We start from the raw sequence: 72,089 nt of genomic DNA on the forward strand, positions 1-72,089 counted from the left end.
AACATACAACATATCAAAATACCGAACGAATACGAAATTCACATGACTATTATTAGCATGACTTATCCCATGTACTCAGGAACAAAAGTAACTACTCACAAAGCATAATCATACTCATGATTAGAGGGGTAATGAGTAGCATCAAGGATCTGAACATAAACTCTTCCACCAAATAATCCAACTAGCATCAACTACAAAGAGTAATAACACTACTAGCAACCTTACAAGTACCAATCGGAGTCGCGAGACGGAGATTGGTTACAAGTGATGAAGTAGGGTTTGGAGATGAGATGGTGCTGATGAAGATGTTGATGGCGACGAGTCCCCTCCGATGAGAGGAGTGCTGGTGATGATGATGGCGACGATTTCCCCCTCTGGGAGGGAAGTTTCCCCGGCAGGATCGTCCTCCCGGAGCTCTAGATTGGTTCTGCTCAACTTCCGCCTCGTGGCGGCAGCGAAACCACGAAAAAGCTCCTCCTAGATTTTTTTCGGATGAAACCGTCCATATAGCAAAAGAGGGGAGCAAGTGGGCCAGTGGGCTGCACACAAGCCACCATGGCGTGGCCTGGGAGGGTGGTCGCGCTGTGCAGGCTTGTGGGCACCCCCTGGTGCCCCTTTGGCACTTCTTCGGCCCAGTATTTTTTATAAATTGGGAAAAAATCCCCGTTGATTTTCACGACGTTTGGAGTTGCACAGAATAGGTATCTTAACTTTGCTCCACTTTCAGGCCAGAATTCCAGTTGCCGGTATTCTCCCTCTTCATGTAAACCTTGTAAAATAAGAGAGAAAATGCATAAGAATAGTACCGTGAAGTGAAATAACAGCCAAAGAAGCGATAAATATCAACATGAAAACATGATGCAAAATGGACGTATCAACTCCCCCAAGCTTAGACCTCGCTTGTCCTCAAGCGAAAGCCGAGCTCAATAAATATGTCCACATGTTTAGGGAGCGAGGTGTCGACCAAACAAGATACGAACATGCATGCATCATGATCAAGATCAGAACAGCAATACCAACATATAATCTCTGATGCTAAAGTGATAATTCCTTCACAAAGTAAAGCATGGATCAAGAACCTTACCGAGAAGTAACAACCGATAGCCTTTAGTCATTGAAGCAATTGCAATTTATCACAACATCAGAAAGAGTCAAATAAGAGCTTGTAAAGCAAATCCACATACTCAATCATTCTTTCGTTCTCTACAATTGCTACAACTCACGTGGTACTCATGAGATCAAAGTTTCAGCTGGACATAGAGAAAGATAGGGGCTTATAGTTTTGCCTCCCAACTGCTTACCTCAAGGGTAATGTCAACAATAATAATTCATGAATACTTACCTCCAAGTTGACATATGAATATATATCTTTCCCAAGCATGTGACGGTAGTCAAGACAAAGGCAAAATAAGGAATTGGTGAAGATCACCATGACTCTTTCAAGGGCAAAAAGTAAAGGTACAAGATAGGCCCTTCGCAGAGGGAAGCAGAGGTTGTCATGCGCTTTTGAGGTTTGGATGCGTGTCCTCTTAGTGCGGAGGAACGTCACTTTATAGTGCCCCCTGTGATAAAGAACTTTATTATGCAGTCTGTCGCTTTTATGTCTTCCTCATCACAGGTTCGTATAAAGCTTATTTTCCACACAGTAATAGATCATACATATTAGAGAGCAATTTTTATTGCTTGCACCGATGACAACTTACTTGAGGGATCTTATTCAATCCATAGGTAGGTATGGTGGATACTCAAGGCAAAACTGGTTTGAAGGTTTATGGATGCACAAGTAGTATCTCTACTTGGTGCGGGAGGTTGTGGCTAATATGAGGTGGAAGCAATCGTCACATGCTAAGGGATCTCTAATCATATAACACTGTTCAGAGCCAAGCAAACACAATTCATTACGTTGTCTTCCTTGGCCAACATCTACTTCTAAGCATGCAATAGTTTGGTGAGTGTTCACAATCAAAGATGGTGTCAGAGATGATATATTTATATGTGAACCTCTCCTTCTTTATCACTTCCTATTAATTGCAACCATGACCGAGGTCTACGTTTGTCTACCCTCAACAAGTTTGAATCCTCATTCTTTTTATATGTGAAGCCATCAGTTCCCATAAGATCATTACATGATCATTCATGCTTTTGTTCTATTCTCACTCTTTTGATCATGGCAAGAGGCAAAGCCCTTCAACTAAGACACTCTTTATTATATGGCTCACGAGCAAGAATACAACAGGGGTGACACAAAGCAAAACTCAAAACTAAAACACTAAGACTTTTAAAACTACTAGAGAAAAAGAAAGCTCGAAAGGAAAACTTAAAAGGAAAACTAAAACAAAGGTAAAGGCAAAAGATGTGATGGTGATACGATACCGGGGCAAATCCCCCAAGCTTGGCAAAAGCCAAGGGGATTGCCCATACCAATGCTCAGTTGTCTTCCTTTGGTGGTGATGGTGATGAAGTTGTTGCAATCCTTGACTCCAAGAGGGCCATCAGTCTTCGATTTATACTTTGGAGATCTGTGATATGTTTCTCCACCAAAATAACTTCACGAGTGAGACAAGTATTGTGAGCACGAGTTGTTTCACAAAACCTCAAGAGTTAAATCAAAGATGGAGACAGTAGGTGGAGGTAAGGTTGGAGGAATTCCACTTCTTCAGCTTCTTCCTTGTTGAGCACAGATTGCACTTCGTCCCATGCCTGATCCTTCTCCTTAGCCTTGCCCTTGATTTCTTTAGGTAGCCTCTCTTTAGCCTCCATGACCTCCATCCTTTTCAGATCAGCATGAACTTCTCCATAGATTTTACGGAGGTTGTTCTCCCCCACAAATTCCTGGGACGACATCTTGACCTAGATCTGCGGCAGAAAATAGGCTCAAAATGAGAAACAGAGAAAATCTGCGTGATGCGGGGATCAAACCAAACGGAAGTATATATAATGATTTTTTTCAGACCAGAAGGAGTACCCTGCACGAAAACGGAGTCCAGGAGGCGCACGAGGTGGCCACAAGCACTCACGGCGCGGCCAGGGGGTGGGCCCGTGTCGTGCAGGCTTGTCGCCTCCTCGCGCACTTTCCGGACTACTTCCAATATTTGTGTTTTTTCAAATATTCCAAAACCGAGAAAATTTCCTACTGGAAAAGTTTTGGACTCTTTTTTCTTACTGAATCACATACCTCTTCGTTTTCGGGGTCTGAAACAGACTGATAAACGTCCCTTAGGTATTCTTCCGGAGTTATAGTATTGATGATATTGCTTTCAACATTTATGGGAGTACCTGAGATATAATGCTTGATTCTCTGCCCATTTACCACTCTCGGACAATTACCTTCCGTGTTGTTGATCTTGATAGCACCGGAACGATATACTTCCTCAACAACATAGGGACCTTCCCATTTAGAGAGAACCTTGCCTGTAAAGAATCTTAAACGGGAGTTATATAGCAAGACATAATCACCTACATTGAACTCACGCTTTTGTATCCTCTTATCATGCCACCTCTTAACATTCTGTTTGAAAAGCTTGGCATTCTCATATGCCTGAGTTCTCCACTCATCAAGCGAGCTAATATCAAACAACCTCTTCTCACCGACAAGTTTGAAATCAAAGTTGAGCACTTTGATTGCCCAATAAGCTTTATGCTCTAGCTCAAGAGGTGAATGACATGCTTTCCCATACACCATTTTGTATGGAGACATGCCCATGGGATTCTTATAGGCAATTATATAAGCCCACAGTGCATCATCGAGCTTCTTAGACCAATTCTTTCTAGACCTGTTGACAGTCTTTTGCAGAATCAGTTTAATCTCTCTATTGCTTAGCTCTACTTGACCACTGGACTGAGGGTGATAGGGAGACGCAATTCTATGGTTGACATCGTACTTAGCAAGTGTTTTACGGAAAGCACCATGAATGAAGTGTGAACCACCGTCGGTCATTAGATATCTAGGGACTCCAAATCTAGGGAAGATAACTTCTTTCAGCATCTTGATAGAGGTGTTGTGGTCAGCACTACTAGTGGGGATAGCTTCTACCCACTTAGTGACGTAATCAACAACAACTAAGATATGTGTATACCCGTTGGATTTTGGAAAAGGTCCCATATAATCAAAGCCCCAAATATCAAATGGTTCAATGAAAGGTGAATAGTTCATAGGCATTTCCTGATGTTTGCTAATATTACCTATTCTTTGACATTCGTCACACGACAAGACAAACTTACGGGCATCCTTCAAGACAGTGGGCCAATAGAAACCTGATTGCAATACCTTGTGTGCAGTTCTTGTTGGGGAACGTCGCATGGGAAACAAAAAATTTCCTACGCGCACGAAGACCTATCATGGTGATGTCCATCTACGAGAGGGGATTTCCGATCTACGTACCCTTGTAGATCGCACAGCAGAAGCGTTAGGAAACACAGTTGATGTAGTGGAACGTCCTCACATCCCTCGATCCGCCCCGCGAACTGTCCCACGAACCGTCCCGCGATCCGTCCCACGATCCGCTCCGATCTAGTGCCGAACGGACCACACCTCCGCGTCCAGCACACGTACAGCTCGACGATGATCTCGGCCTTCTTGATCCAGCAAGAGAGACGGAGAGGTCGATGAGTTCTCCGGCAGCGTGACGGCGCTCCGGAGGTTGGTAGTGATCTAATCTCAGCAGGGCTCCGCCCGAGCTCCGCAGAAACGCGATCTAGAGGTAAAACCATGGAGGTATGTGGTCGGGCTGCCATGGCAAAAGTTGTCTCAAATCAGCCCTAAAACCCCACTATATATAGGAGGGAGGGAGGGGAGGAGGAAGCCTCAAAACCTAAAGGTTTGGCCGAAATTGGAGGTGGAGGAGTCCTACTCCAATCCTACTTGGAGTAGGATTCCACCTTCCCACTTGGAAACTCTTTCCACCTTGTGTTTTTTCCTTCTCAAACCTTATGGGCCTTAGTGGGAACTTATTCCAGCCCACTAGGGGCTGGTTTATCTCTTCCCATAGCCCATGAGACCCCTTGGGGCGTGACACCCCTCCTGATGGTCCCCGACACCCCTCCCTGCACTCCGAGTACACTACCATGAGCCCGAAACTTTTCTGGTAATGCACGAAAACCTTCCGGTAACCAAATGAGGTCATCCTATATATCAATCTTCGTTTCCGGACCATTCCGGAAACCCTCGTGACGTCTGTGATCTCATCCGGGGCTCCTAAAAACATTCGGTAACCAACCATATAACTTAAATACGCATAAAACAACGTCGAACCTTAAGTGTGCACACCCTGCGGGTTCGAGAACTATGTAGACATCACCCGAGAGACTCCTCGGTCAATATCCAATAGAGGGACCTGGATGCCCATATTGGATCCTACATATTCTACGAAGATCTTATCGTTTGAACCTCAGTGCCAAGGATTCATATAATCTCGTATGTCATTCCTTTTGTCCTTCGGTATGTTACTTGCCCGAGATTCGATCGTCAGTATCCGCATACCTATTTCAATCTCGTTTACCGGCAAGTCTCTTTACTCGTTCCGTAATACAAGATCCCGCAACTTACACTAAGTCACAATGCTTGCAAGGCTTGTGTGTGATGTTGTATTACCGAGTGGGCCCCGAGATACCTCTCCGTCACACGGAGTGAAAAATCCCAGTCTCGATCCATACTAACTCAATGAACACCTTCGGAGATACCTATAGAGCATCTTTATAGTCACCCAGTTACGTTGCGACGTTTGATACACACAAAGCATTCCTGTGGTGTCAGTGAGTTATATGATCTCATGGTCATAGGAACAAATACTTGACACGCAGAAAACAGTAGCAACAAAATGACACGATCAACATGCTACGTCTATTAGTTTGGGTCTAGTCCATCACATGATTCTCCTAATGATGTGATCCCGTTATCAAGTAACAACACTTGCCTATGGCCAGGAAACCTTGACCATCTTTGATCAATGAGCTAGTCAACTAGAGGCTTACTAGGGACAGTGTTTTGTCTATGTATCCACACAAGTATTGTGTTTCCAATCAATACAATTATAGCATGGATAATAAACGATTATCATGAACAAAGAAATATAATAATAACTAATTATTATTGCCTCTAGGGCATATTTCCAACAGTTCTATCTCCCGCATGGTGTCCTCCATAGGCCTCGGAGTGACACTTATGTAGGATATGTCCCTGTTCATGTTCAGGTACACAACGTCTGATAACACCATCTACTCCTTCCTTATAAAGGTGAGGATCATCCCAAAAGTAGTGTATCAAGTCAAAGAAGAATTTCTTCTTTTGCTGGTACGTGAAACTAGGTGGTATGTATTTGGCAACGATATAGTTTGCATAATCAGCATACCACGGTGCACTACGTGAAGCATTGATGACATTCAGTTGCTCATCGGGAAAGCTATCATCAATAGGTTGTGGGTCATCAAGAACGTTCTCCAACCTAGAAAAGTTATCTGCTACTGGGTTATCAGCGACCTTTGTGTCGACAACGTGCAAATCAAATTCTTGTAGCAAGAGAACCCATCTGATAAGTCTAGGTTTAGCATCCTTCTTCTCCATGAGGTACTTAATAGCAGCGTGATCAGTGTGAATAGTGACTTTGGAATCAACTATGTAAGACCTGAAGTTTTCACATGCAAACACGAGTGCTAAAAATTCCTTCTCCGTAGTGGCATAGTTTCTTTGGGCACTGTCTAGAGTTTTACTAGCGTTGTGAATAACATTCAACTTCTTATCAACTCTTTGCCCTAGAACAGCACCAACAGCATAATCACTAGCGTCACACATGATCTCAAAAGGCAAGTTCCAATCAGGTGGTTGAACAATAGGTGCAGTTATCAAAGCCCTCTTAAGTATTTCGAAGGCTTCCTCACAATCATCGTCAAAAACAAAAGGAATATCCTTTTGCAAGAGATTGGTAAGAGGCCTAGAAATCTTAGAGAAGTCTTTAATGAACCTTCTATAGAAACCAGCATGACCAAGGAAACTTCTTATCCCTTTGATATCTTTGGGGTATGGCATTTTTTCGATTGCATCAACCTTAGCCTTATCAACTTCAATACCTCTTTCAGAAATTTTATGTCCTAAGATGATGCCTTCATTAACCATAAAGTGGCACTTCTCCCAACTCAAGACAAGATTGGTGTCTTTATATCTCTATAAGACTCGATCAAGGTTGTTGATGCAATCGTCAAAGGAAGACCCGTAAACGAAGAAGTCATCCATGAAAACATCAACAATCTTTTCACGGAAGTCAGAGAATATAGACATCATACATCTTTGAAAGGTGGCAGGTGAATTACATAAGCCAAAAGGCATACGTCTAAAGGAAAAGGTATCGAAAGGGCAGGTAAAAGTGGTTTTCTCCTGATCAGATTGTGCAACTGGTATTTGGGAGAAACCAGAATAACCGTCTAGAAAGCAGAAGTGTGTGTGTTTGGACAACCTTTCTAGCATTTGGTCGATAAAAGGCAAAGGGTAATGATCTTTCCTAGTGGCTTTATTCAATTTCCTAAAATCGATCACCATCCTATAGCCAGTAATAATCCTCTGTGGGATCAATTCATCCTTATCATTAGGGACAACGGTAATGCCTCCCTTCTTAGGGACGCAATGCACCGGACTCACCCAATCGCTATGAGCAATAGGATAGATGATACCTGCTTCCACGAGCTTTAGTATTTCTTTTCTCACTACTTCTTTCATCTTAGGATTTAATCTCCTTCGATGATCAGCAACTGGTTTGAAATCAGGATCAGTTTTAATCTTGTGCTGGCATAGAGTAGGACTAATGCCCTTAAGATCATCAAGAGTATATCCAATAGCAGCACGGTGCTTCCTCAGAGTTTTTAGTAACTTCTTTTCTTCATGCTCTGAGAGGCTAGCACTAATAGTAACAGGATATATCTACTTTTCATCAAGATAGGCATACTTAAGAGTATCAGGGAACTGTTTAAGCTCGAACACAGGATCACCCTTTGGTGGGGGTGGATCTCCAAGCAGTTCAACAGGCAAGTTATTCTTAAGGATAGGATATTGTTCTAAGACAACTCTATCTATCTCATCCCTTTCATCCATATGCATATCATTTTCATGCTCAAGCAGGTATTGCTCTAACGGATCAGTAGGAGGCACGGCAATAGAGGCTAAGGCAATAGTTACATCCCTACTAGGCAACTCCTTTTCATGAGGTTGTCTACCAAACTTAGATAAATTGAACTCATGTGACACACCTTCAAAGCCAACAATGACAGTTTGCTTCTCACAATCAATATGAGCATTGACAATATTGAGAAAAGGTCTACCAAATATGATGGGACAAAAGCTATCTTGTCCGGTAGCAAGAACGAGGAAATCAGCAGGATACTTCGTTTTACCACACAAGACTTCAACATCCCTAACAATTCCCACATGGCAGGTAGTATCTCTATTGGCAAGCTAAATAGTGACATCAATGGGCTCTATCTCAACAGGTGCAATCTCATCTTTGATTTCATCGTATAAGGATTGAGGTATTGCACTAACACTAGCACCCACGTCACATAAGCCATGATAACAATGATCTCCTATCTTAACAGAAACCACAGGCATGCCAACAACATGCCTATGTTTGTCTCTGACGTGAGGTTTAGCAACTCTAGCAGCAACTTCACATAAGTGAATATTATGTCCCTCAACTTCTTCAGACAGAAGATCTTTGATAATAGCAATGCTAGGTTCAACTCTAATTTTCTCAGGGGGTGTAGGTGTTCTAATATAGCCTCTACGTATCACAGTTGAAGCTTTAGAATGATCCTTTATCCTAACAGGGAAAGGTGGTTTCTCAACGTAAGCATTGGGAACAACAGGATCACTATAGGCAATGACTTTCTCTTCAACTGGAGTGGGTTTAACTACATTGACTTCTAAAGGAGGATGATATTTAAACCACTTCTCTTTGGGGAGATCAATATGAGCAGCAAAGGATTCACGCAATGAAGCTACTATCTCAGAGTCAAGTCCATACTTAGCGGTAAAATCACTAAAGGTATTTGTCTCAACAAAGGATTTAACGCAATCAAACGTGAAATTCATACCTGACTCCTTACCTTCTTCAAGCTCCCAATCTTCAGAGTTGTGTTTAATTCTCTCCAATAAATTCCATTTGAAGTCAATAGCTCTCTTCATAAAAGAACCGGTACAAGAAGTGTCAAGCATGGTGCAATCATCATGAGAAAGTCGAGCATAGAAGTTCTGAATGATAATTTCTCTTGAGAGCTCATGATTGGGGCATGAATATAGCATTGATTTAAGCCCCCCCCAAGCTTGAGCGATGCTTTCTCTGTCACGAGGCCAAAAATTGTAAATATAATTTCGATCACGATGTACTAAATGCATAGGATAAAACTTTTGATGAAATTCCAATTTCAACCGATTGTAGTCCCATGATCTAGTATCATCACATAGCCTATACCATGTCAACGCCTTATCCTTCAAATATAAAGGAAAGACCTTCTTCTTGACCTCATCCTCGGGCACACCTGCAAGCTTAAATAAACCACAAACTTCATCTACATAGATTAGATGCAAGTCTGGATGTGATGTTCCATCTTGTGTAAAAGGATTAGCGAGCAGTTTCTCAAGCATACCCGAAGGAAATTCAAAGCAAATATTTTCAGTAGGTGCAGAAGGTTGAGGAGAAACTCTTTGTGCTTCCGTTCGAGGTGAAGATACCCCGAACAAGCCCCTCAAAGGATTAGTATCCATAGTGACAAGTGACAACAAATTTCAGCACACTATATGAATGTTTCCTTACCAAGTTCCACTTACCAAAGGCGCTTCACTCCCCGGCAACGGCGCTAGAAAAGAGTCTTGATGACCCACAAGTATAGGGGATCAATCGTAGTCCTTTCGATAAGTAAGAGTGTCGAACCCAACGAGGAGCAGAAGGATCTGACAAGTGGTTTTCAGCAAGGAAATATCTGCAAGCACTGAAATTATCGGTGACAAGTGATTGTGTGGTGAGATGATTCGTAGCAAGCAACAAGTAACAAAAGTAGCAACGGTGCAGCAAAGTGGCCCAATCCCTTTTGTAGAAAGGTACAAGCCTGGACAAAGTCTTATAGAAGGAAAAACGCTCCCGGGGACACACGGGAATTTCTATCATGTTAGTTTCATCAAGTTCATATGATTCACGTTCGTTACTTTGATAGTTTCATATGTGGGACCAGCGCTTGGGTACAGCCCTTACTTGGACAAGCATCCCACTTATGATTAACCCCTCTCGCAAGCATCCGCAACTACGAAAGAAGAATTAAGACAAAGTCTAACCATAGCATTAAACTAGTGGATCCAAATCAGCCCCTTACGAAGCAACGCATAAACTAGGGTTTAAGCTTCTGTCACTCTAGCAACCCATCATCTACTTACTACTTCCCAATGCCTTCCTATAGGCCCAAATAATGGTGAAGTGTTATGTAGTCGATGTTCACATAACACCACTAGAGTAAAAACAACATACAACATATCAAAATACCAAACGAATACCAAATTCACATGACTATTATTAGCATGACTTATCCCATGTCCTCAGGAAAAAAAGTAACTACTCACAAAGCATAATCATACTCATGATCAGAGGGGTAATGAGTACCATCAAGGATCTGAACATAAACTCTTCCACCAAATAATCCAACTAGCATCAACTACAAAGAGTAATCAACACTACTAGCAACCTTACAAGTACCAATCGGAGTCGCGAGACGGAGATTGGTTACAAGTGATGAACTAGGGTTTGGAGAAGAGATGGTGCTGATGAAGATGTTGATGGTGACGAGTCCCCTCCGATGAGAGGAGTGTTGGTGATGACGATGGCGACCATTTCCCCCTCCGGGAGGGAAGTTTCCCCGGCAGGATCGTCCTGCCGGAGCTCTAGATTGGTTCTGCTCAACTTCCGCCTCGTGGCGGCAGCGAAACCACGAAAAAGCTCCTCCTTGATTTTTTTTTTGGACAAAACCCTCCATATAGCAAAAGAGGGGAGCAATTGGGCTAGTGGGCTGCCCACAAGCCCCCATGGCGTGGCCTGGAGGGTGGTCGGGCCGTGCAGGCTTGTGGGCGCCCCCTGGTGCCCCTCTGGCACTTCTTCAGCCCGGTATTTTTTATAAATTGGGAAAAAATCCCCATTGATTTTCACGGTGTTTGGAGTTGCGCAGAATAGGTATCTCAACTTTGCTCCACTTTCAGGCCAGAATTCCAGTTGCCGGTATTCTCCCTCTTCATGCAAACCTTGTAAAATAAGAGAGAAAAGGCATAAGAATAGTACCGTGAAGTGAAATAACAGCCAAACAAGCGATAAATATCAACAGGAAAACATGATGCAAAATGGACGTATCACCCCTTCTCCAAGTCTCGCAGGTTTCTTCTGGTCCAAGAAAAATCATTCCGGAGATTTTATTCCATTCGGACTTCGTTTAATATTCCTTATCAGCAATACTGAAAAACATGGGAAAACAGAAACTGGCACTAGGCTCTATGTTAATAGGTTAGTCCAGAAAATAATATAAAATAGCATATTAATGCATATAAAACATCCAAAATATATAATAAAATAGCATGGAACAATAAAAAATTATAGATATGTTGGAGACGTATCAAGCATCCCCAAGCTTAATTCCTGCTCTTCCTCGAGTAGGTAAATGATAAAAACAGAATTTTTGATGTGGAATGCTACCTAACATATTTATCCATGTAATATTCTTTATTGTGGCATGAATATTCAGATCCATAAGATTCAACACAAAAGTATAATATTGACATAAAAACAATAATACTTCAAGCATACTAACAAGGCAATTGTGTCCTTTCGAAATAACATGGCCTTAGAAAGTTATCCCTACAAAATCATATGGTGTGGCTATGCTCCATCTTCCGCACACAAAGTATCTAAATCTTGCACAACCCAGATGAAAGTCAAACAATTGTTTCACACTTTTTATGTTCTCTAAACTTTTCAACTCTCACACAATACGTGAGCGTGAGCCATGGATATAGCACATCAACTAGGCGTATCAACGGACTATGGAGATGCCCATCAATAGATATCAATATGAGTGAGTAGGGATTGCCATGCAACAAATGCACTAGAGCTATAAGTGTATGAAATCTCAAAACTAAGTGGTTGTGCAAAAGATGAAATTCCACTAGTTATATGAAAGTGACAAAATATGAGACTCTTTATGAAGAACATGGTGCTACTTTGACGCACAAGTGTGGAAAAAGATAGTAGCATTGTCCCTTCTCTCTTTCTCTCATTTTTTCCTTTTTTGGTCGGCATCTTTGGCCTCTTTTATTTTTATTATGGGCTTCAGTGGCCTCTTTTATTTTTTGTAAAGTCCGGAGACTCATCCCAACTTGTGAGGGAATCATAGCTTCCATCATCCTTTTCTCACACGGGACAATGCTCTAATAATGCAAATCATCACACTTTTATTTACTTACAACTCAAAGATTACAACTCGATATCGAGAACAAAATATGACTCTATAAGAAATATGGAAGTGATGGTGTGTGTCATAGAAAAACGGGACGGTGGTGTTGCATGGCAATATATCTCAGAATGGCTATGAAAATACCATAATAGGTAGATATGGTGGTTGTTTTGAGGAAAGTATATGGTGGCTATTTTGAGGAAGGTGGGTTTAATGTACCGGCGAAAGTTGCGCGGTACTAGAGAGGCTAGCAAAGGTGAAAGGGTGAGAGTGCATATAATCCATGAACTCAACATTTGTCATAAAGAACTCACATACTTATTGCAAAAGCCTATTAGTTATCGAAGCAAAGTATTAGACGCATGCTCCTAGGCGAAGGGTTGGTAGGAGTTGACCATCGCATGATCCTGACCTCCACACAAATGTTGATAATAATTAAACAAATCATGCTCCGACTTCATCACATAACGGTTCACCATACATGCATGTTACGGGAATCACAAGCTTTAACACAAGTATTTCTTCCAATTCACAATTAATTACTAGCATGACTCTCATATTATCATATTCATATCTCAAAACTATATGCAATGAATCAAACTTCTCATCATATTCAATGCACTTAATATGAAAGTTATTATTATATCCCTCTTGGATGCCCATTATATTAGGACTAAATCCATAACTTAAACCAATTACCATGTTGTTTAAAAGACTCTCAAAATAATATAAGTGAGGTACGAGAGTTTAATAATTTCTATAAAATAAAACACCACCGTGCTCTAAAAGATATAAGTGAAGCACTAGAGCAACATTACCTAGCTCAAATGATATAAGTGAAGCACATAGAGTATTCTAATAAATTCACGAATCAGCTATCTCTCTCAAAATATGTGTGTAGCAAGGATGCTTGTGGCAAACTAAAAAGTAAAGACTCATATCATACAAGATGCTCCAAGCAAAACACATATCATGTGGTGAATAAAAATATAGCCTCAAGTAAATTACCGATGGATTGAAGATGAAAGAGGAGATGCCTTCGGGGTCATCCCCAAGCTTAGGTAGATAATAGGTAGATGCTCTCTGTGATCGATTCCCCCTCCGGCAGATTACCAGAAAAGGCTCCCAGATTGGATATCACGGGAACATAGGCTCCCAGCGGTGGAAAAGTATTTTTTTTGGTGTCGTTCTAGTATTGGGGGAATATTTGGGAATTTATAGGCCAGAGATTAGGGTTAGTAGGCCTACAGGGGGCCCAAAAGCCAGCCCCCCCTAGGGCGCGCCCTGCAGGCTTGTCGTCTCCCGGCAGGTCTCCTTCCCCCTTCTCCAAGTTTGGCAGGTTTCTTGTGGTCCAAGAAAAATCATTGCGGAGATTTTATTCTATTTGGACTCCGTTTAATATTCCTTATCTGCAATACTCAAAAACATGGAAAAAACATAAACTGGCACTAGGCTCTAGGTTAATAGGTTAGTCCCAAAAATAATATAAAATAGCATATTAATGCATATAAAACATCCAAAACAAGTAATATAATAGCAAGGAGCAATCAAAAATAATAGATACGTTGGAGACGTATCACCTGCCCGAGCACGATGGCCGTCGGCCTGCCAATTTCATGGTTTCCTGGAAAAAATCAGGAATTACATGGGTGTTCCTTAGCAACAATTGATGGCATAGAGTAAGGGAATGTTGCATGAACAGAAACACAACACTTCTTTGATCCTTATGCTTACTTTGATGGATTTGAGGAACTTGTTTGATGTGATGGCTAGTGAGATTGATGAATTTTGTTATATGTTAGCAAGCACTTTGTCTCGATTTGGCACTTTTCTACTTTGATATGAACCTTGCTTCTTAACTAAATCAGGAATAAAAGAAACATAGGATTTTGAGTTTGTTTGATTACATGTTATGAAAAACAAAGGATTTTTTCCAATAGGTTAGAGTGGATACTAGATTCTATATGGAATATAGTACATATGGTTATATATTTTCTATGCAGTGTGAATATATATATAAGGCAGCCATGCAATGTACTTGGTTGTATATTTTCTATGGAATGTGAATATCATAGATGTTCAATTATGTTTATAGATGTTTTGAAATTTTGTTTATAGATGTTCAATTCTTTAGATATAGTGTCACGATTGTTGTTTATGCATTTACAAACATGTTCCATGAATTATAAGTTAAACTACCACATTAAAACATGTTTCATGGGTGTCCCGTGCGGAATTTTGTGCAGCCGAAAATAGACCTTTAGTTCCGGTTGGTGGCTACAACCGGGATTAAAGGTGCGTGCCAGTGGGCCAAGCGCCCTACCTTTAGTCCCGGTTTGAGCGACCAACCGGGACTAAAGACCCTTTAGTCCAGGTTCGTGGGTGGAATCGGGACTAAAGGACTCTACATATAACTCTGCGCCCGTTTTTTGGCACCAATCTCTCCCATTCGATCCCCTGATGTCGATCGATGCCCAACCCCGATGTCGCGAGGCTTCCGGAGCTTTCCGCCGCCCCCGAAGCCGTCCTCATCGCCGCCGCCCCCAATGTTGGACGGCCGAGCCTCCTACACGAGCCCCTCCTGCCCGTCGATGAGCCCGTACTGCACCCTGGCCCTCCTCGATCCCACGGTGACCTCCATCGGCCTCTCCTTCCCTCCTCGATCTAAACGACTCGGCCCCTCGCCGTGCCTGTGTGCGGCGATGCCATGGCCACCGGCCTGCCCGAGCACGGTGGCGCCATGGCCACCGGCCTGCCCAATTTCATGGTTTCCAGAGAAAAAAAATCAGGAATATAAGAAACATAGGATTTTTAGTTTGTTTGATTACATCGCATGAAAAACAAAAGATTTTTTCCAAGAGGTTAGAGTGGATGCTAGATTATATATGTAATATAGTACATATGGTTATATATTTTCTATGGAATGCGAATATATATATAAGGCAGTCATGCAATATACTTGGTTGTATATTTTCTATAGAATGCGAATATCATAGATGTTCAATTCTGTTTATAGATGTTTCGAAATCTTGTTTATAGATGTTCAATTCTTTAGATATAGTGTCATGGTTCTTGTTTACGCATTTATAAACATGTTCCACAGATTATAAGTTAAATTAGCACATTAAAATAGGAAATGTCTAATGATGATTATTGGGTGTGTGAATATTGCGGCGACTATCGGGGTGTGTGCGACACGCCTCACGTGTGAGACAACTGGTTCTTTAGCATAAAGCTTGATCAGACCTTGGAAGTTTGTGTGGTACGCAATGATGACAAGTGTTTTTTCGTAATTAAGCATGACTTCTGTTTCTTTGCTTCAACGTGTAATTTCTGTTTTATACAATTCGACTAGTTCCTCCCTTGCCGTGCAAGAAGGTATGTGTTGGAGAGGATCGATTTCGAAGACCACGAGAGTATGGAGACGAGGAGAGCTAACCTGAGGACTAAACATGGTCGCACATTTCTGATCAAAGTAATGAATGTAGTTAATAACACAGATATAGAGTGCTCAAATTGGGAAGATCTTTGCAAGGCATATGGATTTTAGAAGGGTATGGAAATAACCTTTGATCTTCGTCCTGAAGATAATATTGAAGGTAACATCGACATTTGGGTGGATGTCGATATGCTTCATGTTTTACCTCCATGTGAATTTGTCAACCATATTTGTCAAGTAATTTGCATTCTATATTTATAAATAGTTGGTGTTCATCCATATACTAAATTTGTTAAATTATAATTTACAACTTATTTCGGTGATTGGATTGAATTACGAAAATTAATTGACACGACACACTACACTTATAGATCATATCTAACTTGGGAAGAGAAGGATGTTCTTATCCACTTTCTTGTTGGTGTCCTGGTTGGTTGGGAGAACTTCCCGTATAATTTTGGAACTGACCCAAATTATACATTTTACATGCCACTAGTGCATAGGTTGAGGGCGGATGACATTCACCGAAATATCTTGGTAAGAGTTTGCTAATTAAGTACACTCTACTATTACATAAATGGTGTTGATTACATTGCTAACTAGGCTATTATTATCTTCTTTAATAGCAACTGCCAAATTATGTAGTGCCTCCATTGATGCACTACAAAGGTCATATGACAATTAAAAGCCCGCTCAGGGTTGAGTTCTATGCTCCATACTCGACTGACCACAAATCAAAAAGGCTCCAAATTGAAGCATGGAGAGAAATAAAGAAGGATCGCAAGCCACAAGTTGGAGACCGTTGGATCTTTGTGCTTCATCACGGAGACATACGTGTTATTCTGTTTTATAAAATTATACCTAGGAGCGAGGACTAGGTCTTATGAGAGAGAAGTTTTTCTGGTTTATACTAACTTGACATGATCGATTAGGATGATGATTATTATGATGTTTTTCTGTTTTATGAGATTTTAACTTGGTATATGTTTAAGATGATTATGAGTACATAAGATGATGATGAGTTATATGACATAATATTTGATCAAAGTGGATGGATGCCCGTGATCGATATATGAAACCCCTAAACCCCTCCTTTAAAAAACCCAGTGTAAGGCTGCCTTTTAGTCCCGGTTGGTGTCACCAACCGGGACTAAAGGTCCCCGCCCCTGGCGAGCCCTGCCAGCCACGTGGAGGGGCATTAGTCCCAGGTTGTGGCCAACCGGGACTAAAGGGGGTGGGCCTTTAGTCCCAAGTTATTAGTCCCGGTTGGTGACCCGGGACTAAAGGCCCTTACCAACTGGGACTAATGTCCGTTTCTGCAATAGTGTATATGCATCAATCATGGGCTCAACACTTTGCTCCCGCATGGACCCTAAATCCCAAAGTCTACTTGGTCACAATCCAAGTCAAGCACGGATCACATCCGATCGGTATCCTGAGATCCGACCTCGTAGGTTCCCCCCTGAAGCGTGTGAGCCCTTAGGTTCTTGTTCACTTGGTCACGTCAGATCACATCAGGCTTGGCTAGTCGGTGCCAGCCCCTAGCAAAGCGTGCCGACTCCAAGTGTCCAATGAAGCTGGTTAGGCGAACGTGCACATCATGCTTATGTTCCCATGGGCACACGATATATGTTGTCGGGCTCAATACGAGTCTGTCATCCTTGTGCTAGCCCAACCTCTTCTCGTTCTAGTGATGCCGACCACAAAACGGACTATCTTATAATCCTTGTCGCATGGCCATGCTTATCTGTTGGGGAACGTTGCATGGGAAACAAAACATTTCCTACGCGCACGAAGACTTATCATGGTGATGTCCATCTATGAGAGGAGATTTGGATCTACGTACCCTTGTTGATTGCACAGCAGGAAGCATTAAGAAACGCGGTTGATGTAGTGGAACGTCCTCACATCCCTCGATCCGCCCTGCGAACCGTCCCACGAACCGTCCCGCGATCCGTCCCACGATCCGCTCCGATCTAGTGCCGAACGGACGGCACCTCCGCGTTCAGCACACGTACAGCTCGACGATGATCTCGGCCTTCTTGATCCAGCAAGAGAGACGGAGAGGTAGATGAGTTCTCCATCAGCGTGACTATGCTCCGGAGGTTGGTGGTGATCTATCTCAGCAGGGCTCCGCCCGAGCTCCGCAGAAATACGATCTAGAGGAAAAACCGTGGAGGTATGTGGTCGGGCTGCCATGGCAAAGTTGTCTCAAATCAGCCCTAATACCTCAGTATATATATGAGGGAGGGGGAGGGACCTGCCTTGAGGCTCAAGAGAGCCCCAAGGGGTCGGCCGAAGGGGGGAGGAGGAGTCCTCCTCCAATCCTAGTCCAACTAGGATTGGAAGGTGGAGTCCTTCCCTTCCTTCCCACTTCCCCTTTTTTTCCTTTGATTTTTTTCTTCTCCTGCGCATAGGGCCTCTTGGGCTGTCCCACAAGCCCACCAAGGGCTGGTGCGGCACCCCTAAGGCCTATGGCCTTCCCCCGGGTGGGTGCCCCCCCCCCCCCCGATGAACATTCGGAACCCATTCCTCACTCCCGGTACATTCCCGCTAATGCCGAAAAATTTCCGGTAATCAAATGAGGTCATCCTATATATCAATCTTCGTTTCCGGACCATTCCGGAAACCCTCGTGACGTCCGTGATCTCATCCGGGACTCCGAACAACATTCAGTAACCAACCATATAACTCAAATACGCATAAAACATCGTCGAACCTTAAGTGTGCAGACCCTGCGGGTTCGAGAACTATGTAGACATGACCCGAGAGACTCCTCGGTCAATATCCAATAGCGGGACCTGGATGCCCATATTGGATCCTACATATTCTCCGAAGATCTTATTGGTTGAACCTCAGTGTCAAGGATTCATATAATCCCGTATGTTATTCCCTTTGTCCTTCGGTATGTTACTTGCCCGAGATTCGATCGTCGGTATCCGCATACCTATTTCAATCTCGTTTACCGGCAAGTCTCTTTAATCGTTCCGTAATATAAGATCCCATAACATACACTAAGTCACATTGCTTGCAAGGCTTGTGTGTGATGTTGTATTACCGAGTGGGCCCCGAGATACCTCTCCGTCACACGGAGTGACAAATCCCAGTCTTGATCCATACTAACTCAATGGACACCTTCAGAGATACCTGTAGAGCACCTTTATAGTCACCCAGTTACGTTGTGACGTTTGATGCACACAAGGTATTCCTCCGGTGCCAGTGAGTTATATGATCTCATGGTCATAGGAACAAATACTTGACACGCAGAAAACTATAGCAATAAAACGACACGATCAATATGCTATGTTCATAGTTTGGGTCTTGTCCGTCACATGATTCTCCTAATGATGTGATCCCGTTATCAAGTAACAACACTTGCCTATGGTCAGGAAACCTTGACCATCTTTAATCAACGAGCTAGTCAACTAGAGGCTTACTAGGGACAATGTTTTGTCTATGTATCCACACAAGTATTGTGTTTCCAATCAATACAATTATAGCATGGATAATAAACGATTATCATGAATAAAGAAATATAATAGTAACTAATTTATTATTGCCTCTAGGGCATATTTCCAACAGTCTCCCACTTGCACTAGAGTCAATAATCTAGTCCACATCACTATGTGATTCTAACGAATCCAACACCCTTACAGTTCTGGGGTTTGATCACGTCTTGCTTGTGAGAGAAGTTTTAGTCGACGGTTCTGAACCCTTTTAGATCCGAGTGAGCTTTACAAATCTTTATGTCATCTTATAGATGTTGCTACTACGTGATATTCGGAAATACTCCAAATATCTACTCTACTATATGAATCCGTTTCACTACTCATAGTTATTCGGATTAGTGTCAAAGCTTGCATCGACGTAACCCTTTACGACGAACTCTTTAACCACCTCCATAATCGAGGAAAATTCCTTAGTCCATTTAGTTACTAAGGATAACTTTGACTGCTGATCAGTGATTCAATCCTGGATCACTCTCTGTACCTCTTAACAGACTTGCTGCAAGGCACACATCAGGTGCGGTACTCAGCATGACATACTTTAGAGTCTACTGCCAAGGCATAGAAGATGACCTTCGTCTATTCTCTTTATTCTGCCGTGGTCAGGTTTTGAGTCTTACTCAAATTCATACCTTACAACACAGTCAAGAACTCCTTTGTTGATCTATTTTGAACTCCTTCAAAAACTTGTCAAGGCATGCATTTTGTTGAAACTTCTATTAAGTGTTTCGATCTATCTCCATAGATCTTGATGCTCAACATTCAAGTAGCTCAATCCAGGTATTCCTTTGAAAAACTCCTTTCAAACAACCTTTTATGTTTCACAGAAATTCTACATTACTTCTGATCAACAATATGTCAACCACATATACTTATCAGAAATTCTATAGTGCTCCCACTCACTTCTTTGGAAATACAAGTTTCTCATAAACCTTGTACAAACCCAAAATCTTTGATCATCTCATCAAAGTGTATATTCCAACTCCGAGATGCTTGCACCAGTCCATTGAAGGATCGCTGGAGCTTGCATACTTGTTAGTATCCTTAGGATCGACAAAACATTAAGTATTGTGCACTGAACTATCACGTAGTCATCAAAAAATGTGTATGTCAGATGTTCGTAACATCCACAGACGATGCTCGAGGTGCAGCACACTGAGTGGTGCATTAAGCACATAAGCCTTCTGCGCAGCAATGAGGACAATCCTCAGTTTTACGGACTAAGTCCGCAAAGTTGCTACTATGAATTTTCAACTAAATTTTCTCTACGAACATATAAAAACAGTAGGGCTATAGCGCAAGCTACATCTTAATTCGCAAAGACCATTAGACTATGTTCATGATAATTAGTTCAATTAATCGTATTACTTAAGAACTCCCACTCAAAAAGTACATCTCTCTAGTCATTTGAGTGGTACATGATCCAAATCCACTATCTCAAGTCCGATCATCACGTGAGTCGAGAATAGTTTCAGTGGTAAGAATCTCTATGCTAATCATATCAACTATATGATTCATGCTCGACCTTTAGGTCTCTTGTGTTCCGAGGCCATGTCTGTACATGCTAGGCTTGTCAAGTTTAACCCGAGTGTTCCGCGTGTGCAACTTTTTTGCACCCGTTGTATGTGAACGTTGAGTCTATCACACCCGATCATCACATGGTGTCTCGAAACGATGAACTGTAGCAACGGTGCACAGTCGGGGAGAACACAATTTCGTCTTGAAATTTTAGTGAGAGATCACCTCATAATATTGCTACCGTCGTTCTAAGCAAAATAAGGTGCATAAAAGTATGAACATCACATGCAATTCATAAGTGACATGATATGGCCATCATCATGTGCTTCTTGATCTCCATCACCAAAGCACCGACACGATCTTCTTGTTACCGGCGCCACACCATGATCTTCATCATCACGATCTCCATCAACGTGTCGCCATCGGGGTTGTCGTGCTACTTATGCTATTACTAGTAAAGCTACTTCCTATCAATATAGTAAAAGCATCTTCAAACACAAACGTTAGTTTAAACACAACCCTATGGGTCCTGCCGGTTGCCGTACCATCGACGTGCAAGTCGATATTAACTATTACAACATGGTCATCTCATACATCCAATATATCACATCACGTCGTTGGCCATATCACATCACAAGCATACCCTGCAAAAACAAGTTAGACGTCCTCTAATTGTTGTTGCATGTGTTTACGTGGTTGCCATGGGTATCTAGTAGGATCGCATCTTACTTTCACAAACACCACAATGGAGATGTATGAATTGCTATTTAACCTCTCTCCGAGGACCTCCTCTGTCAAATCTGATTCAACTAAAGTTGGATAAACCGACACTCGTCATCATCTTTGAGCAACGGGGTTGCTCGTAGCGATGAAACCAGTCTCTCGTAAGCGTACGAGTAATGTTGGTCCGAGCCGCTTCGATCCAACAATACCGCGGAATCAAGAAAAGACTAAGGAGGGCAACAAATCGCACATCACCGCCCACAAAAACTTTTGTGTTCTACTCGAGATAACATCTACGCATGAACCTAGCTCATGATGCCACTATTGGGGAACGTCGCATGGGAAACAAAAAATTTCCTACGCGCACGAAGACCTATCATGGTGATGTCCATCTACGAGAGGAGATTTGGATCTACGTACCCTTGTAGATCGCACAGCAGGAAGCGTTAAGAAAAGCGGTTGATGTAGTGGAACGTCCTCACGTCCCTCGATCCACCCCGCGAACCGTCCCACGAACCGTCCTGCGATCCGTCCCACGATCCGCTCAGATGTAGTGCCGAACGGACGGCACCTCCACGTTCAGCACACGTACAGCTCGACGATGATCTCGGCCTTCTTGATCCAGCAAGAGAGACGGAGAGGTAGATGAGTTCTCTGGCAGCATGACGGCGCTCCGGAGGTTGGTGGTGATCTATCTTAGCACGGTTCCGCCCGAGCTCCGCAGAAATACGATCTAGAGGAAAAAACGTGGAGGTATATGTTCGGGCTGCCGTGGCAAAGTTGTCTCAAATCAACCCTAATACCTCAGTATTGTTGGAATTATGCCCTAGAGACAATAATAAATATAGTTATTATTATAATTCCTGTATCAAGATAATCGTTTATTATCCATGCTATAATTGTATTGAATGAAGACTCATTTACATGTGTGGATACATAGACAAAACACTGTCCCTAGCAAGCCTCTAGTTGGCTAGCCAGTTGATCAAAGATAGTCAGTGTCTTCTGATTATGAACAAGGTGTTGTTGCTTGATAACTGGATCATGTCATTAGGAGAATCACGTGATGGACTAGACCCAAACTAATAGACGTACCATGTTGATCATGTCATTTTGTTGCTACTGTTTTCTGCGTGTCAAGTATTTGTTCCTATGACCATGAGATCATATAACCCACTGACACCGAAGGAATGCTTTGTGTGTATCAAACGTCGCAACGTAACTGGGTGACTATAAAGATGCTCTACAGGTATCTCCGAAGGTGTTAATTGAGTTAGTATCGATCAAGACTAGGATTTGTCACTCCGTGTGATGGAGAGGTATCTCGGGGCCCACTCGGTAATGCAACATCACACACAAGCCTTGCAAGCAATGTAACTTAGTGTAAGTTGCGGGATCTTGTATTACAGAACGAGTAAAGAGACTTGCCGGTAAACGAGAATGAAATAGGTATACAGATACTGACGATCGAATCTCGGGCAAGTAACATACCTAAGGACAAAGGGAATGACATACGGGATTATATGAATCCTTGGCACTGAGGTTCAAACGATAAGTTCTTCATAGAATATGTAGGATCCAATATGGGCACCCAGGTCCCGCTATTGGATATTGACCGAGGAGTCTCTCGGGTCATGTCTACATAGTTCTCGAACCCACAGGGTCTGCACACTTAAGGTTCGACGTTGTTTTATTCGTATTTGAGTTATATGGTTGGTTACCGAATGTTGTTCGAAGTCCCGGATGAGATCACGGACGTTACGAGGGTTTCCAGAGTGGTCCGGAAACAAAGATTGATATATAGGATGGCCTCATTTGATTACCGGAAGGTTTTCGGAGTTACCGGGAATGTACCGGGAATGACGAATGGGTTCCGGGAGTTCACCGGGGGGAGCAACCCACCCCGGGGAAGCCCATAGGCCTTGAGGGTGGCGCACCATCCCTTAGTGGGCTGGTGGGACAGCCCAAAAGGGCCCTATGCGCATTAGAAAGAAAAATCAAAGAGAAAGAAAAAAAAGAGGAGGTGGGAAGGGAAGGAAGGACTCCCACCAACCAAACCAAGTCCAACTCGGTTTGGGGGGGAGACCTTCCCCCCTTGGCTCGGCCGACCCCCTTGGGGCTCCTTGAGCCCCAAGGCAAGGTCCCCTCTCTCCCACCTATATATACGGAGGTTTTAGGGCTGATTTGAGAAGACTTTTCCACGGCAGCCCGACCACATACCTCCACGGTTTTTCCTCTAGATCGCGTTTCTGCGGAGCTCGGGCGGAGCCCTGCTGAGACAAGGTCATCACCAATCTCCGGAGCGCCGTCACGCTGCCGGAGAACTCTTCTACCTCTCCGTTTCTCTTGCTGGATCAAGAAGGACGAGATCATCGTCGAGCTGTACGTGTGCTGAACGCGGAGGTGCCGTCCGTTCGGTACTAGATCGTGGGACTGATCGCGGGATTGTTCGCGGGGCGGATCGAGGGACGTGAGGACGTTCCACTACATCAACCGCATTCACTAACGCTTCTGCTGTACGGTCTACAAGGGTACGTAGATCACTCATCCCCTCTCGTAGATGGACATCACCATGATAGGTCTTTGTGTGCGTAGGAAATTTTTTGTTTCCCATGCGACGTTCCCCAACAATGGCATCATGAGCTAGGTTCATGCGTAGATGTCGTCTCGAGTAGAACACAAAAGTTTTTGTGGGCGGTGATGTGCGTTTTGCTGACCTCCTTAGTCTTTTCTTGATTCCGCGGTATTGTTGGATTGAAGCGGCTTGGACCGACATTACTCGTACGCTTACGAGAGACTGGTTTCATCGCTACGAGTAACCCCGTTGCTCAAAGATGACTGGCAAGTGTCGGTTTCTCCAACTTTAGTTGAATCGGATTTGACCGAGGAGGTCCTTGGATGAGGTTAAATAGCAACTCATATATCTCGGTTGTGGTGTTTGCGTAAGTAAGATGCGATCCTACTAGATACCGATGGTCACCACGTAAAACATGCAACAACAAAATTAGAGGACGTCTAACTTGTTTTTGCAGGGTATGCTTGTGATGTGATATGGCCAACGATGTGATGTGATATATTGGATGTATGAGATGATCATGTTGTAATAGATAATATCGACTTGCACGTCGATGGTACGGCAGTCGGCAGGAGCCATAGGGTTGTCTTTATACTAATGTTTGTGCTTGCAGATGCGTTTACTATTTTGCTAGGATTTAGCTTTAGTAGTAATAGCATGAGTAGCACGACAACCCCGATGGCGACACGTTGATGGAGATCATGGTGTGGCGCCGGTGACAAGAAGATCGTGCCGGTGCTTTGGTGATGGAGATCAAGAAGCACGTGATGATGGCCATATCATGTCACTTATGAATTGCATGTGATGTTAATCCTTTTATGCACCTTATTTTGCTTAGAACGACGGTAGCATTATAAGGTGATCTCTCACTAAAATTTCAAGACGAAATTGTGTTCTCCCCGACTGTGCACCGTTGCTATAGTTCGTCGTTTCGAGACACCACGTGATGATCGGGTGTGATAGACTCAATGTTCACATACAACGGGTGCAAAACAGTTGCGCATGCGGAACACTCGGGTTAAGCTTGACGAGCCTAGCATGTGCAGACATGGCCTCGGAACACATGAGACCGAAAGGTCGATCATGAATCATATAGATGATATGATTAGCATAGGGATGCTTACCACTGAAACTATACTCAACTCACGTGATGATCGGACTTGAGCTAGTGTAAGTGGATCATGAACCACTCAAATGACTAGAGAGATGTACTTTTTGAGTGGGAGTTTAGCGAATAATTTGATTAAGTTAAACTCTAATTAGCTTGAACATAGTCTAAGTCCACTTTGAATATATTTGTGTTGTAGATCATGGCTCACGCGACAGTCACCCTGAATTTTAATACGTTCCTAGAGAAAGCTAAGTTGAAAGATGATGGAAGCAACATTGTAGACTGGGCTCGTAATCTTAAGCTAATCTTACAAGCTGGGAAAAAGGATTATGTCCTTAATGCTGCGCTAGGAGATGAACCACCCGCTACGGCTGATCAGGATGTTAAGAACGCTTGGTTAGCACGTAAGGAGGACTACTCGGTAGTTCAATGTGCAGTCTTGTATGGCTTAGAACCGGGACTTCAACGTCGCTTTGAGCGTCATGGAGCATTTGAGATGTTCCAGGAGTTGAAGTTTATCTTTCAGAAGAACGCCCGGATTGAGAGGTATGAGACCTCCGATAAATTCTATGCTTGCAAGATGGAGGAGAACTCGTCTGTCAGTGAACATGTGCTCAAAATGTCTGGGTACTCAAACCGTCTAGGTGAGCTGGGGATTGAACTCCCGTAAGAGGCTATCACTGACAGAATCCTTCAATCACTGTTGCCAAGCTATAAAGGCTTTGTGTTGAACTACAACATGCAAGGGATGAACAAGTCTCCCGGCGAGTTGTTTGCGATGCTGAAAGTCGCAGAGTCTGAACTCCGTAAAGAGCATCAAGTGTTGATGGTGAATAAGACCACTAGTTTCAAGAGAAACGGCAAATGCAAGAAGGGTAATTCAAAGAAGAGCGGCAAGCCTGTTGCCAATCCGACGAAGAAACCCAAAGCTGGACCTAAGCCTGAAACAGAGTGTTACTATTGCAAGGGTATGGGTCACTGGAAGCGCAATTGCCCCAAGTATCTGGCAGATAAGAAGGCGGCCAAAGAAAAATCAGGTATATTTGATATACATGTTATTGATGTCTACTTAACCGGCTCTCGTACTAGTGCCTGGGTATTCGATACCGGTTCTGTTGCTCATATTTGCAACTCGAAACAGGAACTGCGGAATAGACGAAGGCTGGCGAAAGATGAAGTGACGATGCGCGTAGGAAATGGTTCCAAGGTTGATGCAATCGCCGTCGGCACAGTTTCACTTCAGTTACCATCAGGATTAGTTATGAACTTAAGTCATTGTTATTTAGTGCCTGCGTTGAGCATGAACATTATATTTGGATCTTGTTTATTGCGAGACGGTTACTCTTTTAAGTCAGAGAATAATGGTTGTTCTATTTCTATGAGTAACATCTTTTATGGTCATGCACCCAATGTGAGAGGATTGTTCATATTGAATCTTGATAGCGATACACACATACATAACATTGAGACCAAAAGAGTTAGAGTTAACAATGATAGCACCATATTTTTGTGGCACTGCCGCTTAGGTCATATTGGTGTAAAGCGCATGAAGAAACTCCATGCTGATGGACTTTTGGAGTCACTTGACTTTGATTCACTTGACACATGCGAACCATGCCTCATGGGCAAGATGACTAAGACTCCGTTCTCCGGAACAATGGAGCGTGCAAGTGACTTGTTGGAAATCATACATACTGATGTGTGTGGTCCGATGAGCGTGGAGGCACGCGGCGGATATCGTTATTTTCTCACCTTCACTGACGATTTGAGTAGATATGGTTACGTCTACTTCATGAAGCACAAGTCTGAAACATTTGAAAAGTTCAAACAATTTCAGAGTGAAGTTGAAAATCATCGTAACAAGAAGATCAAGTTCCTACGGTCTGATCGTGGGGGTGAATATCTGAGTTTCGAGTTTGGTGCTCACTTAAGACAATGTGGAATTGTTTCACAGTTGACACCGCCTGGAACACCACAGCGTAATGGTGTGTCCGAACGTCGTAATCGTACTTTATTAGAGATGGTGTGATCTATGATGTCTCTTACCGATTTGCCATTATCGTTTTGGGGTTATGCATTAGAAACAGCTGCATTCACTTTAAATAGGGCACCATCAAAATCCGTTGAGACGACACCATACGAACTGTGGTATGGCAAAAGACCAAAGTTGTCGTTTCTTAAAGTTTGGGGATGTGATGCTTATGTCAAAAAGCTTCAGCCTGAAAAGCTGGAACCCAAAGCGGAAAAGTGCGTCTTCATAGGTTACCCAAAAGAGACAGTTGGGTACACCTTCTATCTCAAATCCGAGGGCAAAGTGTTTGTTGCTAAAAACGGAGCTTTTCTCGAGAAGGAGTTTTTCTCGAGAGAATTGAGTGGGAGGAAGATAGAACTTGACGAGGTTGTCGAACCTCTCATCCCTCTGGATGGTGGCGCAGGGCAAGGGGAAACCTCTGTCGTTGCGACGCCGGTAGAGGAGGAAGTTAATGATGATGATCATGAAACTCCGGTTCAAGTTCCTGTCGAACCACGCAGGTCGACGAGACCACGTGCTGCTCCAGAGTGGTACGGTAATCCCGTCTTATCAATCATGTTGTTGGACAACAATGAACCTGCAAATTATGAAGAAGCAATGGTGGGCCCAGATTCCAACAAATGGCTAGAAGCCATGAAGTCCGAGATAGGATCCATGTATGAGAACAAAGTGTGGACTTTGGAGGTACTGCCTGAGGGCCGCAAGGCTATTCAGAACAAATGGATCTTTAAGAGGAAGACGGACGCTGACGGCAATGTGACCGTTTATAAAGCTCGACTTGTGGCAAAGGGTTTTTCACAAGTTCGAGGAGTTGACTACGATGAGACATTCTCACCCGTAGCAATGCTTAAGTCCGTCAGAATCATGTTAGCAATAGCTGCATTTTTCGATTATGAGATCTGGCAGATGTATGTCAAAACGGCGTTCCTTAACGGTTTCCTTAAGGAAGAATTGTATATGATGCAACCCGAAGGTTTTGTCAATCCTAAGAATGCTAACAAGGTGTGCAAGCTCCAGCGATCCATTTATGGACTGGTGCAAGCATCTCGGAGTTGGAACAAACGCTTTGATGAGGTGATCAAAGCATTTGGGTTTATACAAGTGGTTGGAGAATATTGTATTTACAAGAAAGTGAGTGGGAGCTCTGTGGCGTTTCTGATATTATATGTGGATGACATATTGTTGATTGGAAACAACGTAGAGTTTTTGGAGAGCATAAAGGATTACTTGAATAAAAGTTTCTCTATGAAGGACCTAGGAGAAGCTGCTTACATTCTAGGCATTAAGATCTATAGGGATAGATCAAAACGCCTGATAGGACTTTCACAAAGCACATACCTTGATAAAGTTTTGAAGAGGTTCAAAATGGAACAGTCCAAGAAGGGGTTCTTGCCAGTTTTACAAGGTACGAGATTGAGTAAGACTCAGTGCCCAGCAACTGATGAGGATAGAGAGCATATGCGCTCCGTCCCCTATGCTTCAGCCATAGGCTCTATCATGTATGCAATGTTGTGCACTAGACCGGACGTTAGCCTGGCCATAAGTATGGCAGGTAGGTTCCAAAGTAATCCAGGAGTGGATCACTGGACGGCGGTCAAGAATATCCTGAAGTACCTGAAAAGGACTAAGGAGATGTTTCTCGTATATGGAGGTGACGAAGAGCTCGCCGTAAAAGGTTACGTCGATGCAAGCTTTGACACAGATCCGGACGACTCTAAGTCGCAAACCGGATACGTATTTATTCTTAATGGGGGTGCGGTAAGCTGGTGCAGTTCCAAGCAAAGCATCGTAGCAGATTCTACATGTGAAGCGGAGTACATGGCTGCCTCGGAGGCAGCTAAGGAGGGTGTCTGGATGAAGCAGTTCATGACAGATCTTGGAGTGGTGCCAAGCGCACTGACTCCAATAACCTTGTTCTGTGACAACACGGGTGCCATTGCCTTAGCAAAGGAACCACGGTTTCACAAGAAGTCCAGACACATCAAACGACGCTTCAACCTCATCCGCGACTACGTCGAAGGGGAGGACGTAAATATATGCAAAGTGCACATGGATCTGAATGTAGCAGACCCGCTGACTAAACCTCTTCTACGGCCAAAGCATGATCAACACCAGAACTGTATGGGTGTTAGATTTATTACAATGTAATTCGCATGATGATGTGAGGGCTAGATTATTGACTCTGGTGCAAGTGGGAGACTGTTGGAATTATGCCCTAGAGGCAATAATAAATATAGTTATTATTATAATTCCTGTATCAAGATAATCGTTTATTATCCATGCTATAATTGTATTGAATGAAGACTCATTTACATGTGTGGATACATAGACAAAACACTGTCCCTAGCAAGCCTCTAGTTGGCTAGCCAGTTGATCAAAGATAGTCAGTGTCTTCTGATTATGAACAAAGTGTTGTTGCTTGATAACTGGATCACGTCATTAGGAGAATCACGTGATGGACTAGACCCAAACTAATAGACGTAGCATGTTGATCGTGTCATTTTGTTGCTACTGTTTTCTGCGTGTCAAGTATTTGTTCCTATGACCATGAGATCATATAACCCACTGACACCGGAGGAATGCTTTCTGTGTATCAAACGTCGCAACGTAACTGGGTGACTATAAAGATGCTCTACAGGTATCTCTGAAGGTGTTAGTTGAGTTAGTATGGATCAAGACTGGGATTTGTCACTCCGTGTGACGGAGAGGTATCTCGGGGCCCACTCGGTAATGCAACATCACACACAAGCCTTGCAAGCAATGTAACTTAGTGTAAGTTGCGGGATCTTGTATTACGGAACGAGTAAAGAGACTTGCCGGTAAACGAGATTGAAATAGGTATACGGATACTGACGATCGAATCTCGGGCAAGTAACATACCGAAGAACAAAGGGAATGACATACGGGATTATATGAATCCTTGGCACTAAGGTTTAAACGATAAGTTCTTCGTAGAATATGTAGGATCCAATATGGGCATCCAGGTCCCGCTATTGGATATTGACCGAGGAGTCTCTCGGGTCATGTCTACATAGTTCTCGAACCCGCAGGGTCTGCACACTTAAGGTTCGACGTTGTTTTATGCGTATTTGAGTTATATGGTTGGTTACCGAATGTTGTTCGGAGTCCCGGATGAGATCACGGACGTCACGAGGGTTTCCGGAGTGGTCCGGAAACGAAGATTGATATATAGGATGACCTCATTTGATTACCGGAAGGTTTTCGGAGTTACCGGGAATGTACCGGGAATGACGAATGGGTTCCGGGAGTTCACCGGGGGGGCAACCCACCCCGGGGAAGCCCATAGGCCTTGAGGGTGGCGCACCAGCCCTTAGTGCACTGGTGGGACAGCCCAAAAGGGCCCTATGCGCATTAGAAAGAAAAATCAAAGAGAAAAAAAAGAGGAGGTGGGAAGGGAAGGAAGGACTCCCACCCACCAAACCAAGTCCAACTCGGTTTGGGGGGGGGGGAGACCTTCCCCCCTTGGCTCGGCCGACCCCCTTGGGGCTCGGCAAGGTCCCCTCTCTCCCACCTATATATACGGAGGTTTTAGGGCTGATTTGAGACGACTTTTCCACGGCAGCCCGACCACATACCTCCACGGTTTTTCCTCTAGATCGCGTTTCTGCGGAGCTCGGGCGGAGCCCTGCTGAGACAAGGTCATCACCAATCTCCGGAGCGCCGTCACGCTTTTGGAGAACTCTTCTACCTCTCCGTCTCTCTTGTTGGATCAAGAAGGCCGAGATCATCGTCGAGCTGTACGTGTGCTGAACGCGGAGGTGCCGTCCGTTCGGTACTAGATCGTGGGACTGATCGCGGGATTGTTTGCGGGGTGGATCGAGGGACGTGAGGATATTCCACTACATCAACCGCGTTCACTAACGCTTTTGATGTACGGTCTACAAGGGTACGTAGATCACTCATTCCCTCTCGTAGATGGACATCACCATGATAGGTCTTCGTGTGCGTAGGAAATTTTTTGTTTCCCATGCGACGTTCCCCAACAAGTATATATAGGAGGGAGGGGGAGGGACCTGCCTTGAGGCTTAAGAGAGCCCCAAGGGGTCGGCCGAAGGGGGGAGGAGGAGTCCTCATCCAATCCTAGTCCAACTAGGATTGGAAGGTGGAGTACTTCCCTTCCTTCCCACTTCCCCTTTTTTTTTCTTTGATTTTCTTCTTCTCCTGCGCATAGGGCCTCTTGGGCTATCCCACTAGCCCACTAAGGGCTGGTGCGGCACCCCTAAGGCCTATGGGCTTCCCCGTGGTGGGTCCCCCCCCCGGTGAACATTCAGAACCCATTCGTCACTCCGGTACATTCCCAGTGATGTCGAAAACTTTCCGGTAATCAAATGAGGTCATCCTATATATCAATCTTCGTTTTCGGACCATTCCGGAAACCCTCGTGACGTCTGTGATCTCATCCGGGACTCCGAACAACATTCGATAACCAACCATATAACTCAAATACGCATAAAACATCGTCGAACCTTAAGTGTGCAGACCCTGCGGGTTCGAGAACTATGTAGACATGACCCGAGAGACTCCTCGGTCAATATCCAATTGCGGGACCTGGATGCTCATATTGGATCCTACATATTCTCCGAAGATCTTATCGGTTGAACCTCTCTGTCAAGGATTCATATAATCCCGTATGTTATTCCCTTTGTCCTTCGGTATGTTACTTGCCCGAGATTCGATCGTCGGTATCCGCATACCTATTTCAATCTCGTTTACCGGCAAGTCTCTTTACTCGTTCCGTAATACAAGATCCCGTGACATACACTAAGTCACATTTCTTGCAAGGCTTGTGTATGATGTTGTATTACCGAGTGGGCCCCGAGATACCTCTCCGTCACACGGAGTGACAAATCCCACTCTTGATCCATACTAACTCAACGGACACCTTAGGAGATACCTGTAGAGCACCTTTATAGTCATCCAGTTACGTTGTGACGTTTGATACACACAAGGTATTCCTCCGGTGCCAGTGTGTTATATGATCTCATGGTCATAGGAACAAATACTTGACACGCAGAAAACTATAGCAATAAAACGACACGATCAATATGCTACGTTCATAGTTTGGGTCTTGTCCATCACATGATTCTCCTAATGATGTGATCCCGTTATCAAGTAACAACACTTGTCTATGGTCAGGAAACCTTGACCATCTTTGATCAACGAGCTAGTCAACTAGAGGCTTACTAGGGACAGTGTTTTGTCTATGTATCCACACAAGTATTGTGTTTCCAATCAATACAATTATAGCATGGATAATAAACGATTATCATGAACAAAGAAATGTAATAATAACTAATTTATTATTGCCTCTAGGGCATATTTCCAACATTATCTTGGTCGGATCACACGAGGGGCCCAGAGTATATCTTTCCTGATCGAAGGGGCAAATCCCATATCGCCATTTTCTAGAGAGGTACTTTCGTCGCCGGTTCAGGATGCCCAAAGATTTGTTCGTCCACGTTTGCAATTCCGTGAAGCAGCATGATTGATCCTTCAAGTGGAGAAGGAATTGTGTCGGTTTGCTTGGACATAGCAGCAAGTAGTAGGTCACTGCCACTTTGCGCATGATGGCATATGGTGTCCCCACATATTATATTGATGACAATTTGGTGATGGCAGAGAGCACTTCTATTTTCTATGTCAAACAATTTGCAAAGACTATGGTAGAAGTGTTTGGTACACATTACTTGAGAGCACCCAATGCTGAGGACACTCAGAGGCTTTTGGAGATGAACGAACCCCGTGGGTTTCTAGGTATGCTTGGGTCCATCAATTGCATGCACTGGAAGTGGCAAAATTGTCCTAAAGCATGGCATGGAGAGTTCAAGAGACGCTCGAAGGATGCCACCATCATTCTTGAGGCCGTTGCCGATGAAGAAACATGGATTTGGCATTCATATTTTGGGATGCCTAGATCTTGCAACGATATCAATGTGCTCGACCGGTCACATCTTTTTGCCAAGTTAGCCAATGGAGAAGCTCCATCGATGACCTTTGAAGCAAATGGTCGCACATGTAACTACAGGTACTACCTTGCGGATGGGATCTACCCGAGGTGGGTGGAGTACTTTTGTCAAGCCAATCCAAACTCCCCAAGGTAAGAAAGAACTCTACTTTCACAATTCTCAAGCGACGGTTAGGAAAAATGTTGAGAGGGTATTTGGGATTTTGCAATCCCAGTTTGTTATTTTGTGAGGACCGTCTAGATTTTGGGATAAAAAGACCTTTGGTACATCATGACTGCTTGCGTGATCATGCATAACATGATCATCGAGAATGAGCATGGACATGATTTGGATTACACCTTTTATGATCTCATGGGCACACGCATTATGCCAATGAGAAAAGATGAGTGAATCAGACGTTTCATGAAGGTATACTTGAAAATTCCAGATTCCGATACACACGATGAGCTTCAGAAAGACTTGATGGAGGAGTAGTGAAAGTTGCATGACCAAAGAACTGCCTAGTTTCATTATTTGTTTGTTGTATTGTGCAAGAACTTTGTTGTATTTGTGTTGCATTTGATGATGTGGATTTTGATGAATTATGTAATATTTTGATATTGTTGCTAGGTGAAAAATTTAAGTTTTAATTCATGATGTTTGTATTTTAAACATCTTCACATTTGCATTATCTATTGGAGGTACATTTTTACATCATCAGATATACATCATCTGTTGAAGTTGAAACTTTTTAGAAGTTGTAGAAATATTTATTGATGAAGTATATAACACCCAGATTTACGTCTCTAAATTTACTTATCTATCGGAGATGCTCTAAAGGCACATATGATGGTGCTACATTAGGAGTGTTATGTAGGATAAATGATGAGGTGGAGGAGAGAGAACTCATAAAAAATGTTTGTCTTCTCTTATTTAAAAGGGAATAAGAGGTGATATCTTAACATAATATGTCTCACCATATTTTAGAAATAACTAGTTATTAAAGATAAAGCTAAAAGATGATCAATTATAAAATATATTTTTCGTCATCTCTAAATTACATATCTTTACCTATTAATAAAAACCTATTGCTTCTATGGTGTGTCATTAAAATTGCCTCCAAAATTGTCTAATATTACCCACCAATGCCACCGATAAATTATAGAAAACGTTTTGCAGGAATCCTGGCATGAGCCGACCAAAACGTAGGGACCAGCTATACTACGCTCTTCTCGCTCAAAAATAAACAGCACGCCCATTTGGGCCAGCCCATGGACGGGGGTCTGTTTCTTTAATTTTTAATTAATATTTGTCTGTTTCTTATTATTTTTCTAATTTAAATAAATCAAAAAAAATCGCAATTCAAAAAAAAATATTTACATAAATGTTTGATAAAACATAAAATGTTTGCGAAGTCAAAATTTGTTCGGGATTTTTGTAAAAATGTTTGCATATTGAAAAATAATAATTTTGGAGAAAACATTCGTGAATTTAAAAAAGTCCATCATTTTGAGCAATTTCTTTAATGCAATTAAAAATGTTTGATAATTAAAAAATTGAATTATTCGCCAATTCACAAGAAAATACTTGAAAACAGTTTTAATATAAAATATCGTTTGGAATTTAAAAAAAATTATAAATAGTAAAAAAATCTCAACTGTAAAAATGTTTCTAAATTTGTAAAATTGTTCACGAATGATTGAATATATGCAGTTAAATACTAATGCTTCTGAGTCTTTTTATTATATATCTGAGTGAATTTTAAAGAATTAATTGTGGGGGGTGCATCAAAATATTATAGTATATTTTAAAAAATGTATCTTGAAATTCAGAATAATTCTTTGAGTTACCAAGTTTTTTGACAACTATGATATTTTTTTAAAAATATGAACATTGTTTCAAGTTGTGAATTGTGAATAAAATTAAAGGAAGAAATATTTTTCTTACATTTGTGAACAAATTTTTGAAATCATGCAATGAGATATGAACATAATGTGGTCATCGCCATTGAAGATGGTGGGTTTTTTCTCCCGTTGCAACGCATGAGCCCTTTTGCTATTAATAATAAAGCGTCGACTGTTTTTGTCGTTCGTCATGCCATTTTTATAATAAAGCCCCTACCGTTTCCTGAAATTAACCCGTAGTCCGGATTTAAGTTAGAAAACTAATCTTTTTTGCATTTGTCAAAAAAAAACCTGATGTTTCAGGTAATCAACCCGCCCTCCGTATTTAAGTCAGCCGAAACGTTTTTTTCGTTTTTACAATAAAAAACTAACTTTTTAGTTAATCAATCCACATTTTATCTAAAACAAAATTATCCATATCTTTTAAATCGTAACTTCAATTTTAACATGTTATATATGAAATTTGATTAAATAATGTGTATAATCTAAATATGATGTCATTTTTAGCTGTTGAATATTTCTTAAATATTATTTTTGATGCAAATTTAATCTGTAGTGCCCGATCTTTTTTCTCTCTTTCCAACGACGATACGAACTGCAATAAACATCCATTAAATTAAAATCAAATTGGGAGGAAAGAAAACATCGTTAACCACACATGCACACCTTTAAAAAACCTCGATAGTATTTCTGTCGTCCGTCATCAAAATTACCCTTCAATTAGCATAAATTATCCACCATGCCACCGATAAGTAAAGAAAAACGATTCATTTCACTGCCTCTAATAAGTGGTTGTTCCTCTCCTTCAACAAGTAGATATCCACAAAGTTACCACAACTACAATGCCATCTAAAGTGGTTGAAGCCGTGCGATCGATCCTGCAGACCCAGGTTCGATCCCTCACCATCACTCTTTTCTCCCTCTTTTTCTTTGTCGCCAGATGCCCGACTGGGCTGGCCTAGTGTGGACTTGAGCACTTATTTTTCTTAATTGTTTCTTCTTTTCTTTATTTGGATATACTCCAAATATTTTAATTATAAAAATCACCTATATGCAAACTTTAAAAAAAATGTTAATCATGCATTGAAGGAATGCCAAACTTGAATAAAAAATTTAATTATATAAAATAATGTACAATGCGTAAGGAAAAATAGATATATAATTTTAATTCTTTTTTGAATTTTTCGATCATGCATTTAAAAAATATTAAATGTGCATATAAAAATGTTTTCAATGTATAAGAAAAACGTACACAAAAAATACAATGTATATGGAACAAATTAGAAATAACAAATTAATGTGAAAAAACACTAATCATCTACTTGGAAAATGTCAAACATATATATATAAATGTTCCTGATGTATACCAAAAATGTCGAATGTGTATAAAAAATTAAACATCAAAACTAAATATGTTTTGATAAATTTTGACCATGAAATTTGAAAAAATTAAACATGTAAATATAAAAATATATAATGACTTAACTTTTAATTTTCATATTGTTCTAAATTATTTACATAACAAAAAAAACTAGCAAACATGCAGATGCGTTGCAACGAAAGGAACATGCGTGTGTGTTGAGCAAAATCATAAAGATGTGATAATTTATTAAGTGCACTAAAGGTGTTTCTCATTAATTATATCTCCCGTTGCAACGCAGGAGTATATTTGCTAGTCTATACCTAATAATAAAGCGGCTATTGCTTTCGTCGGAAAACCCATCGCGACATTTTTATAAAAAAGCCCCTGTAATTTTTGTTATTCAACCCGCGCTTCATCATTTATCTGCAACGCAAAAGGAAAACACGATTCGCTGCAAAAATTATACCCGTACGCATCGCCTCCTTCCGTCGATCCTGGGCCACCCTGGCCTGTGCCCAAGCCGCCGCCACACTACTCGCCGCCGCGGCCGACCTCAACCGCCACCTCTGCCGATCTCAACCCACCCGCCTCCGTGGTCGTACCTCTCCCCGCTCACTGCCCCCGTTGCGGCGCTCGAGCGCATCGCGTCGACCCTGGTCCACCCTGGCCTGTGTCCAGGCTGTTGCCACACCACTCGCCGCCGCGGCCGACCTTAATCGCCACTGTCATCGATCTCAACCCACCCGCCTCCGCGGCCGTACCTTTGCCCGCTTGCTGCCCCGTTTTGGCGCTCGGGCACAGCTTCTGGATCAAAACAACGTGACAACTACAGTCACTAGGGATGATGCGTCTGCTCGACGCGAAACGGCGGCGGCGCGCGGATAAGGCGCAGCGGAGCGAAGTACTTGCAGGTCGAGACGGGCCTCAATGGCTCACACGGGGAACTCCGAGGTTATGGCGCGGCAACGACGACTCCTTATGGCCAGATAGAGGCGCCAAACCCTTGCTCCCCTCATCGTATCCCCTCCTCCGGCAGGAACTCATCATCTGATGAGATCCCCTCCCCATGCTTCCAACTGTGTGCCAAGCACCGGCAAGAAAATTTGTTTTGTGGGGATTTGTTTGCTCATGAACAGGGACGGAGCCAGGATGAACACACGGAGGGGGCGAGTTTTCTCATGGAGGGGGCAAAGCTTTCATGTTTTAGAAAATATTAGTTGAAGTAACTACTAGCATTGAAGAATAATCAATTCATTGAGGGGGTCTAGCCCCCCCCTCGCCCCTCTTGGATCCGTCCCTGCTCATGAATGAATGTATTGAATGTAAGATTGTATTGTTGTAGAGACAGAGAACGGAACATCACCTTCAGTTTGTCATCTGATCCCACATTCTCTATCCCATGAGTGAAATAAGATAACAGTCCATTGATTGATTCACGTAGCCTCTTTGTTTTGCTTTGTTTATCCCGCTCAATTTCTCATCATGGTGGAATTAACAATGGACGGGTTGATTTCTCAACAAAATAGGATAAAACTGACTACATTAGTTAGTTAGCTTATTATTTTAATAAATCAAAATAATTATAAAAAATTAAAAGTGTGTGGTATTTTTTTCTTTCGTTGCAACACGCGGACCGTTTTGCTAATAAAACTTAAGATAAAACCATCATACCTACCAATTTGTACGTGCCCTAACCAAAGTCGGAGTGCAGATTTCGTCCGAATTTCTCGAGGGCCAAAACAAATCAAATCTCCTCTGCCCTGCCCTCGGTGTGTCGACAGAGTAATAAAAAGAAACATAATCCCCGCGGCGACTTTTCCTCTCCACCGTATCCTCCTCCACCTCTTCTCCACTGCCCTATCTGAAGCTCCAATCCACCGTGCCCTAGCTAGACCCGCCGCCGAACGTGCCCTAGCCACCGCCGGCGCCCCCCACGCGCGGTCGCCGTCTCCGCCCCACTTCGCCCCCTTCGTTTCCGAGGTACGTACTTTCTAGGCGTGGTTGATTACTCGATCCCGAACTGATCCCGTGGTTGATTACTCGATCCCGAACTGATCCCGTGGGATTCCCGGTCTAGATCCGCCTCCGATTTGCTCGGGGATAGCTGCTGTTGCTGTTGTCGTTATCGAAGGAGGAGGAGGAGGAGGGGGAGCCCTAGCCGCCTCCTAGGGCAAGCCCGGAGCAGATGGGGGCACCGAAGCAGAAGTGGACGGCGGAGGAGGAGGCGGCGCTCAAGGCCGGGATAGGCAAGCACGGGGCCGGGAAATGGCGCACCATACTCAAGGACCCCGAGTTCAGCAACATCCTGCGCTACCGCTCCAACGTTGACCTCAAGGTTCGTTCCTCCGTCCGTTTCCTCGCCCGCCAGACCCTGCGCGCTTTAGCCGCTTTATATATATGTAGGGAATTCTGATGACTGTTGCCTGTGCGGATGCGCGATCGCAGGACAAGTGGAGGAACATGAATGTCACAGTGAACGCGTCGGGCTCTCGCGACAAGGTGCGGACGACGGCGACGACGACGCCCACGGCTAAGAAGCCGAGGTCTGCTCCGAAGCAGGAAAGCCAGTCGATGGCGGTCACCAGCATCACCTCTGACGGCGATGACGACGTCGTCGACGTGAAGCCTATCATAAAGCCGATCGTAACGTTTACTACAGGGAATAAATCGCTATCCAGGTAGGTGTCCTCTTCGGTATGCTGGTTTGGAATGCTTGTTTTGTGTCCTTTGTTCTACCCGTATCTTGAACAGAAACTTGCAAGGTTTTGACTGCTTTAATGTACCTCTATGATGCCGTTCCTGCAGGCTAGAAAATATCATACTGGAGGCCGTGAAGACCTTGAATGAACCTACAGGGTCATACAAAACAGCCGTTGCTAATTACATAGAGGTTTTGATGCTTCTTCTGTTTATCGTGTACTTTATCACAGTGAAATGATATATGATCCTTTATTATAAATACCAAAATTTGTAGTCTTCATGAATAAAAAGAATTACTCATTTACTTCGTCAATCACTTAATATAATTTTGACAATCATTCGGTCAGTGATGCAGAAAATTCTGTGACAACATAGACATGCAAAAATGATTTCATGATAACCAGTGGCTACAAAATCCCTTTCCATTGGGCAGAGTTCTGCCTAATCTAATTTGTTATGTAGATTGCACTGTTGTTAACATATTTTTCATGTCATGTAGGAACAATACTGGCCACCTGCTGATTTTGATCATGTACTGTCTGCAAAACTGAATGAGTTGACATCATCTGGCAAATTGATGAAGGTAGTAACATTCTTTCTACCGTAACTACATTATTGTATAGATTATAAAGCGGTAGAAAAAAGTGCCCTGATATAAAGTAGTAAAAGTCACACCTGTTACCATTGTTGTTGCATATAAATTAAGTCTGATGAAGCTCAATTGGATTGAACTAGGATCTTTTCATATTTTATGTTTACATATTATGTATGGATTTATCATTATATGGATGACAGTGCTTGATATGTTGTGCTCACCGAGCATTCACCCTATCAACACATGTGTGAGCACTCTCTGTTCCAAACAAATTGTTTGCCTGCTATTGGCATGTACTTATCTATTCTATTATAACTGCTTTCAGTGTCGTAACATATCTAATATAGTACATTATTTATCTAGTTAGTAAGATTCAAAATGTTATACTATATTTCAGAAATATACTAATTATACCTTTTGCTGGATCTCTTTGGTGCCAGTGATATCTTTTGTATGCGTATTTTTTTGCCATGGTCCACCTGGAAATCGCTGTTGTATATATTTCTAGTTGGAATGTAAAAGTCCCTAAAACCATGAACCTGGATAAATTGCCTTGAAAATTTGTATGTGCACCTAGATAGACTAGGTTACTCTTTTTAAGAGTATAAGCCATCTGCCATGCAGCCCATTACTAAAGTCTAACTATTTTAGGTGAATCGGAAGTACAGGATAGCCCCTAGCTCGTCTTATCTAGAAGGACGAAGCTCCAAAATGGTGCTGCTTGATGATATAAAAAAGGAGCCAACCAAGGTAGAGAAGGTAGAGAGGGATGGCTTTACAGCCCACACTAAATCACAGGTAGATGCTGAACTTGCACGGATGAGAAACATGAGCGCAGAAGAGGCTGCAGCTGCAGCCGCTCGTGCGGTTGCTGAGGCGGACGCTATCATGGCGGAAGCTGAAGCCGCAGTGAGAGAAGCGGAGGCTGCAGAAGCTGATGCTGTAGCTGCACAAGCCTTTGCGGAAGCAGCAATGTTGACCTTAAAAAACAGGAGTTCAGTAAAACTGGTAATTGTTCTAAGTACTTAGACTCTATGTTCAGCTGTTCTTATTTTGCATGTTTTCAGTTGACATTTTGTTGCTTTTGCATACTTACACCATGTCACTTAAATGCATGTATACATTCACTTTGCTTTAGTGTGAATTTGTAGTCCCCTCCACAAACAGTCGCATTCATATTGATTAGTAAAACATTGAAACACATGAACACACAATCAGAATTAGTGCTTGTATCAAGCAATTTATATAGGAAATGGACACTTTAGAATCGTAAAAAAGCATATGTTATCTGCTACATCAAATCCTGAACGCATTCATGCTCACATGCAGATCATTCGAGGTTGAGACATCTTGTGGGAGCTGCTTCAGCGTCCGCTTTCCTCTGACCTTGTTGTGCTTGCGTGCATGCCTGCTGAATTCCAGCGCAAACTAACTAATGCTTTGGTGTTACTGGAGTCATCTGAAGCGATGGCAATCCCGATCGGTCATTTGAAATCATGCAAGTCCATTCAACTTGCACCTTGAAGCTAGTTTCCTTTCTCCCTCGTGCCGGTTTGCCGAGGGATGGAGGAAGGCCAAATCATATTTAACCCCCACATGGCAGAACCGTAGATGGGATCTGCACGTCTGTGGGATGATGAGGAGAAGATCAATAAATAGATGATGGTCATTCCATCTCTCTGGACCCTTGTTACTGTCATGGTTTAGGTCATTGGCATGTTGGAAATTTGTTCACCGTGGTGGTCCTCCCAGCAAAACAATTCCTTTGTGCTCGTGGTGTTTGTTGATCTGGCCTGGCCCAGCTCAAGTTATTTGGCACCCAATAATTGCGGCATGTGTATAGAATTTATTCATGTATTCAGTCTATAAGTTTTGCCAAGCCAAAATAGTCGGTAATACAACATTGGGCATTATTGGTCTTGGTTTTGTGTTGGTACTTGGATAAGCAGCGGTTGGACGTTTGGTGATCCAATATATTTGTCAAAATTTGGTTAGCATTTGCGAGTTGGGAGACGTGTGCCTTCTTTTTATCCCTGCCTCTGTGAATTTTGACCGAAGGAGAAACATGTCGGTGGGCGGGCATTGCGGTGCTCAGTTCAATCGCAAATAACAAAGCTCTGTTGGGGGATCCGCTCAGCTTTTTTCCTTTGTTAGCTCTGGTCACTGTGCAGCTGCTAAAGATTTGTGTGCGGCACAGGACTAGTGGTTAATGAGATCGTGGAGAAAACCATAGAAACCAGGCAACTGCCAAATCCACTGGCCACTGCCGTTAGTTCATGTACAGATAGGTGATAGCAATGATCCATGAACATCTGTGCAGAACAGCCAGAGCCTGCTTGGAACAAATGGATTTTACGTGAAACAGTTTGTTTCGTATACAAATCAACAACAAAAAAAAAGGAAAATTGGAGAGTAATGATACTGATTCATTGCAAGTCCAAAACAGGCGCCAGGGTTTCTACTTTATTATAGTATACAACCACTCCAAACCACGTCAGTTATTTCCGAACGGAGGCAAAATACTGCCCAATGCTAGTGCTACATAATAATACTTGTACTGATTCTATGTCAGATAACCATCCGCCTTCACCTTGACGGCCTGACCTTGCAATGCATCCAAAATGACTCTTGCTGGATGCGGCACGGCACAGCAAAGACCGTCGGCGGTTGTATCCTGCCTCATGTCACACACGATTAAGTGCACATCTTTTTGAAGAAATTAAAATAAAGCCTGTCCTGGAAACAAACTATCAGGTCATCAGAAGAACATACCATATCATTACTGGGAGATCTCCATTCCCAAATTTGGTATGGCAGGATTGGTCTGAACTGCTAGATTACATAGAACATGTCGCAGCACACTGGAGAAAGGGCAGAAACATTCGCATATTACAGAAGCATTTGGATGAAGCATGAGCAATATGCAAGCAGAAAGAATGATTATTTACTAAACCACCATGCAGATTCAATACTGTCAAGGAATTTTTTGTTTTGTTTCAGATCAAGCACGGAATTCCTCAATTCCATGTCAAACGCCTTACACTGTAGACATAATTTTTGATTCAATCCTTTACATTCTACATTCTCCAATCCTATGTTAAACACCTTACATTACATTGTCAAACAAATTTCATGACTTCTTTGCTTGGGTGCTTGTAAGAACTTGGAGAGACCGGTGAAATGATAGTTATTTAATTTCTTTCCAACATCATGATATGATGTACTGATGTCTCCCAATTTGTAGATGGAATAATTCAGACATGTTCTAGTTCAGCATTTGTAGATTCCATGAAACAAAACTAGAAACCAGCCAATTTTACCCTTACCTGCTTTCATGGAGCAGGCACGAAGCACCAAATTCAAGCTCTGAGCTATACAAATTCAAGGTCTCCAGAAGCAGCATCGCCTAATACATTCCTGTCCAGGCTTGTTTTCGGCGTTTCTTCCAATTCATTGTCGAGATTCATGCTTCTTGCATCTTCCGGTTCACCTCTGTTAGAGTTTCTTTGTGTTACCTCTTCAGTACTATTATCTGGATAAACCCTTATCCTTATACGCTTGCCTTTGATGTATCGATATTCAAACTTTGGCGGTGGATATTTCCTATTTAACTTTTCGTATTTGTCCAACATCTCTAGCTTCATAAATACATCACCAAGCATCCTGACAATCGAGGTATCAGGTCGAACACCCAGTTCTTCCATATCAGCAAAAACCTGGATGAGTTGCAAGGGAAACATGAAACGGTTAAAACGGAACAACCATTGTAGTAAGCATCATTTCTGTACCCATGTTCCTTTAAGCATGGCTTTTCTACCACAAAAGAAAATGTTGAGACAATCACAACCAGTGTAAGGTCAATACTCAATACCATGTAGAAAACAACCTACTCGAACTCCAAATCTCTTAAGGCGAGTACAAAATTAGGTGAAAATAAATAAAAGGAATACAGATTCCCATCTTACCATGTCTGCTAAGTATGCAGATAGTTCTACACTAGTATAGTTATTGCCCCTCCATGCAAGCAGGACCAAATAATGCAAAATCTACATCTATACGATTTGCGCGTTAAATAAACACAATATATTAAGTTTTGTTTTCCTACCTCAAACATCTTCTCGTATGACCCCAATCTGTAATACAAGGAGATCATTTTCATGAAAAAAATACGGGGCAAACCCTCCATATATCTCGAGAATATCTTTTGGAATAGCTCTTCTGCTTCCTCAACTCGTCCATCCTCGATTAAAGCATTTAATAAAGTTTGATAGCTTCCCATTGTCTTCCCTTGACCTTTATTGAACATCCACTTGATAACCTAGACCGGAGACGATGCAATTAATTTCTTTTGATACAAAAAAAGAATACTATTGAAAGGGAGGAGCCAATTCAAGATATGCAGTAGAGAAATAATACCCACCAACAATTTCATTAAAAATACAAGATAGAAACACACCAGACAAAATAATGGACAGTTACCTGAATTATTCGTTTCCATTCCTTCTCATCTTCAAGCGTCTTCAGTGCTTTTTTCACCGCTATCAAGGGAAACTCCAGCTCCCATGCAACAAATGAATCAAGAGCACCATAAACCTCCTCCTTTACATTAGACAAATCCTTAATCTGCAGGAGAAGGCAAAAAATGTCACACAAATGGTGAAATGGAATTCTGGCTGTAACCCCTTTGGTCCCAAAATAATAAGGAACACATAATCCCTGTCGGCCCAAAGTTACTATATATGATAAAAAGTGTACATGTAACAATTTATTAAAATAACTACAGCAACTGAAAGTTGTAGAGTTCCATCAGATCAGAAAGCTGAAGTACAGAACAACTGTTTTTGTTGCAAGTGCAGAACATGGAGTTATGGGGTAGTCTAACCTCCCAGAGCAGGAATAGGCACAAATCTGTATAGGGTGCAGATTCTAGTGACAACTACAGCAGAGAAATGCAGAAGAACCTCACACATTTGACGAGCTTCTGCGACTTGGAGACGGTTCCGATTCTCTTGTCGGCCTTCCACACGCGAGGAAACCTCGGCCTCGGACCCCTGGCGCCGCAAACCTGTGCCACAAGGTTGTGCTATTCAGGATAAGCTCCACCATCAACAACAACAAGTTCTGAACAAACACCATACGCCATGGAGGCGAATGAGGCAGCTTACCACTAGGGAGTTGAACTTTCGCGGCCGCAGGACGACGGCTCTGTCGACCGATAAACCGAATGTGGGCGCCCAACACCTCAAGGAAAGCATGGTGTGATCTGCAGCAGGGAAGCACGAATCCCCAAATTAACCTCCAATATCACTACCCGCCTACAGCCTACTTCTCTGCAGTTTTTTTGGAGGCGAAAGAGCAGGCTCGTACCTCGAAAACCGGGGCTCCGGAGATTGCGGACGGAGGGACCCGAGGAGGAGGGGAGCGGCGGCGCGCGTCAGGAGTCGTCGTCGGCGTCGGCGGCGGTGGAGGAGCTCCGGGTCGGGAGGGGGAGAGGGTCCTCCTCCTCGTACGGACGGGGGTGGGTGGTGGAGAGACGGTGGTAAGTTTTGCAAAGGTTGAGGATAAGCTTCGTGCGCTCTTTTTTCTTTGAAGCTGAACAGAACTAACCGTACAAAGAAGAGAGACTGAAATAGAAGTGCAACTGTGGTTTTGAGTAGGAGCAAAGTCCTTTTTTGATCCACTGTGATAATGAAAAAGATTTCTGGGACAAATTTCTAAAGCAAAGCTTGGTGTGGTTCGTTGCGCCACGCTCTCCGCCCGCCTTCGTGACCGCACTCTCCTCCGTAGCCATGATGCTCCACAATGAGGAGTTGTCGTTGCCGCCCGGACGAAGTAGTGGGGGAGGCGTCCACGCGCCTTCGCAATCACTATGGGCACCTCCTTCTTCAGGGCCTTGTTGCGCCAGACATGACACGATGGCGACGCCGGCTCGTCGATGCGGGTGTACCGATTGTGCGGCGACGAGGTCGGCTCCTCCTTCACGCGACGTTCGATTTCAATGTCGCGGTTGTGCTGGTGGGGAGGAGGCTCTGCCTTGATGCGCAGGAGAAGCGACTACGCCGACTTTGCCTTCATGCGGTGGAGCGGCGGCGAGGGCGACGCCGTCCTTGAGCGATCGTTTGAGGAAGAGCTCCAGGTGTGCCTCGTAATCCTCGTTCGTCGTGATGGCCTCCACGAGGAGGCGCGGATGATGCGGCTCCTGCTCCTCCTCGTCGTCGGAGCAAAGCATGATCCTCTCCTTCCTGGTGGAGGCGGGCGACATGGAGTACGATGAACCCGGAGAGCGACATCGGAGGAGCCACGATCCGGATCCGAAAGGCAATTTGGAGCCACCACCTGCCAACATGGAGACTTGATATGTCTCAAACATATCTACTTTTTCAAACACTTTTGTTTTGGTTTTGGACTCTGATTTGCATGATTTGAATGAAACTAACACATGACTGACGTTCTTTTCACGAGAACTACCATGGTGTTATTTTTATGCAAAAATATATTTTTTTGAAATTGGATGAAACTTTTTTGTGAATTATTTCTGAAATATGTAATGAATTATGGAGTGAGGAACCACCGGAGAGGGGCTGCATGTGGTCCATAAGCCAACAGGGCGCGCCCACCCCCTGGGTGCGTCCTAATAGCTTGTGGGGCCCATGTGGCTCCCTTAATCCTAATTCCAGTCCTATAAATTCACATCTTTGGAGAAAAAAAATCAAAGAGAAGATTTCATTGCGTTTTACGAGACAAAGCCGCCGCCACCTCCTCTTCTTCACCGGGAGGGCTGATTTGGCGTCCGTTTGGGGATCCAGAGAGGGGGATTCGTCGCTGTCGTCGTCACCAATCCTTCTCCATCAACAATTTGATGATGCTCACCACCGAAAGTGAGTAATTCCTTTGTAGGCTTGCTGGACGCTGATGGGATTGGATGAGATTGATCATGTAATCGAGTTAATTTGATAGGACTTGATCCCTAGTATCCATTATGTTGTGAGATTGATGTTGTTATGACTTTGTTATGCTTGATGCTTGTCACTAGGGCCCGAGTGTCATGACAGATCAAAACCTATTATGTTTTCTCTGAATATGGAAGTGCTTGGATCATATCTTGCAAGTTGTATGCACTTATTATGTGTTATGATCCGCATGCCCCAACGTGACAATAATTGGGATTCTTTCCGGTGATTGCCGTAGTATGAGGAGTTCATGTATTCACCACGTGTTAATGCTTTGTTCCGGTTCTCTATTAAAAGGAGGTCTTAATATCCCTTACTTTCCATTAGGACCCCGTTGCCACGGGAGGGTAGGACAAAAGATGTTATACAAGTTCTTATCACAAGCACGCATGACTATAAACGGAATGCATGCCTACATTATATTGATGAATTGGAGCTAATTCTGTGTAGCTCTAGTGTGTAACTGTTACTCCCTCCGTACCTAAATATAAGTCTTTTAAGATATTTCACTAGGTGTCTACATACGAAGCAAAATGAGTGAATCTACACTCTAAAGTATGTCTATATACATCCGTATGTAGTCCATTAGTGAAACCTCTAAAAAGACATATTTAGGAACGGAGGGAGTACATGATGAATGACATCCATATCCATCCATCATGGATCCATGTGCCTACACTTTACGTATACTGAATCTTGCTAAGTCACTACTGTTGTTGCTACTGTCACTACTACTACAAAATTGTTGTTGTCACTATTACTGTTACTACCATTACTTTGCCTTGCTACTAAATATTTGATGCTGAGTGAATTACTTGATGCTCATATCGCTAGAGCGACTCAGAGTTAATCCCACCTCTGAATCCTTGTTGTTACTATTACTATTAGCACATCAAGGATATTCATGCAACAGAGAAGAACAAAGGCCCTGCACCCCACCACCCCTGTTGTATATTCTAATCCTCTCATGTACATAAACTCAAAAGGTTGTGGGGTGATTCCGTATAGTAGTTGGTCAGAAAAACAAAGGCTCTGCATCGAGAGATGTTGCTGCAGAGGAAGAAGAAGAACATGCTGTGTTGAGAAAGCTCACCTTCCAGTGTATAATGATGCTCATCCCGTTGCAGAGGACATGAAGAACATGAGAGATCAAGGACTCAGATTGTGGAGAGGAGCAAATCCCTATGCTGCCAGGAGGAGGACAACCGTCGATGGTTGCTTTCACAACAAGGAACAACAAGACTTGTATGAGAATCTGCTATTGGACAAGAGTCCAGTTGTGAGCAACATGAGATATGTAGACTGGGATTACATCAAGGAATATGAGGACTACTTCCCTCATGTGAGATAAAATTAAAGGGCCATTAACATAGAGGATTTTGTTGGGAGAGCGATGACTGCTTGGAACGAGGAGACGATCATGCAGTTCTACTCCACTGCACATTTCTATCTTGATGGTAGAATTGTGTGGATGACTGAAGGTCACAAGTGTGAATCAACTGTTAAGGAGTGGGCAATCATCATAGGTGCTCCAAAGGCACTTGAGAGTGACTTGGATGTTTGTTGTGAGCCAAACACGAATCACGACTCTATTGTTAGTATGTACAATCCAGCGCCCCACAAGTACTTGAAGACCCACAAGCTTGGATCTGTTTACTTTCTGCAAGCTGGGATACCTACCACCAATACCATCATGAGATACACCTTGATGCCTAAGTTAGGTGATGATAAGATGATCCGGGGTATTCCATCAACATGTTGCACCACATTGACACTTACACCAGGATTAGTATGATAGATCTGATTGTTGAGACAGTCAAAAGGACAGCTGCTAATCAAAAGAGATCATGTGGATATGTTCCGTACATTCAAATGTTGATCAATTCCAAGATTGGGAAGAATTCATATCTACTTGATTGTCCACACCTGCCACTATAGCCAGAGTTTGAAGTCAACGAAGTAGTGATGGACCGCAACCATCTTAGTTCAGCTTCAGCTCGTGTTCAGGCAGAGGCAACAATAGAGGCAGATGCAGCAAGAGTAGCTCCAGCTCCACAGTTGAGGACCGGAGATGAAAAAATGACATATCTTATTAGCACCATCCAAGGGATGGAAAATAATACCACTGAAATCTTGCTGAACGAAAAGAGTCTTGAGAGGATTGCGGAGACAAAATTCCATGACCTGGATATCAAGGTGACGGAGTTAACTACAACTGTTGCTCAGCTGAAGCATAAAGTTGATGCAGTGCACACACCTCACTCCAGCAGTGATGTTCAGGATGATACGTCTCTTCCGACAACCACTCAGTTCAGGACTCAGGCCAGATCTGCAATTGTGTCAGCTCCAGAAGCCAGACCATCTTCATCAGCTCCATTAGCTCCGCCACCTCCCGCACCTCCATTGTCTAAACGTCCACCTCAGAAGACATCTGTTGAAGGCTTCGCCGATGCTCTCCCGTCGACTCCGTCAACTGCTATCGGAGGAGATTGATCCCAGAGCGACGCTTAGTTCTAGACCTTTGAAAATTTGGTAACTTGTTTCCAAAGGGGAAGAAGTGTATAGATCAATAGGGCTTCGAGAGAGAGTGTTGCTCTTTATTGCCATATTTGGTTTTCTAAACATTTGTTCTTTTGGATGTCTCAAACATGATAGAGTTGAGTGTTTGATCATACGCTTTGATTGTTGATGCTACTATGCCATGCCTTTGAGCTATCTACATGTTGATCATTCACTCATTTGATTGGTGTAATGTGCATTACTATTCATTCATATCATTCATGCGCACCACTAATAATCCACAAGTGTAGGGGATTGCAACAGTCTTCGTGGGTAAGTTAACCCAATTTATTGATTCAACGCAAGGGGAGCCAAAGAATATTTATAAGATTTAACAGTTGAGTTGTCAATTCAACCACACCTAAAAGATACTTGCTTGGCAACGAAATATTAGTAGCAACGGTGATATGGAAGTGAAGGTGGCAACGGAAATAATAGTGGCAAAGCAACGAAAGTAAAACGGCGAAAGTAAAGTAACTTGTAACGAGCAGTATTAAAACGCTAAAGGCTAGGGATATGGATGGTTGGTCATGGATGAGAGATATCATGTATTTCACTTGGGGAAAGGCACAAACAAAATTAATGATCATCTAGGTATATATCAAACGTTAGGCATGTATCCCGAGGTAGTCGTGCGTGCTTGCAATAAGAACTTGCCCAACATCTTTTGTCCTACCATCCCGCTATCAACGGGGCCAAAAGGAACTTATGGAGATTAAGGTGCTCCTGTCAAAGAGCACCGGAACAAAGCATTAACAATCAATGGATACATGGAATCCTCAAACTATAGTCTATCCCCTTTGGTGTCCCAAGCTGTCACCATCGGGATCGCCGGTTCCGGACTATAATAGGTGCATACTACTCATAGATAGGATCTAGAACACAAATATATTCATGAAAACATAAGATATTCAGATCTGAAATCATGGCACTCGGGCCCAAAGTGACAAGCATTAAGAGTAACAAGTAGTAGCAAAGATGACAAACACCATAGTAGATGATAGGCAACATGCCCCCAACAATCCGACGAACTACTACATGATCTAACTCATCCAATCTCTCCCATCCCCTTCACCTATAGCAGGGAATTACTCACACATGATGGGAGAAGCCATGGGAAGATGATGGAGTGGTGATGGTGATGACGATGGCGACGATTTCCCCTCTCCGGAGGCCAAAACAACCTCCAGATTAGCTCTCCCGAAGAAGAAGGGGGGGTGGCGGCGGCTCCGCGTTGAGAACTTGCAAAACGACTTCTGTTCTGGGATTTCTGTGTCACGGGTACAAATAGGAGCCAAAGTAGGGCACCGAAGGGGGTGGGCCCCACCCAGGCGACCTCCCGGCGTGGCCAGGGGGCAGGCCGCGCCAGCAGGTCGCCTGGGGGCCCTGTGGCTCCCCTCTGGCCCATCTTCTGGCCCATGATTCCTCCCGGTGCGTGGATTTTCTCTATTTTTTCTGGGAATTTTCCGGGATGTCTAAATATCCATTTTCCTACGCACAAGAAATCCATACAAACATCTCTATTGAAAACAACGTCAGTCCGGATTAGTTTCATTCAAATCATGGAAGAATGAGGCAAAAACATTAGCATAAGTGTTTGGAAAAGTCGATATGTTTGAGACGTATCAACCACCAAGATGTATGAGACATGGAAGAGTGACCGATGATCCTAATCGATAGTGCATTTGCATTCAAAAGAAAATCTAAAATAATGCACAAATTTAGGGGGAGCTCTTGCTTATCACATACTTCTCAAAGCGACGATGGGTGGAGTAATAGTAGTAGGTGCAAGCAGGAGTCGGCGTATTTGCTTATGGATGTGATGCATATATACATATTATCATTGCCGTCAAAATCGCATAATTATCCGTTGTTCTCTCAATTGACCAACAATAATTTGTTTACCCACCATATGTTGCTTTCATGAGAGATGCCATTAGAGAACACTATGGCCCCCGGGTCTATTCACTTATAAATTCATAAAACTTATAATTTCCTCGATGTTATTTTATTTTTATTTTTTTGCCAGTTACAATTCACTAAAATTATGTACACACCTCATTTGCGTGCAAATAACGAGATCAGGGGCATTGTAACCCTCTTGCCTGCGTTGGGTGCAAATTGTTTGCTCTTTTGTGTGCAGCCGCTGAAGACGGTTGATGATTGATATTGCTACTGGTTCGATAAACCTTGGTTTCTAAATTAGGGGAAATACTTACCCGCATTGTATTGTGATTACCTGTTCCGGTTCACCAAAGAGCCAATGTAGATCACAAGTATGAGGAAGGATTTCTGGCACCATCGCAGGGGAATATCATCACCAACTATCAAGCAACTTCAGACAAATTATCATTCACTTGTTCTTCTTTTTATTTGCTATTATATCTTGCTTGCTTAAAAAAATAAAAAAAATAAAAAATATTTATCTATGCTTGCTTTGCTTGTCACGTTTGCTTGAAAGTTGCTATCATGTGTGAGTTTGAGAAGGTTATAGTTGAAAGCGCTAGTGAAGATAGCACTAGTGACTTGGATAAAGAGAGACTGAAATTTATTGGTTCCACTCATGATCCTCCTACGAATAAAGTCCCTACTAGTAATACTCACACTACCCTAAATTCCAAAATATATCATGTGGGTAGTGGGAACATTATTGGAAAGCATGTCATCCAATAATTCTTTGAGTATTCGCTAGTTTCCCCTCTTATTAAGGGTTCCATACTTGATGAAAGAAATTGTTATGTGAATGCTACTACCATGCTTACATGTAAAATGGAAAGAAATTTTTTGCATCTCCAACCTATGCTTCAAAATATATTTTTGGGACTCTTGTCTGTGTCGGAACCGGCCGATCTCGAGTAGGGGGCCCAAACTGTGGATCTAAGGTTGATGGATAACAAGAGACGATAAAGATGATGTTTTACCTAGGTCCAGGCCCTCTTGATGGAGGTAAAACCCTACGTCATACTCTTGTTGTTATTGATGAGGTAGTATAGAGTACAAAGTTTATCTATCATGAGATTGATGTTGTGGCCTAAACCCTAATCGTAAAGAGCTTGATGTGTCCCACGAGCTACGACCCCTAGCTTATTTAGATGCTAGGGGTGTCAAGGTTTACACAAGGTTGGTTACAACAGAGAAGGAATGTGTCTATTACTACATATCCTTGGATTACATGCCAAGTCTTCGGAAGAGTCGAGCTCGAATCCAATACTACTGCCAACGGTCGAGCGGGCCAGAGAGTCCGGCCCATAAGGATAGGTAGGCGGCCCAAGGAACCCCTAGTTCTGGACTCCTCAACTCCCTAGCTTGCACGATCCTGAGATTAAAAAAAATCTATCACCATACTTATGCATGAATTTTATTATATTGTGCTTGAAGCGAAAGATTTTTTTTTTCCTTCGATGAACAAAATCTGAACATCCTCCCATAGAAGCGATCCTTCAATACAAAGATGATATGCGTAGGTTGGAATCTAATGACTGTCACAGATTTGATATGAATATGAGGAGGAATGTGCTTCCCGAAGAATTAACTTAATCATCATTTCTCCACACTTGTGATAAATTTGAATGCATTGCTAAAGGAATCAATGAAGGGTTTAGTGAATATTGGCAAGAAAACACTATTAGGGAACCTATCAGTAATGAAATCCATGTCTTATATGAAGAACCCTTTGATAATAGTGACGTGAGCAATCATATTATAAATCCTTTTGAACACTTAAGCTATTCAACTAGGTTTGAGAAAGGAAAATTATTAAGTAAACTTTGGGAGTACCTGATTTTGAAGGACATGAAAGCGTGCAACACTTGATCATGTGCATTATGCCTAGCCAAGGGCATAAATAATAGCGCTTGTTGGGAGGCAACCCGACAGTTATCTTAATTTTTGCCTTTTACTTTCTGTCTTGGCGTGATGACATGATTATTTCCCCTACAATGATTGTGTTTTTATGTTTAAATTAGTGTTTGTGGCAAGTCAAGCCTTTGGGATGACTTGTATGATAAGTATAATTGATACAACGCAAAAACAGAAACTTTGATGCCCAGTGCATAATTTCTCTGATTTTATTGGAACGTATTTCTAAGATGATTTTTTACACGGTATTTCTGTACACATTCCTCAGGTCTTACTAATTTCTCATAATTTGTGCAGTTATATAAGTATAGGTTCATTATAGATCACTACAGACTTTTTCTGTTTTGGACAGATTCTGTTTTTGCTTTTATAATTTGCTTATTTTGATGATTCTATTGATTGTATCGGGCTGTATAAGCCATGGAGAAGTTAGAATACAGTACCTATTATGCAATAATGAAATATGAATCAATTTACAACAATACCTAAGTATTTTATATGTTGCTTATACTAATGGACCTCACGAATTTTTGTTGAGTTTAGTGTGATTGAAGTTTTCAACTTTTGGGTGTTATCACGATGGACAATGGAATAAGGAGTGGAAGGAGCCTGAGATTGGGGTTGACCAAGGCACCCCAAGGTGATATTCTAGGAAGAATCAAGCGTCTAAGCTTGGGGATGCCCTTGAAGGCATCCCCTCTTTCATCTCAATCCATCGGTATGTCAGTTGGAGCTATATTTTTATTCATCACATGATATGAGTTTTGCTTGGAGCGTCATTTGCTTTATTTTTATTTTTGTTTTTAGTTTGACACAATCATAATTTGATGGACACACCAACTTGAGAGAAACACACATTCATCAAGATTTGTTAGAATACTCTATGTGCTCCACTTATATCTTTTGAGCTTGGCAGTTGATCTAGTAGTTCACTTATATCTTTTTGAGCACAATGTAGTGTAGATTTTGTAGAAACATTTTCACTCTCGTTCTTCATTATATTTGTTTGAGAGTTAATAAAAATAACGATAATTTGCGTGTGTCATAAATCTAGTCCAAAAATAATAGGTATTCAATGAATGATAATCAAAACCACCATATAGCACATAAAGAGAAATTGTGGGTAAATGATATTGATGTGGTAATATGAACAAGGTGTGAGTGCATCATTGTTGGCTCATAGAAGTATTAGTATTAAGAGGTGTTAATTTCTTGTTTGTATGGATATTAAAAAGGCATGGTGGGGATGTGTGAGCATTTCTATTCCTTGTTGAAATCCTAGTGTTGTTTCGAGTCGGAGTTGTGCGGTGGTTAACTCATCCCAACCCTCTCCATCGGGGCATGTGAGTAGTGCTTTGATTTGTGATGAAACTAATAAAAATTGGCAATAATTATATGAGTTCTTCATGACTAACCTGAAACTATGGACATACACAATCTCACCTCCTCATATTTTGCTAGCCTCTTTGGTACCGTGCATTGCACATTCTCACCTCGAGGATCGGTGCGAACTTCGTCGGTGCATCCAAACCCCATGGCATGATATGCTCTGTTACACATAAACCTTTCTATATCTTCCTCAAAACAACCACCATACCTATCTATCATGGCATTTCCATAACCATTCCGGGATATATTGCCATGAAAATTTCACCGTTAAATCATATGACTAGTTCATTCATCATCATATTGCTTTGCATGATCATATAGAGCTGACATAGCACTTGTGGCAAAGCCACCATTCATTATATTGCTGATACATGTCACGTAGATCATTACATCCTGGCACACTGCCAGAGGCATTCATATCGAGTCATAGTTCTTCATATCGAGCTTTCATGAGTTCTAAGTAAATAATAGTGTGATGATCATCATTATTTGAGCATTGTGTTGGAAATATGCCCTAGAGGCAATAATAGAGTGGTTATTATTATATTTCCTAGTTCATGATAATTGTCTATTATTCATGCTGTATTTGTATTAACCAGAAACCGTAATACATGTGTGAATATATAGATCACAATGTGTCCCTAGTGAGCCTCTAGTTGGCTAGCTCGTTGATCAATAGATGATCATGGTTTCCTGATCATGGACATTGGATGTCATTGATAACGGGATCACATCATTGGGGAATTATGTGATGGACAAGACCCAATCCTAAGCATAGCACTAGATCATATTGGTCGTCTGCTAAGGCTTTTATAATGTCAAGTATCATTTCCTTAGACCATGAGATTGTGCAACTCCCGGATACCGTAGGAGTGCTTTGGGTGTATCAAACGTCGCAACGTAACTGGGTGATTATAAAGGTGCACTACAGGTATCTCCGAAAGTGTCTGTTGGGTTAGTACGAATCGAGATTGGGATTTGTCACTCCGTGTGACGGAGAGGTATATATGGGCCCACTCGGTAATGCATCATCATACTGATCTCAATGTGACTAAGGAGTTAGCCACGGGATGATGTGTTACAGAACAAGTAAAGAGACTTGCCGGCAACGAGATTGAACAAGGTATAGGGATACCGACAATCAAATCTCGGGAAAGTATCATACCGGTAGACAAAGGGATTTGCATACGAGATTGATTGAATCCCCGCCATCGTGGTTCATCCGATGAGATCATCATGGAACATGCGGGAACCAACATGGATATCCAGACCCTGCTGCTGGTTATTGACCGGAGAGGTGTCTCGGTCATGTCTGCATGGTTCCCGAACCCGTAGGGTCTACACACTTAAGGTTTGATGACACTAGGGTTGTTATGGGAACAGTATACGTGGTTACCGAAGGTTGTTCGGAGTCCCGGATGATATCCCGGATGTCATGAGGACTTCCGGAATGGTCCGGAGGTAAAGATTCATATATAGGAAGTGGAGTTTTGATCGCCGGATGAGTTTCGGAGATCGTCGGTAATGTACCGGGACCACGAGAAGGGTTTAGGGGTCCACCGGGAAGGGCCACCAGCCCAGAAAGGCTAAGTGGGCCAAGAGTGGAAGGGAACCAGCCCCTAGATGGGCTGGTGCGCCTCCCACCTCAACCCAAGGCGCACAAGTGGGAAGTGTGTGCTAACCCTAGGCGTGGGGGCTTGCATTGGGTGGCAAGCCACCCTAGGGGCGTCCTCCTCCTGTTGGGGCTGCCGCCCCACCCATCTAGGGATGCCGCACCACCTAGGGTGGAAACCCTAGGGGTAGGCACCCTCCTCCCTCTCCTCCTATATAAACCCAAGGGGTTTTGGGGGTTGCACACGTAATTGCCTCTCTCCCTCGGTGCAACCCTACTTCTCGACCTCCTCGTCCTTGATACGTCCATTTTGCATCATGTTTTCATGTTGATATTTATCGCTTCTTGGGCTGTTATTTCACTTCACGGTACAAGTCTTATGCCTTTTCTCTCTTATTTTGCAAGGTTTACATGAAGAGGGAGAATGCCGGCAACTGGAATTCTGGCCTGAAAGTGGACCAAAGTTGAGATACCTATTATGCGCAACTCCAAACGCTGTAAAAATCAACAAGGATTTTTCCTGATTTATCAAAAATACTGGGCCTAAGAAGCGCCAGAGGGGGGCGTGCAGGTGGCCACAAGCTTGCACGGCGCGACCACCCCCAGGCCGCGCCATGAGGGCTTGTGGGCAGCCTGCTGGCCCACTTGCCCCCTCTTTTGCTATATGAAGGGTTTCGTCTGGAAAAAAATATATCAAGGAGGAGCTTTTTCGTGGTTTCACCGCCGTCACGAGGCGAAACTTGAGCAGAACCAATCTAGAGCTCCGGCAAGACGATCTTGCCGGGGAAACTTCACTCCCGGAGGGGGAAATCGTCGCCATCGTCATCACCAACACTCCTCTCATCCAGACTTGCATCTAATCTATGTAGATGAAGTTTGTGGTTTATTTAAGCTTGCAGGTTTGCCCGAGGATGAGGTCAAGAAGAGGGTCTTTCCTTTATATTTGAAGGATAAGGCGTTGACATGGTATAGGCTATGTGATGATACTGGATCATGGGACTACAATCGGTTGAAATTGGAATTTCATCAAAAGTTTTATCCTATGCATTTAGTACATCGTGATCGGAATTATATTTACAAATTTTGGTCTCGTGACAGAGAAAGCATCGCTCAAGCTTTGGGGAGGCTTAAATCAATGTTATATTCATGCCCCAATCATGAGCTCTCGAGAGAAATTATCATTGAGAACTATGCTCAGCTTTCTCATGATGATCGCACCATGCTTGACACTTCTTGTACCGGTTCTTTTATGAAGAGAGATATTGACTTCAAGTGGAATTTATTTGAGAGAATTAAACGCAACTCTGAAGATTGGGAGCTTGAAGAAGGTAAGGATTCAGGTATGAATTTCACGTTTGATTGCGTTAAATACTTTGTTGAGACAAATACCTTTAGTGACTTTAGCGCTAAGTATGGACTTGACTCTGAGATAGTAGCTTCATTGTGTGAATCCTTTGCTGCTCATATTGATCTCCCCAAAGAGAAGTGGTTTAAATATCCTCCTCCTTTAGAAGTCAATGTAGTTAAACCCACTCCAGTTGAAGAGAAAGTCATTGCCTATAATGATCCTGTTGTTCCCAGTGCTTACATTGAGAAAGCACCTTTCCCTGTTAGGATAAAGGATCATTCTAAAGCTTCAACTATGATACGTAGAGGCTATATTAGAACACCTATACCCCCTGAGCAAATTGGAGTTGAACCTAGCATTGCTATTATCAAAGATCTTCTATCCGACGATGTTGTGGGACATAATATTCACTTCTGTGAAGATGTTGCTAGAATTGCTAAATCTCACGTTAGAGACAAACATAGCCGTGTTGTTGGCATGCCTGTGGTTTCTGTTAAGATATGAGATCATTTTTATCATGGCTTATGTGATGTGGGTGCTAGTGTTAGTGCAATACCTCAATCCTTATACGCTGAAATCAAAGATGAGATTGCACCTGTTGAGATGGAGCCTATTGATGTCACTATTCAGCTTGCCAATAGAGATACTATCTGCCCTGTGGGAATTGTTAGGGATCTTGAAGTTTTGTGTGGTAAAACGAAGTATCCTGCTGATTTCCTCGTTCTTGCTACCGCACAAGATAGCTTTTGTCCCATCATATTTGGTATACCTTTTCTCAATACTGTCAATGCTCATATTGATTGTGAGAAGCAAACTGTCACTGTTGGCTTTTAAGGTGTGTCACATGAGTTCAATTTCTCTAAGTTTGGTAGACAACCTCATGAAAAGGAGTTGCCTAGTAGGGATGAAACTATTGCCTTAGCTTCTATTGCCGTGCCTCCTACTGATCCCTTAGAGCAATACTTGCTTGAGCATGAAAATGATATGCATATGGATGAAAGGGATGCGATAGATAGAGTTGTCTTAGAACAATATCCTATCCTTAAGAATAACTTGCCTGTTGAACTGCTTGGGGATCCGCCCCCACCAAAGGGTGATCCTGTGTTCGAGATTAAACAGTTGCCTGATACTCTTAAGTATGCCTACCTTGATGAAAAGGAGATATATCCTGTTATTATTAGTGCTAGCCTCTCAGAGCATGAAGAAATGAAGTTACTAAAAACTCTGAGGAAGCACCGTGCTGCTATTGGATATACTGTTGATGATCTTAAGGGCATTAGTCCTACTCTATGCCAGCACAAGATTAAAACTGATCCTAATTTCAAACCAGTTGCCGATCATCAAAGGAGATTAAATCCTAAGATGAAAGAAGTAGTAAGAAAAGAAATACTAAAGCTACTGGAAGCATGTATCATATATCCTGTTGCTCATAGTGATTGGGTGAGTCCGGTGCATTGCGTTTCTAAGAAGGGAGGCATTACTGTTGTCCCTAATGATAAGGATGAATTGATCCCACAGAGGATTATTACTCGCTATAGGATGGTGATCAACTTTAGGAAATTGAATAAAGCCACCAGGAAAGATCATTACCCTTTGCCTTTTATCGACCAAATGCTAGAAAGGCTGTCTAAACACACACACTTCTGCTTTCTAGACGGTTATTCTGGTTTCTCCCAAATACCAGTTGCACAATCTGATCAGGAGAAAACCACTTTCACCTGCCCTTTCGGTACCTTTGCTTATAGACGTATGCCTTTTGGCTTATGTAATGCACCTGCCACCTTTCAAAGATGTATGATGGTTATATTCTCTGACTTTTGTGAAAATATTGTTGAGGTTTTCATGAATGACTTCTCCGTTTACGGGTCTTCCTTTGATGATTGCCTCAGCAACCTTGATCGAGTCTTGCAGAGATGTAAAGATACCAATCTTGTCTTGAATTGGGAGATGTGCCACTTTATGGTTAATGAAGGCATCATCTTAGGTCATAAAATTTCTGAAAGAGGTATTGAAGTCGATAAGGCTAAGGTTGATGCAATCGAGAAAATGCCATACCCCACAGATATCAAAGGTATAAGAAGTTTCCTTGGTCATGCTGGTTTCTATAGAAGGTTCATTAAAGACTTCTCTAAGATTTCTAGGCCTCTTACCAATCTCTTGCAAAAGGACATTCCTTTTGTCTTTGACGATGATTGTGAGGAAGCCTTCGAAATACTTAAGAGGGCTTTGATAACTTCACCTATTGTTCAACCACCTGATTGGAACTTACCTTTTGAGATCATGTGTGACGCTAGTGATTATGCCGTTGGTGCTATTCTAGGGCAAAGAGTCGATAAGAAGTTGAATGTTATTCACTACGCTAGTAAAACTCTAGACAGTGCCCCGAGAAACTATGCTACTACGGAGAAGGAATTTTTAGCAGTCGTGTTTGCATGTAAAAAGTTCAAGTCTTACATAGTTGATTCCAAAGTCACTATTCACACTGATCATGCTGCTATTAAGTACCTCATGGAGAAGAAGGACGCTAAACCTAGACTTATCAGATGGGTTCTCTTGCTACAAGAATTTGATTTGCACGTTGTCGGCAAAAAGGGTGCTGATAACCCAGTAGCAGATAACTTGTCTAGGTTGGAGAACGTTCTTAATGACCCACAACCTATTGATGACAGCTTTCCCGATGAGCAATTGAATGTCATCAATGCTTCACGTAGTGCACCGTGGTATGCTGATTATGCAAACTATATCGTTGCCAAATATATACCACCAAGTTTCACGTACGAGCAAAAGAAGAAATTCTTCTTTGACTTAAGACATTACTTTTGGGATGATCCTCACCTTTATAAGGAAGGAGTAGATGGTGTTATTAGACATTGTGTACCTGAACATGAACAGGGATAGATCCTACAGAAGTGTCACTCCGAGGCCTACGGAGGACACCATGCGGGAGATAGAACTACACACAAGGTATTGCAATCAGGTTTCTATTGGCCCACTCTCTTCAAGGACACCCGTAAGTTTGTCTTGTCTTGTGACGAATGTCAAAGAATAGGTAATATTAGCAAACGTCAGGAAATGCCTATGAACTATTCACTTGTCATTGAACCATTTGATGTTTGGGGCTTTGATTATATGTGACCTTTTCCAAAATCCAACAGGTATACTCATATCCTAGTTGCCGTTGATTACGTCACTAAGTGGGTAGAAGCTATCCCCACTAGTAGTGCTGATCACAACACCTCTATCAAGATGCTGAAAGAAGTTATCTTCCCTAGATTTGGAGTCCCTAGATATTTAATGACCGATGGTGGTTCACACTTCATTCATGGTGCTTTTCGTAAAACGCTTGCTAAGTACGATGTCAACCATAGAATTGTGTCTCCCTATCCCCCTCAGTCCAGTGGTCAGGTAGAGCTAAGCAATAGAGAGATTAAACTGATTCTGCAAAAGGCTGTCAATAGGTCTAGAAAGAATTGGTCTAAGAAGCTCGATGATGCACTGTGGGCTTATAGAACTGCCTATAAGAATCCCATGGGCATGTCTCCGTACAAAATGGTGTATGGGAAAGCATGTCACTTACCTCTTGAGCTAGAGCATAAAGCTTATTGGGCAATCAAAGAGCTCAACATGGATTACAAACTTGCCGGTGAGAAGAGGTTATTTGACATTAGCTCGCTTGATGAGTGGAGAACTCAGGCATATGAGAATGCCAAGCTGTTCAAAGAGAAGGTTAAGAGGTGGCATGATAAGAGGATACAAAAGCGTGAGTTCAATGTAGGTGATTATGTCTTGCTATATAACTCTCGTTTAAGATTCTTTGCACGCAAGCTTCTCTCTAAATGGGAAGGTCCCTATGTTGTTGAGGAAGTATATCATTCCGGTGCTACCAAGATCAACAACACGGAAGGTAATTGTCCGAGAGTGGTAAATGGGCAGAGAATCAAGCATTATATCACAGGTACTCCCATAAATGTTGAAAGCAATATCATTAATACCATAACTCCGGAAGAATACCTAAGGGATATTTATCAGCCTGTTTCAGACTCCAAAAACGAAGAGGTATGTGATTCGGTAAGAAAACAGAGTCCAAAACTTTTATAGTAGGAAATCTTCTCCGTTTTGGAATATTTGAAAAAATACAAAAACTGGAAGTAGTCCGGAAAGTGCGCGAGGAGGCGACAAGCCTGCACGGCGCGGGCCCACCCCCTGGCCACGCCGTGAGGGCTTATGGCCACCTCGTGCGCCTCCCAGACTCCGTTTTCGTGCGGGGTACTCCTTCTGGTCTGAAAAAATTCATTATATATACTCCCGTTTGGTCTGACCCCTGCATCACGCAGATTTCCTCTGTTTTTCGTTTCGAGCCTGTTTTTGTTGCAGATCTAGATCGCTATGACTTCCCCAAAAGCTCCGAAGGACAAGATCTTCGAGAAGGTCATCAATCTATCGAGATGCAACACCCTCAATCTTCGAGAAGGACATGATCTTCGAGAAGGACTTCCCCGTGAGGTAGGGAGTGGTGCAACACCCTCAATCTATCGAGATGCGTGAGGGGATGTTGCACATCCGTGATGTTGAGGGGCCTAAGAAGACCGGAAGCGTGGAGACAAGGATCGAAGCAATGGAGCAACAAGTCTTCAAGTGCCAAGGGATGGTGGAGCGTGGACTCAACGCCAACCATATGATGATCACGGAGTTCACCAACAAGAACAGGATTGATGCCAATGACATTGGGAAGCACCTCTCCAGGCTCTATGATAGGATTGATCAACTCCAGGCCCAGATCTATGACCTGCGGAACCAAAACTGTGTGTATGAGTATATATTTAAATCAATACGGTTGGCTATAGATTTGAGGATTCCGGAGACTCGTTCATCTTTCCATGATGGAGCACCTATGCCTTGGAAGACGGAGGATCAAACCCATGTTGCAACAACTCCTCCACCATCACCACCAAAGGAAGACAACTGAGCATTGGTATGGGCAATCCCCTTGGCTATTGCCAAGCTTGGGGGAGTTGCCCCGGTATCGTATCACCATCACATCTTTTGCCTTTACCTTTGTTTTAGTTTTCCTTTTCAGTTTTATTTTTCTCTAGTAGATTAAAAGTCTTAGTGTTTTAGTCTTGAGTTTTTCTTTGTGTCACCCCCGATGTATTCGAGCTCGTGATCCATATAATAAAGAGTTTCTTTGTTGAAGGGCTTTGCCTCTTGCCATGATCAATAGTGTGAGAATAGAACAAAAGCATGAAAGATCATGTAATGATCTTATGGGAAGTGATGGCTTCACATACAAAAAGAATGAGGATTGAAACTTGTTGAGGGTAGGCAAACGTAGACCTTGGTCATTGTTGCAATTAATAGGAAGTGATAAAGAAGGAGAGGTTCACATATAAATATATCATCTCTGACACCATCTATGACTGTGAGCACTCACTAAACTATTACATGCCTAGAAGTAGATGTTGGACAAGGAAGACAACGTAATGAATTGTGTTTGCTTGGCTCTGAACAATGTTATATGATTAGAGATCCCTTAGCATGTGACGATTGCTTCCACCTCATATTAGCCAAAACCTCCTGCACTAAGTAGAGATACTACTTGTGCATCCACAAACCTTCAACCCAGTTTTACCATGAGTATCCACCATACCTACCTATGGATTTAATAAGATCCCTCAAGTAAGTTGTCATCGGTGCAAGGAATAAAAATTGCTCTCTAATATGTATGATCTTCCCTCTGCGAACCTCTGCTTCCCTCTGCGAAGGGCCTATCTTGTACCTTTACTTTTTGCCCTTGAAAGAGTCATGGTGATCTTCACCAATTCCTTATTTCACCTTTATCTTGGCTAATGTCATATGCTTGGGAAAGATCTCTATTCATATGTCAACTTGGAGGTAGGCATTCATGAATTATTATTGTTGACATTACCCTTGAGGTAAGCAGTTGGGAGGCAAAACTATAAGCCCCTATCTTTCTCTGTGTCCAGCTGAAACTTTGATCTCATGAGTACCACGTGAGTTGTAGCAATTGTAGAGAATGATAGAATGATTCAATATGTGGATTTGCTTTACAAGCTCTTATTTGACTCTTTCTGATGTTGTGATAAATTGCAATTGCTTCAATGACTAAAGGCTATCGGTTGTTACTTCTCGGTAAGGTTCTTGATCCATGCTTTACTTTGTGAAGGAATTATCACTTTAGCATGAGAGATTATATGTTGGTATTGCCATTCTGATCTTGATCATGATGCATGCATGTTCGTATCTTGTTTGGTCGACACCTCTCTCCCTAAACATGTGGACATATTTATTGAGCTAGGCTTTCGCTTGAGGACAAGCGAGGTCTAAGCTTGGGGGAGTTGATACGTCCATTTTGCATCATGTTTTCATGTTGATATTTATCGCTTCTTGGGCTGTTATTTCACTTCACGGTAGAATTCTTATGCCTTTTTTCTCTTATTTTGCAAGGTTTACATGAAGAGGGAGAATGCCAGCAACTAGAATTCTGCCCTGAAAGTGGAGCAAAGTTGAGATACCTATTCTGCGCAACTCCAAATGACGTAAAAATCAACGAGGATTTTTTTCCTGATTTATCAAAACTACTGGGCTGAAGAAGCGCCAGAGGGGGGCGTGTAGGTGCCCACAAGCCTGGACGGCACGGCCACCCCCCCAGGCCGCTCCATGAGGGCTTGTGGGCAGCCTGCTGGCCCACTTGCCCCCCTCTTTTGCTATATGAAGGGTTTCGTCTGGAAAAAAAATCAAGGAGGAGCTTTTTCGTGGTTTCGCCGCCGCCACGAGGCAGAACTTGAGCAGAACCAATCTAGAGCTCCGGCAGGACGATCCTGCCGGGGAAACTTCCCTCCCGGAGGGGGAAATCGTCGCCATCATCATCACCAACACTCCTCTCATCGTAGGGGACTCATCACCATCAACAACTTCATCAGCACCATCTCATCTCCAAACCCTAGTTCATCACTTGTAACCAATCTCCATCTTGCGACTCCGATTGGTACTTGTAAGGTTGCTAGTAGTGTTGACTACTCTTTGTAGTTGATGCTAGTTGGATTATTTGGTGGAAGAGTTTATGTTCAGATCCTTGATGCTACTCATTACCTCTCTGGTCATGAATATGATTATGCTTTGTGAGTAGTTACTTTTGTTCCTGAGGACATGGGATAAGTCATGCTAATAGTAGCCATGTGAATTTGGTATTCTTTCGATATTTTGATGTGTTGTATGTTGTTTTTCCTCTAGTGGTGTTATGTGAACGTCGACTACATAACACTTCACCATTATTTGGGCCTAGAGGAAGGCATTGGGAAGTAGTAAGTAGATGATGGGTTGCTAGAGTGACATAAGCTTAAACCCTAGTTTATGCGTTGCTTCGTAAGGGGCTGATTTGGATCCACTAGTTTAATGCTATGGTTAGACTTTGTCTTAATTCTTCTTTCATAGTTGCGGATGCTTGCGATAGGGGTTAATCATAAGTGGGATGCTTGTCCAAGTAAGGGCAGTACCCAAGCGCCGGTCCACCCACATATCAAACTATCAAAGTAACGAACGTGAATCATATGAACATGATGAAACTAGCATGACAGAAATTCCCGTGTGTCCTCGGGAGCGTTTTTCCTCCTATAAGACTTTGTCCAGGCTTGTCCCTTGCTACAAAAGGGATTGGGCCACTTTGCTGCACCGTTGCTACTTTTGTTACTTGTTGCTTGCTACGAATCATCTCACCACACAATCACTTGTTACCGACAATTTCAGTGCGTGCAGATTTTACCTTGCTGAAAACCACTTGTCAGATCCTTCTGCTCCTCGTTGGGTTCGACACTCTTACTTATCGAAAGGACTACGATTGATCCCCTATACTTGTGGGTCATCAGTGCTCCGTAGAGCTTGGCGAAGCCCTGTCGGAATACCACGCAGCTCCACCGTCACCACGCCGTCGTGATGCCGGAGCTCTCCCTCAACCTTTCCTCTCTCCTTGCTGGACCAAGGCGTAGGAGACGTCACCGAGCTGCACGTGTGTTGAACGCGGAGGCGCCTTTGTTCGACGCTTAGATCGGAATCCATCATGATCTGAATCGCTACGAGTACGACTCTATCAACCGCGTTCTAGTAATGCTTCCGCTTAGCGGTCTCCAAAGATATGAAGACGCTCTACCCCTTTGCTCGTTGCTGGTTTCTCCTAGATAGATCCTTGTGTGACGTAGGATTTTTGTGAAATTACTACGTTCCCCAACAGTGGCATCCGAGCCAGGTTCTATGCGTAGATTCTATGCACGAGTAGAACACAAAATTTGTGGGCGATGATTTTGCCAATTGCTTGTCGTTACTAGTCTTATCTTGATTCGACGCCATCGTGGGATGAAGCGGCCCTGACCGACTTTACACGTACTCTTACGTGAGACTGGTTCCACCGACCGACATGCACTTGTTACAAAGATATGAAGTCGGATCGGATTCGATGAAGAGGGTCCTTATGAAGGGTAAATAGCATTGGCATATCAACGTTGTGTCTGTCACGTAGGTAAGATGCGTTCTTGCTAGAAACCCAAATCAGCCACGTAAAACTTGCAACAACAATTAGAGGATGTCTAACTTGTTTTTGTAGGGTATGCTATGTGATGTGATATGGCCAAAAGGATCTGATCTTACATATGTGATCAATGAGATTGATCATGTTCTTGTAATAGGACTCACGACTTGCATGTCGATGAGTATGACGACCGGAGGAGCCATAGGAGTTGTCTGAATTTATTGTATGAGATGCAACGCCATGTGATTACTTTACTTTATTGCTAACCGTTAGCTATAGTAGTAGAAGTAATAGTTGGCGAGACGACTTTGCAAAGACACAATGATGGAGATCATGGTGTCATGCCAGTGACGATGATGATCATGGTGCCCCAAAGATGGAGATCAAAGGAGCAATATGATATTGGCCATATCATGTCACTATATGATTGCATGTGATGTTTATCATGTTTTTCATCTTATTGCTTAGAACGACGGTAGCAAAGATAAGATGATCCCTCATTAAAATTTCAGGATAAGTACTCCCCTAAGTGTGCACCGTTGCGAAGGATCGTTGTCTCGAAGAACCACGTGATGATCGGGTGTGATAGATTCTAACGTTCAAATACAACAGGGTAAGCCAGATTTACACACACAAAACACTTAGGTTGACTCGACGAGCCTAACATGTACAGACATGGCCTTGAATACGGGAGACCGAAAGGTCGAACACGAGTCGTATGGTTGATACGATCAGCATGGAGATGCTCATCATTGATGACTAGTCCGTCTCACGTGATGATCGGACACGGGCTAGTCGACATGGATCATGTAACACTTGGATGACTAGAGGGATGTCGATCTAAGTGGGAGTTCATTATATAATTTGATTAGATGAACTTAATTGTCATGAAATTAGTCTAAAATTGTCTTTACAAATATTGTAGATCCAATGGCCAACAAAATTGTCCCATTCAACTTCAACGCGTTCCTAGAGAAAACCAAGCTGAAATACGATGGGAGCAACTATGCGGACTGGGCTCGTAACTTAAAGCTCATCCTCATGGCTTCCAAGAAGGCATATGTCCTTGATGCGCCGCTAGGTGACCCTCCCGTTACCGCGGCAACCTAGAACGTTAGGAACGCCTGGCAGTCATGGAGTGATGACTACTCTCTGGTTCAGTGCGACATGCTTTACAGTTTAGAACCTGGGCTCCAAAGGCGTTTTGAGCAACATGGAGCATATGAGATGTTCGAGGAGCTGAAACTAGTTTTTCAAGCTCATGCCCGGGTCGAGAGATATGAGGTCTCCGACATGTTCTTTAGCTGTAAGATGGAGGAGAATAGTTCTGTCAGTGATCACATACTCAGAATGTCTCGGTTGCACAACCACCTGACTCAGCTGGGAGTTGAACTTCCGGATGACGCGGTCATTGACAGAATCCTCTAGTCGCTTCCACCTAGCTACAAAGGCTTTGTGATGAATTACAACATGCAAGGGATGGAGAAGACCATTCCTGAGTTGTATTCAATGCTGAAATCTGTGGAGGTAGAAATCAAGAAAGAACATCGAGTGTTGATGGTGAATAAGACCACTAGTTTCAAGAAAGGAAAGGGTAAAAAGAACTTCAAGAAAGACGACAAAGCAGTTTCCACGCTCGGTAATCTAGTTACCGGGAAGAAGCCAAAGAAAGGACCCAAGGCTGAGACTTAGTGCTATTACTGCAAGGGAACCGGTCACTGGAAGCGGAACTGCCCCAAATACTTAGCGGATAAGAAGCCGGAAATGTCAAAGCTATATATGATATACATGTTATTGATGTGTACCTTACTAGCGCTCATAGTAGCTCCTGGGTATTTGATACCGGTGCTGTTGCTCACATTTGCAACTCAAAACAGGAAGTGTGGAACAAGTGTAGGCTGGCAAAGGACGAGGTGACGCTGCACGTCGGGAATGGTTCCAAGGTCGATGTGATCGCCGTCGGAACGTGATGACCCACAAGTGTAGGGGATCTATCATAGTCCTTTCGATAAGTAAGAGTGTCGAACCCAACAAGGAGCTGAAGGATCTGACAAGTGGTTTTGAGCAAGGTAATCTGTGCAAGCACTGAAATTATCGGTAACAGATAGTGGTGTGAAAAGATGATTCGTAGCAAGTAGCAAGTAACAACGGTAACAAAGGTGCAGAAAAGTGGCCCAATCCCTTTTGTAGCAAGGGACAAGCCTGGACAAACTCTTATAGGAGGTAAAGCACTCCTGAGGACACACGTGAATTTCTGTCAACCTAGTTTTCATCATGTTCATATGATTCGTGTTCGCTACTTTGATAGTTTTATATGTGGGTGGACCGGTGCTTGGGTGCTGCCCTTACTTGGAAAAACATCCCACTTATGATTAACCCCTCTCGCAAGCATCCGCAACTACGAAAGAAGAATTAAGACAAAGTCTAACCATAGCATTAAACTAATGGATCCAAATCAGCCCCTTACGAAGCAACACATAAACTAGGGTTTAAGCTTCTGTCACTCTAGCAACCCATCATCTACTTTACTACTTCCCAATGCCTTCCTCTAGGCCCAAATAACGGTGAAGTGTTATGTAGTTGACGTTCACATAACACCACTGGAGGAAAAACAACATACAACACATCAAAATATCGAACGAATACCAAATTCACATGACTACTTATAGCATGACTTATCTCATGTCCTCAGGAACAAAAGTGACTACTCACAAAGCATAATAATATTCATGACCAGAGAGGTATTGAATAGCATCAAGGATCTAAACATATAATCTTCCACCGAATAATCCAACTAGCATCAACTACAAAGAGTAATTAACACTACTAGCAACCTTACAAGTACCAATCGGAGTCACGAGATGGAGATTGGTTACAAGAGATGAACTAGGGTTTGGAGATGAGATGGTGCTGATGAAGATGTTGATGGTGATGAGTCCCCTCCGATGAGAGGAGTGTTGGTGATCACGATGACGACGATTTCCCCCTCCGGGAGGGAAGTTTCCCCGGCAGGACGACCCTGCCGGAGCTCTAGATTGGTTCTGCTCAAGTCCCGCCTCGTGGCATCGGTGATCCCTACCGAAAGCCTCCTACCGTGGCCTCGTGCTGGTGGTCCCGGTACGTTACCGGTGATGCCCGAAACACTTCCGGTATCCGAAACCATCCGTCCTATATATCAATCTTTACCTCTGGACCATTCCGGAGCTCCTCGTGACGTCCGGGATCTCATCCGGGACTCCGAACAACTTTCGATAACCTCGTATAACAATTCCCTATAACCCTAGCGTCATCGAACCTTAAGTGTGTAGACCCTACGGGTTCGGGAGACAGGCAAACATGACCGAAACACCTCTCCGGCCAATAACCACCAGCGGGGTCTGGATACCCATGGTGGCTCCCACTTGCTCCACGATGATCTCATCGGATGAACCACGATGTCAAGGATTCAATCAATCCCGTATACAATTCCCTTTGTCTGTCGGTATAGAACTTGCCCGAGATTCGATCGTCGGTATACCTATACCTTGTTCAATCTCGTTACCGGTAAGTCTCTTTACTCATTCCGTAGTACGTCATCGTGTGACTAACTCCTTAGTCACATTGAGCTCATGATGATGTTCTACCGAGTGGGCCCAGAGATACCTCTCCGTCACACGGAGTGACAAATCCCGATCTTGATTCGTACCAACCCAACAGACACTTTCACAGATACCCATAGTGCACCTTTATAGTCACCCAGTTACGTTGTGACATTTGATACACCTAAATCACTCCTACGGTATCCGGGAGTTGCACAATCTCACGGTCAAAAGAAAAGACACTTGACATTAGAAAAGCTTTAGCATACGGACAATACGATCTAGTGCTATGCTTAGGATTGGGTCTTGTCCATCACATCATTCTCCCAATGATGTGATCCCGTTATCAATGAAATCTAATGCCCATGACCAGGAAACCATGATCATCTATTGACTAACGAGCTAGCCAACTAGAGGCTTGCTAGGGACACATTGTGATCTATTTATTCACACATGTATTACTGTTTCCTGTTAATACAATTATAGCATGAACAATAGACGATTATCATGAACAAGGAAATATGATAATAACCATTTTATTATTGCCTCTAGGGCATATTTCCAACAGTCTCCCACTTGCACTAGAGTCAATAATCTAGTTACATTGTGATGTATCGAACACCCATAGCATTATGGTGTTGATCATGTTTTGCTCGTCGAAGTGGTTTAGTCAACGGGCCTGCAATATTCAGATCCGTGTGTACTTTACAAATATCTATTACTCCACTCTGGACATGGTCTTGGATGGAGTTGTAGAGGCGTTTGATGTGCTTCGTCTTCCGGTGAAACCTGGGCTCCTTGGCTATGGCAATGGCCCCAGTGTTATCACAGAAGAGTGTCATTGGACCCGACGCGCTTGGAACCACTCCAAGGTCGGTGATGAGCTCCTTCATCCAAATTCCTTCATGAGCCGCTTCTGAAGCAGCTATGTACTCCACTTCACATGTAGATGCTGCCACGACTTCTTGCTTGCTGCTGCACCAGCTCACTGCCCCACCATTCAAAACATATACGTATCCGGTCTGTGACTTAGAGTCATCCGAATCTGTGTCGAAGCTGGCGTCGGTGTAACCCTTTACGATGAGCTCTTCGTCACCTCCATAAACGAGAAACATTTCCTTAGTCCTTTTCAGGTACTTAAGGATATTCTTGACCGCTGTCCAGTGTTCCATACCAGGATCACTTTGGTACCTCCCTACTAAACTTATGGCAAGGTTTATATCAGGTCTGGTACACAACATGGCATACATTAGAGAGCCTACGGCTGAAGCGTAGGGGATAGAACTTATCTTCTCTCTATCTGCTACCATGGTCGGCGACTGAGTCTTACTCAATCTCATACCTTGCAAAACTGGCAAGAACCCTTTCTTTGAGTTTTCCATATTGAACTTCTTCAATACCTTGTCAAGGTATGTACTTTGCGAAAGACCTATGAGGCGTCTCGATCTATCTCTATAGATCTTGATGCCTAATATGTATGCAGGTTCTCCAAGGTCCTTCATTGAAAAACTCTTGTTCAAATAGGCCTTTATGCTCTCCAACATCTCTATATTATTCCCCATCAATAATATGTCATCCACATACAGTATGAGGAAAGCTACAGAGCTCCCACTCACTTTCTTGTACAGACAGGCTTCTCCGTAAACCTGTATGAACCCAAACGCTTTAATCACCTCATTAAAGCGAATGTTCCAACTCCGAGATGCTTGCACCAGCCCATAGATGGAGCGCTGGAGCTTGCACACTTTGTTAGCACCCTTAGGGTCGACAAAACCTTCTCGTTGCATCATATACAACTCTTCCTTAAGGTTCCCGTTAAGGAACGTTGTTTTGACGTCCATTTGCCAAATTTCATAATCATAAAAGGCGGCAATCGCTAACATGATTCGGTACTGATTTCAGCTTCGCTACGGGAGAGAAAGTCTCTTCATAGTCAACTCCTTGAATTTGTCGAAAACCCTTTGCGACAAGTCGAGCTTTATAAATGGTTACATTACCGTCTGCATCAGTCTTCTTCTTGAAGATCCATTTATTTTCTATGGTTCGCCGGTCATCGGGCAATTCCACCAAAGTCCATACTTTGTTCTCATACATGGATCCTATCTCGGATTTCATAGCATCAAGCCATTTGTTGGAATTCGGGCCCGCCATCGCTTCTTCATAGTTCGAAGGTTCACCGTTGTCTAACAACATGATTTCCATCACAGGGTTGCCGTACCACTCTGGTGCGGAGCGTGCCCTCGTGGACCTTCACGGTTCAGTAGTAACTTGATCCGAAGCTTGATGATCATTATCATTAACTTCCTCTTCAGTTGGTGCAGGCGCCACAGGAACAACTTCCCGCGCTGCGCTACTATCC

General features: G+C 42.9%; 2 protein-coding genes across 2 annotated transcripts; one reads left to right on the plus strand and one right to left on the minus strand.

Annotated features, from left to right (window-relative positions):
* The first annotated feature begins 38,390 nt into the window (after positions 1-38,390).
* Positions 38,391-41,891, plus strand: LOC123398474 (single myb histone 5-like). The gene is made up of 7 exons (XM_045092940.1): positions 38,391-38,582; positions 38,680-38,937; positions 39,048-39,280; positions 39,408-39,492; positions 39,802-39,885; positions 40,549-40,905; positions 41,227-41,891. The coding sequence occupies exons 2-7, from the start codon at positions 38,788-38,790 to the stop codon at positions 41,239-41,241; spliced, it is 924 nt and encodes a 307-aa protein (XP_044948875.1). The 5' UTR covers positions 38,391-38,582; positions 38,680-38,787; the 3' UTR covers positions 41,242-41,891.
* A 435-nt stretch (positions 41,892-42,326) lies between these two features.
* Positions 42,327-45,491, minus strand: LOC123398475 (pentatricopeptide repeat-containing protein At4g21190). The gene is made up of 8 exons (XM_045092941.1): positions 45,265-45,491; positions 45,063-45,160; positions 44,864-44,962; positions 44,377-44,520; positions 44,003-44,215; positions 43,224-43,613; positions 42,670-42,758; positions 42,327-42,571 (listed from the first exon to the last, which is right to left on the minus strand). Exons 2-6 carry the CDS (start codon positions 45,150-45,152, stop codon positions 43,269-43,271), a joined length of 891 nt encoding a protein of 296 aa, XP_044948876.1. The 5' UTR covers positions 45,153-45,160; positions 45,265-45,491; the 3' UTR covers positions 42,327-42,571; positions 42,670-42,758; positions 43,224-43,268.
* Positions 45,492-72,089: the final 26,598 nt, after the last annotated feature.

The sequence above is a fragment of the Hordeum vulgare genome, chromosome 5H, assembly GCF_904849725.1.
Source record: "Hordeum vulgare subsp. vulgare chromosome 5H, MorexV3_pseudomolecules_assembly, whole genome shotgun sequence".
Classification (NCBI taxonomy): domain Eukaryota; kingdom Viridiplantae; phylum Streptophyta; class Magnoliopsida; order Poales; family Poaceae; genus Hordeum; species Hordeum vulgare.

Bases quoted from the DNA above. Each gene is read 5' to 3' on its own strand.
- LOC123398474 (XM_045092940.1), top strand. From the start codon at position 38,788: ATGGGGGCACCGAAGCAGAAGTGGACGGCGGAGGAGGAGGCGGCGCTC. The intron at 38,938-39,047 runs GTTCGTTCCTCC...GCGCGATCGCAG, and splicing joins GCTCCAACGTTGACCTCAAG to GACAAGTGGAGGAACATGAA. The intron at 39,493-39,801 runs GTTTTGATGCTT...CATGTCATGTAG, and splicing joins CCGTTGCTAATTACATAGAG to GAACAATACTGGCCACCTGC.
- LOC123398475 (XM_045092941.1), bottom strand. From the start codon at position 45,152: ATGCTTTCCTTGAGGTGTTGGGCGCCCACATTCGGTTTATCGGTCGAC. The intron at 44,521-44,863 runs GTGAGGTTCTTC...CTTCTCCTGCAG, and splicing joins CGCAGAAGCTCGTCAAATGT to ATTAAGGATTTGTCTAATGT. The intron at 43,614-44,002 runs GTAGGAAAACAA...CAACTCATCCAG, and splicing joins CATACGAGAAGATGTTTGAG to GTTTTTGCTGATATGGAAGA.